The sequence below is a fragment of the Saccostrea echinata genome, unplaced genomic scaffold, assembly GCF_033153115.1.
Source record: "Saccostrea echinata isolate AGI-Se365-2 ecotype Australia unplaced genomic scaffold, CSIRO_AGI_Sech_v1 ptg000042l, whole genome shotgun sequence".
NCBI lineage: Eukaryota > Metazoa > Mollusca > Bivalvia > Ostreida > Ostreidae > Saccostrea > Saccostrea echinata.
The window spans coordinates 1,440,210-1,512,298 of NW_026889791.1; the positions used below are offsets into that span (position 1 = coordinate 1,440,210).

At 34.1% G+C, this 72,089-nt stretch overlaps 3 protein-coding genes across 4 annotated transcripts; all 3 read left to right on the forward strand.

The window, feature by feature from the left end:
- Positions 1-4,701: 4,701 nt before the first annotated feature.
- Positions 4,702-23,985, forward strand: LOC133201011 (zinc finger protein 91-like). The gene is made up of 4 exons (XM_061336814.1): positions 4,702-4,722; positions 4,814-4,876; positions 5,828-5,917; positions 18,427-23,985. Exons 1-4 carry the CDS (start codon positions 4,702-4,704, stop codon positions 21,139-21,141), a joined length of 2,889 nt encoding a protein of 962 aa, XP_061192798.1. The 3' UTR covers positions 21,142-23,985.
- A 17,640-nt stretch (positions 23,986-41,625) lies between these two features.
- LOC133201154 (zinc finger protein 239-like) lies at positions 41,626-46,102 on the forward strand. Of its 2 annotated transcripts, none has more exons than XM_061336938.1 (2): positions 41,626-41,654; positions 45,064-46,102. In XM_061336938.1, the coding sequence occupies exon 2, from the start codon at positions 45,064-45,066 to the stop codon at positions 45,820-45,822; it is 759 nt and encodes a 252-aa protein (XP_061192922.1). In that variant the 5' UTR covers positions 41,626-41,654; the 3' UTR covers positions 45,823-46,102. The 2 variants fall into 2 exon arrangements, with proteins under 2 accessions (XP_061192922.1, XP_061192921.1); XM_061336937.1 differs by having other exon boundaries at positions 41,638-41,994.
- Positions 46,103-63,564: 17,462 nt separating this feature from the next.
- LOC133201012 (zinc finger protein 431-like) lies at positions 63,565-66,831 on the forward strand (the record flags this gene model as incomplete). Its single annotated transcript, XM_061336815.1, has 1 exon — positions 63,565-66,831. A coding segment is annotated over one exon (2,601 nt), but the record flags the coding sequence as incomplete, so codon positions are not given.
- Positions 66,832-72,089: the final 5,258 nt, after the last annotated feature.

Below are 72,089 nucleotides of genomic sequence, written 5' to 3' on the forward strand. Positions count from 1 at the left end.
GGTGTTGTGGGGTCAGAACAATGGCATGAATAATCCTCTTGCAATAATTCCAGCATTCCATATATAGTCAGCTACAAACGGTCTTACTAGATATGCTGTGCAGTTCACGGATAACATATGCTGTAGATGACGTCATTGTGAAACATTCACGAAAATTACACAAACTACTGAAGCGATCCTGTGCTGCTGATGTCACATGTGGTCTGCCACATTTTTGGCAAACAATGGATGTTCCATGCTGATGGTATATGTTTTATAGGTTAAGGATGGTGCTATGCCTAACATTAAAACCTCTTGCAATTGTACACTGTGGTACACTTGCTTCCAGTCGCTTATTTTCCTTTTTGTGATATGCAACATTCAGATGCAGCATTTTAAAATGTTGTCAATGATCAGATAAAACCAGAATCAAAATATCAAGAACCCCAGCTTTTGATAGCCCTTTGCTACCTTAAAGAATTGCATCAGAAACCAACAAATGAAAATTGAGAAAAAAAATTTTTTTTTTTAGCATTTTGCAAAATCAGGTCTTTTTGTCTGTGAGATTGTAGAATAGCTGTACAATTAACAATTGCATTAAAAAATAACACTTTTTACTCGAATGAATCATATATACATCTAAAAAAAAAAAAATTGTATGACAAAATATCTTACATTTTTCAGGGTATTGTGTCTATTACCGGGTATGAGTTTCTTTTTTGAAGAGTATATTCTATAACCAACTTGTATATTTTGTCCACCACCTAACCCTTTCTAGTGGTCTCTACAGACCAATAAACTCATTTGTGAATTTGTTGTCGGCCGATGGCATAAAATTCACAAGCGGGTTTATTGGTCTGTAGAGACGACTAGAAAGGGTTAGAAGGTGGATAAATCATAAAATATATAGATTGGTTAGAAATAGAATGTGTCTAGAATTAGGTGAATTGAAAGGCAGTTGATTGACTAAAGCTGGAAAGTGGGAAAATACATCCCCAAAGTGCGCAGAAAATCTTGCGCCGTAAATTGCACAATATTTGCATTATGGGATCTGTAGCCTTATGGTCAAAGACTAAAACATAAAACCATAATGCTAAAGTTCTGCAGCTATCATTATTGTAACATCATGCATTTCCCCCACAACAGTGACAACTTTCTGAAGTTTGTTTTCTGCTGCTAGACAGTCACATTGGGTGCCTGCTGTAAATATCACACCTGGTTAATTCAGTCCGGGGATTTTTTACTCCTTTATTCATAAGCAAAAAAAGAAAATAAAAATATAAAAAAAAATTAAAAAAAAAATTCTGACCTGCCAACCCTTGATTTTGTTTTGGAATGTTACAGGAAACAAACATATTTTTTAGGTCACCTGAGTCACTCAGGTGACCTATTGCTATCCGTTCTCGTCCGTCGGCGTGCGTCGTGCGTTAACATTTGAACATTTTTAGCTTCTTCTCTGAAACCGCTCAACCAATTTCAACCAAATTTGGCATATAGCATCTATGGGTTAAGGGGAACAAAAATTAAGAATTTCATGGTCCCTGCCCCCCTGGGGCCTGAGGGGTGGGGCTAAAACCACCAAAAATAATGCAATCTTTAAAAATCTTCTTCTTTACTCCTGGACATCAAGCAGTCAAACTGTTGGCATCATTGTAATAAGCATTGAGCCCTCTACCAAAATTGTGAAATTCATGGCCCCAGGGTCAGGGGTTCTGGCCCCAGGGTGGGGCTATATAGATCATATAGTGAAAGTGCATTATTTCTTTGAAAATCTTCTTCTCTGCTCCTGGGTATTAAATAAGGTAATTAAGTACATAGTTATGAAGAGCAAGAGTGCCTCTTCCAAAATTGTGAAATTCATGGCCCCAGGGTCAGGGGTTCTGGTGTTAGGGCGGGGCTCTATAGATTATATAGTGAAAATGCATTTATTCTTTGAAAATCTTCTTCTCTGCTCCTGGGTATTAAATAAAGTAACTAAGTACATAGTTATGATGAGCAAGAGTGCCTCTTTCAAAATTGTGAAATTCATGGCCCCAGGGTCAGGGGTTCTGGCCCCAGGGTGGGGCTATATAGATCATATAGTGAAAGTGCATTATTTCTTTGAAAATCTTCTTCTCTGCTCCTGGGTATTAAATAAGGTAACTAAGTACATAGTTATAATGAGCAAGAGTGCCTCTTCCAAAATTGTGAAATTCATGGCCCCGGGGTTAGGGGTTCTGGTGTAAGGGTGGGGCTCTATTGATTATATAGTGAAAATGCATTTATTCTTTGAAAATCTTCTTCTCTGCTCCTGGGTATTAAATAAAGTAACTAAGTACATAGTTATGATGAGCAAGAGTGCCTCTTTCAAAATTGTGAAATCCATGGCCCCAGGGTCAGGGGTTCTGGTGTTAGGGCAGGGTTCTATAGATTATATAGTGAAAAAGCATTAATTCTTTGAAAATCTTCTTCTCTGCCCCTGGGTATTAAGTAAAGTGACTAAGTACATAGTTATGATGAGCAAGAGTGCCTCTTCCAAAATTGTGAAATTCATGGCCCCAGGGTCAGGGGTTCTGGTGTTAGGGCGGGGCTCTATCAACTATCTAGTGAAAAAGCATTAATTCTTTGAAAATCTTCTCTGCTCCTGGGTATTAAATTAAGTAACTAAGTACATAGTTAAGATGAGCAAGAGAGCCACTTCCCACATTGTGAATTTCATGGCCCCAGGGTCAGGGGTTCTGGTGTTAGGGCAGGGCTCTATCAACTATATAGTGAAAATGCATTAATTCTTTGAAAATCTTCTCCTCTGCTCCTGGGCATTAAGGTGATAAACTAAGTACATAGTTATGAGGAGGAGGTGGGCCCCTTCCAGAATTGTGAAAGCCATGGCCCCTGGGTCAGGGGTTCTGGTGTTAGGGCAGGGCTCTATTGATTATATAGTGAAAATGCATTAATTCTTTGAAAATCTTCTTCTCTGCTCCTGGGTATTATTTAAACAAACTAAGTGCATGGTTATGATGCATAAGGATGCCTTTTCAAAAATTGTGAATTTCATGGCCCCAGGGTCATGGGTTCCGGTGTTAGGGTGGGGCTCTATTGATTATATAGTGAAAATGCATTGATTCTATGAAAATCTTCTTCTTTGCTACTGGAGATTATTTAAACAAACCAAGTGCATGGTTATGATGCATAAGGATGCCTTTTCAAAAATTGTGAATTTCATGGCCCCAGGGTCAGGGGTTCCGATGTTAGGGTGGGGCTCTATTGATTATATATTGAAAATGCATTGATTCTATGAAAATCTTCTTCTTTGCTACTGGAGATTATTTAAACAAACTAAGTGCATGATTATGATAGGCAAGGATGCCTCTTCCAAAATTTTTAAATACATGGCCTCAGTTTTTGGGGTTCTTGAGGGGGGGGGGGGGGAGGGGGGCTCTATTGATTATATAGTGAAAATGCATTAATTCTATTAATTAATCTTTAACTAATCCTGTCTGCTCCTTAGTGTTGAGCTGATAAATAAATTGCTTAGCTGTGATGAAGATGGGAGCTTAGAACAGAATTTTTAAATCTTGTGGTCCTAGGGTCAGGGGTTCTGGCATAACGAGGAAGGGGGGGGGGGGTCTTTTGATAATATATTGGAAAAGTGTTAATTCTTTGAAGTCCATAGTTATGATGATGAGGGTAACTCTTCCAAATTTGTAAATTTCTTGACCTTTGGTCTTGGGTTCTGGTGTTAGGGTAAGGCTTTGTTGAATCTGTAGTGAAAATGCATTGTACCTGTGAAATTCTTCTCTGCTGCTGGGCATATCGAAAGCAAACTGAGTAAAAAGTTTAAATGATATAAGTAAGCGTATTTCTACCAGATTTTTGAACATCTGGACAATTTGTCTAAGCATTCTGGTCCTGGACAGGGCTCTATTAATTTGTATTCTACTGAGAGAAGTTATTCCCCTTTTCCATTCACCTTTGATAATTAATCACTGTAAATAATGTATTTGAAAGATTAATAGAATAAGATAATTATGCAAGAATGTTTATCGTATAATTCAAAAAGTACTTTCTTAGTTTTAATAATCAGGCAGACCTGTAAGTAATAGGTAAATAAAAATGAGACAAAAATAACTTATCTTATTAAAAGTTCTTCAAAGACCATAAGAGAGGTCAATGCTAGAGGTCTTAATATGGGTTTAAAAATAGTACAGAAGCACTAATAGTTTGTTAATAGTCTGCATGGTGATAATATTAAGTGGGGGACATATTAGAACTTAAGTTATGAGTTGATACTGAATACTAGACTAATTATTTTGTTGATCCTGATCTTCCTACTTCTCTTGCTTTAGGGCAACAAAGCATCTTCTGTCAGTGTATTAAACTTCTAAATTGTTGTGTTATACTCAGGTGACCGTTAAGGACCTTGGGCCTCTTGTTTTTAGTTTAGGCCTGAGTGAACAAGACTTGGTATGCATGCCAGGGCAAATGGAACAAAGTTAAGAAAATGTCAACAATGATAAACTGTTTTTCTGAAAACTTCTTTGAGATTTCGTATATGATTTTAGTTGGTATTGCAGATTGAAATATATCTTGAGCACTTGTCTTTGTATTTCTACCCTGTTCTGGACCAACCGGAAAATGGCCAGACCTGTTTCTCTGAGTCTGCCATCAGGGTTATTTCGACTATAAATTGATTGATTGTATGTTGTTTTACATCCCATTCAAGACCCTTCCATTCATTTAGAGATGTCACTTAAGGGCTTCAAAGTCAGACCCATACTTGGCACTCAGGGCCATTGAGTATTGAGGGTTCTTTATTATGCCAAGCCTATGGTGACATGGGACCTCAATTTTTAAGGTCTCATCAGATGGATCTGTGACTTTCGTCTCTAGTGCTGGGCGCTTGGTGAAGGACCACTACGTATGTTTACACCTTAGGTTTGAAGCGGCATGGAGAACGAGAATTGAACCTGGGCCTCTCTATCATGAAGCAAACGTGCTATCACTTACTTAGCTACTTTGACAAGATACTACTTGTACTTATAGACAGATCCCCCTCGGCCTTCCTTCCTCCATGTACAGATCAAGGATTTCATTTTTATTGTGAATCTCTTTAACTTAAATATATTGAAGATTTAATACATTAAAAAAATCAAAATTAGTTTGAAAAAGGCAAATTATCAGAAAAATCTTTATCACTGAAAAAAGGTATATATTTCCATTTACATTTAGACCCCTCTAAGATATTTTGTGTAAAATTCAGTGAACTTACTTCACATCACTAAAATGTGTCATCATCCCTTGTCTTTGGAGAGTTGCTTGCTCATTATACTACTGAATTGTCAGAGACAAAGGAGACACTGTAGCTGCTATAATCTTGCAGGTGACCCAAGGAACCCTCAGTGCCATTTGCCCTTTAAATTTTTTCAGTGAAAGAATTTAAGGACCCTCTATACACCAATGAAAAATGTTTCGGGGGTTCTGAGAAAATCATACCATATAAAGATATAAATATGGAGTTTATCTATTTAATTTTCAACATAGGGTACCTGCCAATTACCCCCAGGAAAAACACTGACAAAGATAATGAAGTGGTGGTGAACTGATATCACTGTTGCTTACTTAAATGGGAAAAATGCATGCAAATAGAGTGTTCAATTAATTCAACTAGGAAAAATGACATGTTTAGAATGCTTGAATTGATTCCAAATTGAATAATAAACTTAAGATTTCAATTTATTTCATTTTACATCTAAGGGCAGATCACTTTAACTACATAAAAATACCATGGAAATGGAACTCTTTAGTGTGCAGTGTATAGAGGGTTAATGAAAGAATTAAATGCCCTTATAAATTACTCTCTTGATTGTAGAAAAGAAAGAGAAACAGATATTTGGGAATTCTGGCCCTGCAAATGAGGAGAAAGAAGAAAATGATGAATCAACAGCAGAAAATGTTGAAGGTAAATGAGTAGGCCAAGATAAATAAATAGTGTGTTTCCTATGCCAACCTGAGAAAAAATAGGGTAGGTAGGTAGGGAAAACATTTTATTTTATTTTAATATTTTATCGGCATGCATGCTATCATTTTCCCCCGGGGAAATTGCTGTCAAAACATTTCTGATTAATGTGTATAAGATATGCATTTTCTGAAACACGGAAGTGATTGAGATTACGATTTCTAATACATAATAGTGAAACTTGAATAGTTTACTCCTGGAAAAATATCTGCTGATAAATTTTTTAGGGTCGGTTGGGGAACCAAAAACACAATTTATTTATCTAGGCCTTATTAGGGGCACTGCATCAAGATGCTGGTATTGTCCTATAGTTCTGTAAAAATGGAAACATTGTGGTGGTTTTAAGGACATATGCAATGTACATGTACACATACTTTACAACAGGTCCGGCAAAATCTCTTGATTTAGCTATATAGCTTGATTTAGCTATATAGCTTTATTAAGCTATTCAGAATAGCTTGATTTAGCTATTTTATCACACTTTTTTCTCAAATGTATTATTTTCTCAGCATGCACAAAAAGTCGCACCTTGGTGCAACGATAATATTCAACCTTGAACTCTTCTGAAAATAATGCATGTAAAAATCACTCATCAAATTGTGTCTCCTTAAGGGACTTTGTACTCAAAGTTCTAAAAGTTTTGGGGGCTATATAAAGCAATTGATACAGTTAGATCTCAAATGAAATTATAAAGGAGGTAAATTATGGTCAACAAGATAATTGATTGGTAATAATTCAGTACAATGAGAAGCAATCATACTTATCCATGCCTCAACGCACAAGGTAGTGTACAGTTACCCAAACAATGGAAATTCATCTTTTGCTTAAAAGTATTCAAATGCTGCAATGTTGGAACTATCTTTGATTTTGGTTGTTGTTTTGATAGCCCATAGTACATATATGAATAGTCAAATACTTGCGACTTTTTGTCTATTTTGCACAAATAACATTTTTGTTAAAAACTGCATATAAGTAGCTTTATCAAGCTATGTTGAATAGCGTAATAAAGCTATATAGCTATTTCAAGCTATATAGGGCCATCATTAAAAATATCTTTGTTTCCCCTAACCCGACCCTAAAATTTCAAGTTGAGTAGGTAGGTAGGTAAATTATTTTTTTTCTGACAGCAGTTTTGAAAATACATTCCGAAAATTGAATAATATCTCTATAAATAAGAAAGAACAAAAGAAACCGATTTTTAAACCGAATATCATACAAATGAAATTTAAAAGCAACATGTATGGTAAATTAATTCACAAATATTATTCATTTGAACTTGTGAAATATCTCAGGCCAGCGTAAATTTATTGAAATTGAATTTTTACAAAAAGACAAGATTCGCAAATACTCAACCATCGGCCATCCGAATATATATTTTTCAAACCTACTATCATCTTCGAGTGCTTACACAGATAAAATGTCAAGGGCCTTGCGTGGCGAAGTGATTCTAGTGTTCCGTTTTGAAGTCACGACGTAATTCAGGAGCTTATTCCAAGTCACAGATCCCGACGTGGGGCATGGAAACTAGTCAGTCAAATGAGACCGTAAAAAAACGTAGAGCCATGCAGTGTCACAGTATACATGTTGATGTTGGCACGATAAAGATCCCTTACTGATGCTTTATGATCATTGGCCATAAGTGCCGAGAAAAAGTCTAAATTAGGAGCCCTCCACCAGGCAGGTGTTCAAATGTCTACCCAGCAATTTTTAAAAGTATTTTAAAGCAAAGAAACAAACTATTTTACACTTAATACACTGGACGTCTCAGGAAGCCGTACCATAAGCCAACTTTAAAGATTTCAACACTATTTGAAAAGAGAGTACCTGTATAAACAATATTTAATTCAACCAAACCATATTAAAAATGATTAAAGTTTCATATATCTAATGTTATTGTCACGAAGTTTACCCCATAAATAAAAGGAATGAAGTAACGACATCCGAATTATATTCATCAAGATGAATTAATTATACAAAGATATTTACAAATCCTATGGTCCTATATAGTAAAAATAGAATCATACATGAAGTGTTTTTTTAGATCGAAATGAATGAAATGGATCGAGTGAAATTTATTGATATGCATACACAAATTGGGCCCCTCTTCTGCTCATGAGGCAGGCTTCGCCATGCTTACTACGTAAGTTAATTTTAGAAGACACATTTGTAAATACCATCTTAACACTCCTTAGTCATGGTATATTTTTAATTCACGAAATGATTCAAGAGTGTAGGATTCTAATAAGTTAAATATGTATATTAAGACTGATAGATCGCCGTTGTTTTATAACACTAAATAACCCTCTGTGGCCACATGTGGGTGCCAAATGAGAGTAAAACAAAAGCTGCCGTTCTGATAAAAAACCAATTTTGGTGAAATTGTGTTTGATAAAGTTGATAAACAATAAAAATAAATGTTTGAATAATCTTATTAAAAAAACTTTTCAGTCGGCACGATTTAAGTGGGTCGGTCGCGTTAGGGGAAACAAACCTATTTTTTATTTTGGCCTAGCTTAATCAAGAGATTGTGCTGGACTTGTGCAATGTACTTTTCTCACTGATAATTTTCCAAGATATTCTTAGTTTAAAATCATAGTATCACCAGATGTTCTTAGATAAAAAAAAATCACAGGGATTTTCCACTGCATTTTGGGAATGGTGCCTAGGCCCTTGGAATTTGGAATTTAATGACATTTTATCACCAATTGGGAAATTATGACATGACAATTTTAAAAAAAAAATACTTATGATGAATAAATTTGAGCTCATTTATTTATTTAGAGCTTTTAATCAAAGAGTAGATTAATCAACACATCACTAGAACAATGCATCTTCAAATTTTAGTAATTCTTCTGATTTACAACTCCAACTGTAAAACAGAGTTATTCTATTAGGAAAAAGGAAGGTTTAAGTGAGCTTTTCTGATCGAAATCTGTCCTTGTCTGTCGTCATTGGCGTTGTTAAACTTTTCACATTTTCATCTTCTTCTCCAGAACTACTGGGCCAATTTAAATCAAACTTGGTACAAAGTATCCTTGGGTGAAGGGGATTAATTTTGTTCAAATGAAGGGCAACGCCCCCTCCAAGGGTAGATAATAACAAAATAGCAAAAAATTAATGGCATTATTGAAAAATCTTCTTCTCAAGAACCAATGGGCCAGGAAATATGAAACTAATGTGAAATTATTGTCAGGTAGTGTAGACTCAAATTTGTTCAAATCATGACCCCCAGGGGTAGGGTGGGGCCACAATGGACGATCAAAGTTTTACATAGCAATACATAGGAAAAATCTTCTTCTCAAGAACAGCAAAGCTATGATTGGTCATATTTATATGGAAGCATCCTCAGGTGTTGTAGATTCAAGTTAGTTCAAATCATGACCTCCAGGGGTAGGGTGGGGCCACAATGGATGATCAAAGTTTTACATAGAAATATATAGGAAAAATCTTTAAAAATCTTCTTCTCAAGAACAGCAAAGCCATGATGAGGCATATTTATATGGAAGCATCCTGAGGTAGTGTAAATTCAAGTTTGTTCAAATCATGACCCCGGGGGTAGGGCGGGGCCACAATGGAGGATCAAAGTTTTATATAGAAATATATAGGAAAAATCTTTAAAAATCTTCTTCTCAAGAACAGCAAAGCCATGATGAGTCATATTTATATGGAAGCATCCTCAGGTAGTGTAGATTCAAATTTGTTCAAATCATGACCCCCGGGGGTAGGGTGGGGCCACAATGGAGGATCAAAGTTTTACATAGAAATATATAGGAAAAATCTTTAAAAATCTTCTTCTCAAGAACAGCAAAGCCATGATGAGTCATATTTATATGGAAGCATCCTCAGGTAGTGTAGATTCAAATTTGTTCACATCTTGACCCCCGGGGGTAGGGTGGGGCCACAATGGAGGATCAAAGTTTTACATAGAAATATATAGGAAAAATCTTTAAAAATCTTCTTCTCAAGAACAGCAAAGCCATGATGAGGCATATTTATATGGAAGCATCCTCAGGTAGTGTAGATTCAAATTTGTTCAAACCATGACCCCCGGGGGTAGGGTGGGGCCACAATGGAGGATCAAAGTTTTACATAGAAATATATAGGAAAAATCTTTAAAAATCTTCTTCTCAAGAACAGCAAAGTCATGATGAGTCATATTTATATGGAAGCATCCTCAGGTAGTGTAGATTCAAGTTTGTTCCAACCATGACCCCCGGGGTAGGGCAGGGCCACAATGGAGGGTCAAAGTTTTACATAGAAATATAAAGGAAAATATCTTCTTCTGAAGAACTGCAAACCATGATTAGTCATTTTGATATGGAAGCATCCTCAGGTAGTGTAGATTCAATTTTGTTCAAATGATGACCCCCAGGGGTAGGGTGGTGCCCAATGGGGGAAGGAAAGTTTTACATAAGAACATATAGAAAAAATATTTCTTCTCAAGGACAGAAAAGCTATGTTTAGTCATATTGATATGGAAGCATCCTCAGGTAGTGTAGATTCAAGTTTGTTCAAACCATGACCCCCGGGGGTAGGGCGGAGCCACAATGGAGGATCAAAGTTTTACATAGAAATATAAAGGAAAATATCTTCTTCTGAAGAACAGAAAAGCTATGTTTAGTCATATTGATATGGAAGCATCCTCAGGTAGTGTAGATTCAATTTTGTTCAAATGATGACCCCCAGGGGTAGGATGGGGCCCAATGGGGCATGGAAAGTTTTACTTAAGAACATAGAGAAAAAATATTTCTTCTCAAGAACAGAAAAGCTATGTTTAGTCATATTGATATGGAAGCATCCTCAGGTAGTGTAGATTCAAGTTTGTTCAAATGATGACCCCTGGGATAGGGAGGAGCCACAATGAGGGATCAAATTTTTACAAAGGAATATATGGGAATTTTTTTTAAAAAATCTTCTCAAGTACAACAAAGCCATTTGTTATATTGACATGGAAGCATCATCAGGTAGTTTAAAATTCAAGCCCCCCTCCTCCCCCCCCCCCCCCCCCCCGGTCTTTTCAATACTGAACTGATTGTGCTTTTGCCTAGCCAATGTGCTCAGGTGAGCGATGTGGCCCATGGGCCTCTTGTTTTTAATGATGATTTATTCAGCAGACTTCTAGATGTATCTGTAGACAATTCCCCGTGATTATACTCGGGCAAGGTGATACAAAGAAGCATTCATACTATTTGTTATAGATTAAAATTTCAGAACTTGGTATTTAAGTAATACAAGTCATAGTTTTAATTAAACAGACAAATGAGAGAGGGAGAGAGATAGAGAGTTTCTGTTTTAGCCCCCTTTCCACAAATGCATGTACATGTACCTGTGTAAACAAAAATTCTTAATTTTTATCTCAATATGTCAGGCAGTGGAAGTAACCTTTTTTATTTATTAACAAATTCACTTTGTTTGACAGTCATAATCGGGTTTTATTTTCCTGCTTCAAGTTCACCTGAAGTCAACGTGCTTGTCCTGTCAATCAAAATCATTCGACACTGTGCAGGTGTGAAAGTCTACACTGTAGTATTTCCAAGAAGTTATAACATGTTTGATATTTCTAGATCTGATTCCAATTTTTCCAATAAATAGATTAATAAATTAAATAAATTGGGCATAAACACTTCGAATGAATTTGAAACAAACTCCCTGGCCAATTTAAAATACCACCGTTGGCACGTGTATATTTTGAACTACTATTGTTTAATGACTTTTTTAGATGCATGTTTGTTTTGAGACTGAAATTTTTTGTGCTGCAAAATGCGTTATCATCTTTTTGAATATCAGTTTAAAATATACTGGAAATACTGACTGAGTAACCGATCTACGTGGAAAAAGGGGAAGGGGGGGCTCAATCATATTGAATGGCAAACATATAAAGTTATTGTGAAGAAAGGAATTTTTCTCTCTCTAACAATAGAATTTATATATGAATTGTAGTATATTACATGTACATTTAAATAAATATTTTTTAACCACACTATCAATTTAATTCGCTCCAAAGATATTTAATTAACTGGATCTCAGCAGTACTATTTATAATTCTCAGAACTAGTTCTAATAATATATTTCTATAATAATTGAAAAAAAAACGTATTAGTAATATTATAAATACTTTCGTAATTTTGCTGCAGTTGGTAAATTAATTGACGTGGATTATTATTTCTCCATTAAAGACTTGTCGTCTTTAACATAACAACAAAATGTTGCAGTGCTTGAAGTACCCGTATACTGCCCGTATTTATATTTAATTTTTCAGCATTGTTCTACATAGGTATATACTTATAACAACATTTATTTTCCAGAGTAATTTAATTAATAACCTAATAGCTAAGTTAGAATAATATTATAACATACTGTAGATAATTTATTCCCAAAAAATAATGATCTTTTAAACAGGATATGCTAATTATTGAATTTCAAATCCCGTAAATTCTTACTTACAAAAAAGATAAGTCCTTTCACTTAGGAGTTCCAAATGACAGTGAAGACTGAATGCTAAGTGAACGCTGAACGCAAGGTGAACGCAAAGTAAACAAACAGAGAGCGAACGGTGAACGCTTTGTAAACAGTGAACGCGAGCGCACGGTGAATGCAGAACGCAAAACTGTGAACGGAGAGCAAACGGTGAACGCACGGTGAATGAATGGTGAACGCAAGCTGAACGAACGGTGAGCGAACGGAAAAATTGGAAAGTAGAACGTTTCAGGGACTGTAAACTTTTTTCAAAAATTCTTTATCCGATTTATATGCCAGTTATAAAATGATTTGTATTTTAGTGGATCAATCCCTTTAATTTAGGCTTAAAAAATACAACTGACATATAGGCGGACCGACTTATAGGCGAGTATATACGGTACATCAAATATATCAAACTTGTACCATTCACTTTAAAATCATGGATTCCTATTCCCAACAAATAAAAATTGGTTAGGCCATCTTTAAAAAAATTGTTTGGTTGCCCTCTCCCGACCGACTGGATAAAAATGGCCCAGCTGGAAACTTTTTTTAACCTCCAGGAAGCAATTTTTTTTTTTATGCTTTCCAGAAAATAAATTTTGAAAATTCAGCATTGATATTGAAATTTTCTGGAGAAAAAAATTTAATCACCTACCTACCGACCCAGTTTTTTCATCCTGGGTCGGGAGAGGGCAAACAAACATTATTTTAAAGTTGGCCTAATCATGGAAATTGTTAGGAAACCTGAGGTTAATACAACTCATGTAACTACAGGTTAAAGTTAGGCCAAAAAAAATAATAGTCTTGTTTCCTGCTACCTGACCTACCCTATTTTTTTGAACCTGACCCTAAAGTTTTAAGTTCTGGAAGAAAAAAAAAAATAGGGAATTTCTGGAATTTCATTATTCTGTCACCATAATCGATTTCCATGTTAACACAAAACAAGCATTTCATGAAATTCTTGTTTTAAATATGGACTTTCATTATATACCACTGGAGTTGTGCATAAAGACATGAAATTTAATTTTAAAAGACAATATTGACCTGTGACATGTTTTATTTGATCTTGTTCATATCCAAAAAATCGGAAAAAAAAATAAAATGAAAATATAAAATAAAATAATTTTCCTACCTACCTACCCCATTTTTTTCAGACTGGTAGCAGGAAACAAGACTATTATTTTTTTGGCCCTAGTTACTGAATAGTTTCCCAGAACTTTTGTTTTTAATGAACAATTAAAATCTGAAATATTTAATAATGAGGAATTCAATGATTGTGAAGTTAAAATCACTGTGAAATGTTTCAAGGAAGAAAATCATGAAATTTTAGTTAACACCAGGTCCATCTGTCTGTCAATACTTTTAGGTGACACAATAACATAAACACCTAAAAATTAGCCTTTTGGAGTATGAAGAGAGAAACAATTATTTGGTCACCTGAGTCACTTTTCATATTTTCAACTTCTTCTCAAGAACCACTGGACCAATTTCAATCAAACTTGCCACAAAGTATCCTTGGGTGGACGTATTATGTTATGGCATTCATGTCCGTCTGTCTGTCTGTTAGCTTTTCTCGTGTCCGGCTCATAACTTTAATACTATTAGGCCTAGGATTATCAAACTTTGTCAGCTGATACTTCTTGGGTAGAAGGTGTGTCATGCACAAAAAGTAGGTCGCTCTGACCTTTAATGAAGATGCTATGGCCAAATATGGAAAAATCCTGTCCGGCTCATAACTAGAAAACTATTGGACTTAGAATCATCAAACTTGGCCAATTTATGCATCTTAAGTAGAAGGTGTGTCGCGACCTATTTCAAGGTCACTGTGACCTTTAATTTAAGTGAAATTTAAAAAAAAAACCTGTCTTTTTACTATTAGATTACACAATCCCAAAAATGCAAGAGTGTTGCAGTATCCTTATTAAAAAAATGTTAAATCAAGAAAATACTTATTTTTTTCAGTATATACTTTACAGCAATCCACTATAACAAATGTAATGTTACAAGAGAAATTCCACCTCTCCCATGGGTGTAATTATCAAGCACTGGACAAGAAGAATTTGATAACAGAAAATTGCATGTCAAATTAGAGAGAAATTAATGAGTTTAGTGTGAGGAGCTAACTGGTAGAGCACCTCTGATCAAGCAGGTGTTATCTATATCTCTTGGGAACTGGGCAAAAAGAATCAGCCATGTTGGATTAAATAGTTGGCTAGCCTAACTTTTAAAATGAATTTGATGAAAGTAATTAAAACTTATTTGATATTGTATAATAAATTAATTTGATATTGTATAATAAACTAATTTGATATTGTATAATATAATGAAAACTAATAATACTCTGGGGGGGGGGGGGGGGGGGGGTTGGAATCAGCATGCCCGTTGTCCATGTGGATTGCAGCTTAAAACCAGTCTAACATTAAATCTAAAAAAAAAATCAAGTATTAATTTTAAAAAAATGTTTTAATTATGGTAGATAGTCCCTACAAATCTAAGAGTAATGCAGGGACCTTATTAAAAATGTTGCATCAAGATTACACTTTTTTTTTCTTTTTATAAATCTTTGTTTTCAAATATAATTTTCAGAATGACATAAATATGCATTTTTATTGCACTACAAAGCAGATAGTATGTATAGATCCATTCATCCTTTGGGAGTAATGAGTGGACATGCATCCAGTTAAAGATTAATTAATGAGTTCAGTGTAGGAAGGCTAGCTGCCTCAATCATTTCTGTTAGAGGATCTCTGATCAAGCAGCTCTTATCTGTGTCCTTTGGGAATTAGACAAAAGAACTGCTTGTCAGTTTATAGCATATGTCATTTGATGGCCAGCCTTTTATTTTTAATATTAATTTGATATAGATTAAGTTGTTAAGACTAAATTGATATTGTTTAATATGATAATTTTATTTAATTTTTTGAAAATATCAACTAATTCAGAGCATCATGTCTCACAAATCTGAAAGCTGGGGGGAGGGGGGCTGCAGATGGGCATTTGTCAAGCTCTAACACAACCAGTTGATGATCTATAATATAATATTTGTTATAATTAATGCCTACACTATGTATTATAAGGAATGGAAAAATCATTGAAACCCTTACAGAAAAAACCAATAGAAACTTATAAGTGTTTTATACTTCACTTATAAGCAACTTGTAAGTCAAGTATAAGTTTTGAAATTTACTTATAAGTGTACTATAAGTCAAAGTAAGTATAAGTGAGGAACAGATTTTGTTAATACTTCACTTATAAGTGAAGATTAGCCACATATCTGTGAATATTTCACTTATACTTCACTTATAAGTGAAGATCAGCATGGTATTAGCCAGAATAAGCGTGGACTTAGACTTTTTACATTATACTAGACTTCTCTTGAGTTGCATTGTGGGTATTCAAGCTAACCAATCAGAAACTTTGTCTCTGCAGAGATAAACAACAAGAATTTGAAACTGAGTTAGTCTCTGTGAAAGGATGTTGTTGGAGATTTCAAATTTATTTTGAGTATGCCTTCACATCAGGTTCAACAAGTAGGTTCTATTCACATCATCTTTTTATTTTAACTTCCTTTGCCTAAAATTTTGAATCAATTGACTCAGTTGCTTTCAGATTTCATAAATTTGAAGAAGCCTCAAGGTCATTAAATCTTAACTGATTTCTTTTTGTCCAACATTTTTGTTTGTAAACTGAAATAATATATAAAGTTTGCATCATCAAAGAATGTCATATGAGAAGGAATTTTTTTTTCATAAAATGTTAACTTGATTATTTCATCTTAGTGCAGATGCATATGTATTTGTAAAAAAAAAAATTTTGAACATCATGCAACCCCTGCATGATAGGAAGTTCTAAATTAAAATCTTCAAGGCAGTGCTGTACTTCACTTATATGTGACTTATAAGTGACTCATACTTGATAAAGTATGAAGGGCTAATACTTGACTTATAAGTCACTTATAAGTGACTATACTTGCATAAAGCAAAAGTGGCTAATACTTGGCTTATAAGTCACTTATAAGTCAAGCACTTCATTTGCATATAAATCCTAATGAGTCACTAATCAGTCACTTATAAGTTAAATGTATCAGTGAAGTATAAGTCCAGTATAAACAACTTATAAGTAAAAGAATAAACCACTTATAAGTCACTTATCAGATATTTCTGTAAGGGAACCCTTGTATCAAAGTTGACATGATTTTGTTGCACTCTAAACTGTTTATGACAATTGAACAATATTTGACGGGCGTATCATGCTGTGGCGGGGCACTTTATTTTTTTATGAAATATTTTTATCAAACTTAATATGCTGATATGCATTTGTGAGAACTATTCAACTGCATCAAAAACATCTGACATTGAAGTTTCATGTGACCTTTATCTCACTTTTCTTAAATTTGCATTTTGCTTAATTTTAAAGAAACCATTTAAGATATATTTATGTAAGCTTATGCACTTATACATAATTTGGTGAGAATTAATCATCTATATCCAACTTTTTAGATCTCATTTTCAATTTTAAAGAAATTATTTAAGATATTCTCATCAAATTTCATACACTAATTAGGGGTGGGACGATATACCGATACACCGATACATACCGATATTTTCTGCTAAGATACGGTTTACGATACATGCATTAAAATATCGGTACGAAACGATACACGAACGACCTATCGTTGTCCTTGGAAAATGGCGGCTTGTACGAAGCGAAGAGATATTGATATTGACTATACGCTTTAGAACTAATAAGTCGTAGATAAGGGGTAAAACATTTTCACTTTTAAGCATCCTTGGAAGATGGGACAAGAAAAGTTCCGTATGTAAAGCCGCTAAAGTGTGTGATATACAGAAAGTATCGGTTCCCCAACAGTTGATATTATTAACAGATTAATTGTTAGTCCATCTGGCACTAACAGCTCATAACAAAGCATTGATTCTCTAATTTCAAGAATTTAAAATTTTGAAACAAATTGCAAATTAATTATTTTTGTAAACTCAACTTGGTTACAGACTTTCAGCAATTAATAATAATGTACATTTGATGTTTTTTTAATGAATTTTTAGTGTTCTTGATGGACTACACAACTATTTGTAAACAACTTGTTTATAGACATTTGGCAATACGTACAAGTAATATTGTTTTTGTAAATATTTAGTCAATGACACTGATGAACTTCAAGTATTAATTTCAAATCACGTATGATTTGATATAGAATAATTTGTTGATTTATTTTCAAGAAAAAAAATGAAAACAAATACTAAGTTTTTCAAATAGTTTTATAATTTATCATAATATCGAGATACGTATCGTATCGTGTTATATGTATCGAGATACGTATCGTATCGCAAGATCTGTGTATCGTCCCACCCCTAACACTAATATAAATACTCATGTTGCATTACTAATATACCCTTGGTGGGGCATTCATGTCCCATGGACATATTTCTAGTTATTGATAAAGCCAAAATATTGTTTATAAAGCTTTTGAAATCTATTCACTGTATAGCATTCTATCTTAAGTGAGGGGTATAACAAAACAATTATAGACTTGGATTTTGGCAACATTTAATTTAATGGACCTGAAGGTGAAAATGTTGCCCTTGGTCTGAAGCCTTGGGCAACATTTTCACCTTCAGGTCCAACAAATCATATATTACCCTCATACCCAGTCAATAACTGTATATTGATGCCCACAACTGTTCAGCTGTGACATCACAGACTGCCAAAAGCTGTGATATTAAACAGAGGCAAATAAAAAAGTCAAAGAAAATGTAATAATCAGAAAATTCATTGTTTTTCACTCCTGCAAATAAAACAAAAAATATGTTCCGCTCGTGAAATAAATTCTATAACTACATTGAATACATGTATCCTTTGTATATGTCACATTGCTTGTTCCTTATATGTGATATGGTTGACACTTCTACTTAATATCATCAAACAATCAAATAAATATAGCATTAAAAGAATTGCTTTTTGGGGTAAATTTACAGGGGGAAAAGGCAGCGTTTTCATCCTGTTCATTCATTCAAAGCAGTGCTGAAAAGTTAAACAACTATGGTGCCTTTGACAATCAAACAGAGAATTTAGAAAGACATAACAAGACCCATGTAATTAAAAAGCCTGATGAATGTAACATCTGTGGGAAAACATTTAATTGTCCACGTGAGTTACGGAGACACATGAGGACACATACAGGTGATAAACGTTATAAATGTGATAAGTGTGGGAAAACTTTAAGTCGCTCAGGTCACTTATTGAGGCACATGAAGACACATACAGGTGAAAAACCTTTTAAATGTGATTTGTGTGAGAAAGCATATTATGAAAAGTCAGACTTAAATATGCACTTAAGGACACACACGTGTGATAAACAATACAAATGTAATATATGTGGGAGAGTGTTCTCCACTTCTGGAAACTTGATCAGGCACATGAGGACGCATACAGGTGTTAAACCTTATAAATGTGATGTGTGTGGGAAGGCATTCTCTGTATCTGGTGTCTTACAGAGACACAAGAAGATACATACAGGCGAAAAACATTACAAATGTGATATATGTCAGAAAATGTTCAGAGAAAAGTCAGAATTAAAAGAGCATCTGAGGACACACACAGATGAAAAACCATGTAAGCGGAACCCGTATAAATGTGATGTTTGTGGAAAGTTTGTATCATATCATTTGCAGAGACACATGAGGATACATGCTGCTAAAAGATATTATAAATGTAATATGTGTCGGATAATTTTCAGAGCAAAGTCAATTTTAAAGATGCATTTTAGGACACACACAGGTGTTCTGGACCAGTTTTCTTTTCAAACATCAGACTCTTTACAACACCCAAGGTCATGCAGAGGTGAAAAATTTTCAAAGTGTGATAAGGTATGCAGTCATTCAAATAATATACAGAGACACAATAGCACATACTTGGGAAAAGATCCAGATAAATGTGAAGTTTGTGGGAAGGTGTTTAGTAAATTAGTGTATTTACGGAGACACAAGAAGATACATACAAGTGAAAAACCTCATAAATGTGACAAGTATGGGAAAGAATTCAGTGAAAAAGAGCATGTGTGTCAGGAGCCATTCATTGAAAATATTGATTTAGAAAGACACGAGAGGACACAGGAATGTAAAAACCCATTTGTTGATATGGGCAGGAGGGTGAGTCATCAAATTGGGCAATTTGACAAACAAATAAGGATTTCTACAGATAGAAGATCCAGCATGTGCCAAGTGTGTGGAAAAATGGTCACTTGCATGGGGACACACAGTGAAAATGGGCATGTGTGTCAGGAGCCATTCATTGAAAATATTGATTTAGAAAGACACGAGAGGACACAGGAATGTAAAAACCCATTTGTTGATATGGGCAGGAGGGTGAGTCATCAAATTGGGCAATTTGACAAACAAATAAGGATTTCTACAGATAGAAGATCCAGCATGTGCCAAGTGTGTGGAAAAATGGTCACTTGCATGGGGACACACAATGAAAATGGGCATGTGTGTCAGGAGCCATTCATTGAAAATATTGATTTAGAAAGACACGAGAGGACACAGAAATGTAAAAACCCATTTGTTGATATGGGCAGGAGGGTGAGTCATCAAATTGGACAATTAGACAAACAAATAAGGATTTCTACAGATAGAAGATCCAGTATGTGCCCAGTGTGTGGAAAGATGGTCACTTGCATGGGGACACAGAGTGAAAATGGGCATGTGTGTCAGGAGCCATTCATTGAAAATATTGATTTAGAAAGACACGAGAGGACACAGAAATGTGAAAACCCATTTGTTGATATGGGCAGGAGGGTGAGTCATCAAATTGGGCAATTAGACAAACAAATAAGGATTTCTACAGATAGAAGATCCAGTATGTGCCCAGTGTGTGGAAAGATGGTCACTTGCATGGGGACACACATTAGGACACAGATGCATCAGAAATCTTATAATTGTATTTTGTGTGAGAAGACCTATAATCTTAAACATTCCTTGAAGAAACACATAATGACACACACAGGTGAAAAACCTTGTAAATGTGATGTGTGTGGGAGGGCATTCAAGGAAGCCTGGCTCTTACAGAGACACATGATGATACATACAGGTGATAAACCTTATAAATGTGATGTGTGTTGGAAGGCATTCAACAGATTAGGTACCGTACAAATACACATGAAGACACATACAGGTGATAAACCTTCTAAATGTGGTGTGTGTGGGAAGGCATTCATGCGACTATGGCACTTAAAGAGACACATAATAACACATAAAGATGAAAAACCAAATAAGTGTAATGAGAAGGCATTCAACCAATCAAGACAATTACAGAGACACTTAGGATTACATACTAGTGAAAAACGTTATCAGTGTGATGTATGTGGAAAATTGTTCAAGGAAAAAGGTACCTTAATGATACACATGAGGATACACACAGGTTATAAACCTTATAAATGTGATGTGTGTGGGAAGCTATTTATCCAATCAGGAGGCTTTAAAAAACACCAAAGAACTCACACTGGGGAAAAACCTTATAAATGTGATATGTGTGGAAAGACATTTACGGATTCAAGCAATTTACTAAGACACAAAATGACGCATACAGGTAAAAAGCCATTTAAATGTAATGTGTGTTTGATGACTTTTCGCCAATCAGAACACTTAAAGACACACCTAAGGACACGTCATACAGGTGAAAAACTATATTGAATAGATGTCTGTGGACACAAGAGATGTACAGTTGTGTAAAGTGTACATGAAGACAGCTTCACTAGATTCACTTGTATGAAGATATGATGCAAACGTGTGAAGCTCTCTAAAACAGTCAATTGTGTGGGAATGCTGTTCATCAAGCAAAATTAAAGAAACAATTTAGAAAACATATTGATATTCATGGAGGAAAGCCTGTTGCATTTGACAATGGAAAGTTATTCACTTGATCTCAACATCAGTGGAAAAGGATTAGTTGTAAAAGTACACTTGAAAGACACTTGAAGACACATTTGTAAGAAAAAAAATTAAATATGTGTTTGAAGGAATTCAAGTTCACAGAGAGTGTATAGAGACACATGAAAATACAAATAGGAGAAAAACATTGTAATGATGGGTGCTAAAAGCAATAGTTGAAAAGACACAGTTGAAAATACACGTAGAAACATACAGGTGAAAAGATTTGTGAGGGTACTGCGGGGAGGTGTACATTGACAATGGATGCTTAAAACATTAAAACCCATACTGGTAAAAATTAATGAGAAAGCATTTATTCAGATAGGACATTTGAAGAGACATGAAACCCACAGAAAGCCCTAGAAGTGTGATTTGTTTCTGCGAAAGTTCAGTGAAAAAAAAACAACTGAAAAGGTAACATAAGAACACTTTAAAAATGATGTTTTATGAGAAGGTTCAGAGTAATTAGATATTAATTAAATACATGGCAATGTATAAGGAAAAACTATTTTTTGAAAGTGTTTTGATGAACATTGTGGAATTAAAGAAAACAAACCTTGTAAATTTGATTTACATGTATGTACGGGAGTATTCAATGAAAATGGCAGCATTAAAGGTCAAATTCATACATAACCATGTGTTAAAAGACATTTTAATAGAAAACGAAAACTTCATTTTTCTATGTAGAATGCTACTTGTAGATACTAGTTACCATATGTGTTATATATATTCTTTTAAAAAGCATGACTGTCAGAATTCTAAATCATGTTGAAGTCAGTGAGATTTGTTTCTTTTAAGGAAGCTCTAAACACTAACAAAAAGTGCTTTTTAGGTCACCTCGACGAAGTTGAGATGAGCTTATGCTATACCCCCGGCGTCGGCGTTAGTGTCGACGTCCCGGTAAAAGTTTTAGGAGCAAGTCCATTACCAGGTAACTAAAAGCCCTACCTGGACCAAACTTACATGGATGATGCATCAAGGGATGGAAACTACCACACTTGCTTCGGATGCTGGCTCTGACCTAGATTTTCCACATGAGTGACCAGGTTAAAGTTTTTGGAGCAGGTCCGTTCCCAAGTAACTATAAGCCCTACCTGGACCAAACTTGCATGAATGATGCATCTAGGAATGGACACTACCACACTTGCTTCGGATGCTGGATCTGACCTACATTTTCAAGGTGAGTGACCAGTTTAAAGTTTTTGGAGCAGGTCCATTCCCAAGTAACTATAAGCCCTACCTAGACCAAACGGCTCAACTAGGATATATGGATAAGGGCATGAATGATGCATCAAGGGCTGGACACTACCACACTTGCTTTTGATGCCGGATCTGACCTAGATTTTTTAGATGAGTGACAAGGTTAAAGATTTTGGAGCAGGTCCGTTCCCAAGTAACTATAAGCCCTACCTGGACCAGACTTGCATGGATGATGCATCCAGGCATGGACACTACCACACTTGATTGGGATGCTGGATTTGACCTAGATTTTTCGCATGAGTGACAAGGTTAAAGATTTTGGAGCAGGTCCGTTCCCAAGTAACTATAAGCCGTACCTGGACCAAACTTTCATGGATGATGCCTCCAGGGATGTACAGTAATTCACCTGCTTCGGATGCTGGATCGGACCTAGATTTTCCACATGAGTGAATGTTAGCCATATTTTAACCAAATTAGCAGGGATGATGTATCTAGGGATGAATACTTCAAGACTTGCTTTGGATTCTGAATGTGACCTACATTTTCCAGATGAGTGACCAAGATAATTTTTTCGAGTAGCTATATAATATTATGGCCTGTTATGATAAACTTTGTATAGATGGTGCATCTAAGGATGAAAACTTCCAGACTTGCTTTGGATGTTGGAACTGACCAAAATTTTCTTGAGTAGTAAACAGGTTAAAAGTTTTTGAGCAGGTCTATTTCCAAGTAACTATAAGTCCTACTTAAATCAAACTTGCATGGATATTGATCTTTGGATGTACACTAAATGGGAAAAAAATATGATGCGTAATTTGCATTACTTATAAATAACATTCGTCGAGTTGAACTTCGTAATCCTTGATTACCTATGTTTGAACTTGGAGAAAAATAAATCATATAAAGGTGTGCATATTGAGTCTACTTAGTTCATTTCAACATAGGGTACCTGTCTTATTTCCGCAGGAAAAATGTTCAAAGCGATGAACTATTCATGAGCAGAAATCACTGTTGTTTACCAACATTGGGAAAATTAATGGAAAATATGAACTCAATTACCTATTCTCTGTCTATTATAATGCTAGGAATATTCTGATCTATTACAAATTGTGTAATTAACTGTAAATACATGTAATCGTTTTTTCTATCATACTTCTAGGGCAGATCACTCTAACTGCATGAAACTACCCTGTAAGTAGAACTCTATTGTGTGCAGTGTTAAGAGCTTCCTTAATACGAGAAAGAGATATTACATTAGGACATATGGGAATACATGTATATGAGAAAGAACTCTTATATATATTATGTTTTGGAAGAGTTGGACAGGACATCATGTATGATAACATAAATGCATGTATAATGTATGTTGGTAAACCTCAACAATTAAATTTTTATTCTTTTAACTTTTCCATTGTATATTTCATTTTGACGTATCATCGAGGTATACTAACGGGATAAGCACCTTCTTCAGCGCCATGTTTATTTCATCAAAACACACAAGTTTATGTTTGTATAATGGGAGAAACAGATCCCATAACCTGTGCTTGTTAGTAACAAATTTTCTCACACTCGAGACTCTTGAAAATTTAAAAAGATAAGGAACTCAAGTTGAAAAAGAAAAAAATTACTAACTTGCAATGGTTATGGAATCTTATTAATATATAGTGTTATGGGGAAGTCCATATCCAGGTAACTAGAAGCCTTGTCTGGATTAAAGCTGCGTTGATGAGACTTGCTTTGGATGCCATACCTGATACACACTTCCCGGATGAATTACCAGGTTCAAGTTTTGGGGCATGTTCATTCCCAAATAAACTATAAGCTCTGCCTAGACACAACTTGAACGGATGATGCATCTGGGGATGTATATTACTAGGTTGTTGTAGATGCTAGTTCTGACTAACATTTTTGAGCAGGCCTATTCCAAAGTAACTAAAAACCCTACCTGGATAAAACTTGTGTGGATTCTGCATTTAAGGATGCACTGCCAGACTTGCTTCAGATGCTAGATCTGACCTTTTTTGAAACAGGTCCATGGCTAAGTAATGGACCAGCCACGGCCAAAGTTGCATGAATGATGCATCAGAAAAATGCACATTACCAATGCTGGATCTGACTTCTGTTAAACAGGACCATTCTTAACCCTCTTACTGCCAGAGGGGTCATATATGGGCTCTACCCACTGGCTGCCACATGGGTCATACAGGGGTCATATATGTCCCATAATATATGTCCCATCAGAAGTATTTTATATGAAAAAGTATAAAAATTGTAACGTTATCTTGGCAAATACTGAAAGACAACCGTTCATTCTCGCGTATAGAAGTATTCCTAAAAATTATATAGACCAATTGCCACAATTCGTAAAAAAAATTGTCTGGCTTATTAAGGGTGGATTATTTCGTGGAAACAATGTGTCGTTAAAATTTAGTGATATACAGTACTCTGTCCTGCGAGGTGCGAGGGATTATAATATATAATCTAGATCGAGAAAATCACCCCCTCTACCTAACTTTCCTCTCAGAATTTTAATTTTCAAAGGTCAGTTTGTAATATTAAATATCCGTTTTGTGAATTACTGTAATTTTGATTTTAAAAGTCTAGGATTGCTAAACGATCTTGGGGCCAGAGTATATACAGAAAAGTTAGATTATGAATTTTTAGCTGATCAGAAATAAATCAGATGTTTATGGCTATTTAGTAAACTTTACTCTAAAAACTTGATTTCGGGAATCCAAAGAAAAAAAATGGAATGGGGATTTCAGAAAATCAAACCAGGAGTACATGTACTACATGTCCAAGTGAATCATGGGACGTATAGACGCCATTTTTTTAAAGAAGGAAAATAGTTTAATTTATGAAATAGTGCATCTTCAATAAATCATTGTTTCTTCGATTAATATATTATATATCTAAAGATCTACAGATAGAATACTCGCTTGATTTGTTATACATTTGTAAATTCGGTGACTGCGGGATGTCACACGAAGAAAAAAAAGTTTCCTCCCGCACCAACTATTGTTACATATTGAACGATCTGTTCCTGAGAAACACTAACTTATTTCCTGAATTCCGATATGTTTCTGAGCAAATAAAATCGTTCGCACTTTGTGCATATATTCCTCTGACAATTTCTCTATATAGTATACTTGAAATACATTTTTCGCGGGATTAATATTTCCTGGTTTTTATAAATTACAGTGGCATAGCTTCTATGTATGCTTGCATGCCTAAGCATCCACATTATTATTATTTTTTTAAAGAAAAATACAAAATTCTTTGAAATGAGAATGTATTTTATTAAGTTGGTATCGGTGTTCAAAGATAAATTCTTTTGCATTATCCAAACACTGCATACTCAATCTAACACTCCTAAATGTTGTCAATTTCCGTGGATCCCACCAACCCCCGGCTGGGGGAAGGCTAAACGCTTCCCCAGACCCCTTAGCTTGATTCAGAAAAAGCATCCACTTTATTTTTGCCTATAGCCACGCCTCTGAAATAAACATCTATAACATTATTCCTGTTCTCATCCTTAAGCTGTTGTTTTGAAAATTTTCATTATTTGCCACCGACGTTGATATCAACATATCCATAAATGAAAGAACCAGAAAGGTGGAGGACAAATCGCTAATAACGCACATGGATGCATGTTACTGCTGGATGCTTGATCAATTCGAAGGCATTTTTGAGGCGAAATCATCGCCTTTTTTACACTTGATAATTAAATTGTAACAGTGTATTGATATGAATAAATTTAAAAGCTACCCAAGTAATACTTGTTTAACCTCGATTGAATTGATTTACATTTTTAAACGACTTTCATCGATTGGATATGATCTGCTACAGTTTCTGAATTCTGTCAGAAACAGGCCGTTTATCCGTAAAAAAAATTCTTGATGAGATTGGTGATTTCAACGTTTGTTAAATGCAAAATCTTGCGAGAGTTGAACATATCCTACACCAAATGTAGGAAAGCCGATTGTCCTTTCATTCAAGATTGTTTCAAATTCAATACTAAATTTACCGTCTAAGAAGTGTCTGGGATTGGGGGGGGGGGGGGGGGGCTTGGGATTTGAAATGATTTCTCCCTTTTTCGATCCTCTGCTTTGACTATCAAACAGAAATTCTTTGACAAGCTAAAAAAAGTATGCAGGCGCTATTCATGTTAATATTGGAGGGGGGACAAGCTAAAGTAACTATAATTTACTAATGTTTCTATAATGTACTAGCAATGTTTCCTACAGTCTACTATATATCGGTAAGTTAGGGGTGCGTTTCGGCCCCCAACCCCCCAACCCCCCGTTTTCTATGGCTATGACGTAGACCAACTTCACATGCACACCTTTACATCAAACAATTTTCTCAATGGCTGAATGTTTCAAAAATAATTTATGTTACATATGATTATATTTATTAATTTCACCAACCCCAATCCCCACCCCTCCAAATATTTGTAATACATGTGCACATCGTTTGCTTATAGCCCCTCCCCCTCCCTCCCCCGTGATATTCGGCTAGATCTACTTCTGTAAGAAGCATCTTATTTTAGGAATGATTCTAATTCTTGGCCAAATTATTCGAGTATAACCTGGTTTGGGTCAGTTTACGCTTTATAGATAAAACGGCGTAAACTGACCCAAACCAGGTTATACTCGAATAATTTGGCCAAGAATTAGAGTCATTCCTTATAATTTAATTTTAAAATCATTAAATAACTAAGGGTGTAAAATTTCGTTGCTTTTTATTAGTTCAAATTTGCCGCTCAATAATACAACCGTAGTAACGGAAGTGATGGGAAGCGAGGGGAGGTAAAAACTGATGCATAGGCCTAGCGGCAACCTTGTTGTTTGTTTACATGTGGTAAGATCGAATTATTGTTAAGTTAAAGGTACATTTATTAAATCTGGAATTTTCCATGAATCCCGAGGACTGGAAATGAGAGGATTGTATGGATACAGATGATTCAGCTGGTTGTCAAGGGGGGGGGGGGGGGTCCCCATACCAAACCAGGTTATACAGAAATAATTTGTGTTCCTTTTTGGATATTAATCAATCAGAGGCTAGAATACAAACAAAATTAAATTATTTGAAATTATGTGTGAAATGTGTCAAATTTATGAAAATTTCTCTTTTTTTCTGCACTTGAAATTCCCAGATAAAATATGCTTTGTTTGAATTTGTCTCTCGGCAAAAATGAGATTATACATTGTATATAATTTAACGAGCTTCGATCTCTAGTAAATTTTGTATAATAGGCCTAAACATTTTAAAAATACTGGTAACGCAGGTTTGTTTGTTTGTTTGTTTTGTTGTTTTTTTGTATCCCAGCGGATCGAATAGACATACAGAACAGTCTTATTTATTTTGTCCGAAAAAAATTCTAGGCGAAAAGTGTGGGGTTTATTTAGATTACGTTTTCCTATTTTTATAGCAGAAGGAAGAAGCGTTTTACATAAAATACAAGTTGAATTTATAACTAGAATACTTTTTAATTATGGTATTCTCTCTTCTAAATGAGAGATTTATAAGTTGTAATTTAAACAGCAGGAAGAAAAAAAATCAGCTCATTATTGCGTTTAAAATGTTCTTTTTATAAATAGTCTTTTACATTATGATTTTTATTACTTTGACAAATTACGCGGACTTTTTCTTACGACTGTGACGTAATATTAGCAAAGGAGCTGACGTCATTCAGTCAGAAATTGAAATGTCCTTGTGTTTTATTTAGTATTTTATATTTATAAAATTATTACAATAAAGAATTTATCTTTAGGATGTTGCTTACAGTTAGAAAAGAAATATTCAATGCACTCTTTTTCTTGTAAGAAAAACCGTTCACGGTAGCTCAGTCGGTAGAGCGCTCGCTCCGTGATCGGGAGGTCGTGAGTTCGAATCTCGGCCGCGACAGACCTAAGTCGATAAAAAATAGGTAGCAACTGTTCCTTCGCCATGCGCTCGGCACTTTGAAGTGAAAGTTGCGGGTCCTTCGGATGAGACCTTAAAAACCGAGGCCCCGTGTCACGGCAGGCGTTGGCACGATAAAGATCCCTCACTGCTCAATGGCCCTGAGTGCCGAGTAAAGGTCAAAATTTGAAGCCCTTCACCGGTATATGGTGACGTCTCTATATGAGTGAAAAATTCTCGAATGGGACGTAAAACAATATACAATCAATCAATCAATCTTGTAAGAAAAAGTTCTGGCGTATCAACTGCACAATTTTGACACAGTTCTGGCAGTAAGAGGGTTAAGGAACAACAAACCCTACCTGAAGCAAAAGTTCCATGAATGATGCCCACTCTGGACCCAGACTTACCTCATATGCTGGATCTGACGTACGTTTTGGTAGAGGTTCATTCCAAATTAACTAAAAGCCCTATACCTGGACCAAACTTTAATAGATGTTGCATCTAGGGATGCACATTTCAGATGTTGAATCTGATCTACTTTTTGAAACAGGTCTATTACCATGTAACCATAAGCCTTATCTGGACCATTGTTCCATGAATGATGCATCTAGATTGCACACGACCAGAACTGCTTCAGATGCTGGATCTGACCTACATTTGAGAGCAGGTCTCTTTTCCTAGTAACTTAAATCCTTACTTAGACCAGTTGCATAAATAATGTTTGAAAAAGGTGAAGATAACGAACAGTGATCGATCTCAGAAAATCTGCAAACAATATAAATCTGTGAACAAGGCATAAAACTCGGACCTTCCGAAATTCCAGAGGTGAGATCGGGTGCCTAGGGGGAGAAAGCGTCCCCTGTTGACCTGTCACACCAGCCGTGAACCTTATATATTGATCAGGTAGTCGAAACATTCCATTATCATTTTAACCCTCTTACTGCCAGAACTGTGTCAAATTTGTGCAGTTGATACGCCAGAACTTTTGCTTACAAGTAGCAAAATGCATTGATTATTCTTTTAATGATAAGCAATAGCCTAAAGATAATTTTTGATTGTAATGATTTTACAAATTGCTAAATAACGAACACAGGGACAATTCAATATTCTGTGTTAATGACGTCAGCTACCTTGTTAGTATTACGTCACAGTCATAAAAAATCCGCGTAATTTGGCAAAGGTAAAAAATTTCATAATGTAACAGAACAGACTTTTTTTTTTTACTTTTACGCTGTTTAAAATACTACTTATAAATGTCTTATTCAGAGGAGAGAATCAGTAGTAAAAATAAAAAGAACAATGTATTTTAATTATAAATTCAACAATATTTTATGGAAACGTTTTGCTAGGAAAATGTTATCTAAATAAGCCCCAGTCATCGCCTAGAAAAGAGGTTTTTAGACAATATAAATGCATGTTTTCTTTACAATCTATACGGTCTGGGATGCAAAAAATATAAGAATTAGGTTTATTACCATTACTTTTTTAAAATGGTTAAATTAATAACCAGGGATCGAAAACCCCCAAAACGAGAAAATATAAGTTATATACATTCACATTTTTGCTGAGAGAGGAATTTAAGATAACCACATTTTTTTTACGATTTCAAGTAAAGAAAATCAAGAAAACGTTAACACGTGACAAGATATTTAAAAAAAATTAAATTGCTTATAACAGAAGAAGATTTATAGGTTTAGTCGAAACCGGGGGGGGGGGGGGTTAGCAAACGACACACACACGCTTGTTAACAATATTTGTGTAATGGTTTGGGCAGTGGATATCGGCCTGGGTAGCTCAGTCGGTAGAGCACCTGACTAGTGATGCAGGGGTACCTGGTTCGATTCCCGGTCCAGCCATACGTTTTCTCCTTTCCTATTACAGATTTGGTGCCGTTGACCACCCTGGACTTGCAGGTGAACGTCCTGCCAGAGGCTAATAAGAACTTTTTATTTTCGGAACATTCAGTTATTGGGAAAATTGTTTCATGTAAAGGTGCATATGGAGTTTATCTATTTTATGGCCGTAGGAACCGGAAGGGGAGGCATAAGGGGACCGTATCCCCCCCCCATAATTTTTGCCGATATATGTATTAAACTGTGTAAAACATAGTAAGTATACACTCTACTTTATGCTTGGGCTCAATGAAAAAATGAATAACGTCTGCATGATAACTTTTAGCTTGACGAGGAGTTTCTATTTGAAAGTCCTCCCATGAAAATATTTGGTTGTGCCCCCCCCCCCAAAAAAAAAAAAAACAAACAAACAAAATGAAATTGCTTTGTATAGATTTTAAACTGAAATGCTCGGCAATAAATAAATAAAAAATTCAACCAAAAATTTTAGGATTTAAGATTCATATACTGTACTCTGATGCTATGATATGAAAATAGATCTATTTAGGCAAGTGGTTTACGATGGGCTTAATTTTAAATCTACATGATTGTAAAATTTTGCTAATATAATTATTCTGTTCAAAATTGCTAGCATATTTTAAGCAGGGTAAATCGAAATCCAAAAGCACCTCTAAAGAATAAATTAATGTATAAATAATTACGGAAACAAATGGAATTAAAGAAACACGCAGCTTACGCGTATTTGCTGTACACAACATTTCCTCAAATTAATCGTTTGTTAGATCTATATTGCTTTGAAATTTCAAAATTATTGTAAAAGTAAATAATGTATCATTTTCAATATAAAGAAGAAACGCAAGTTATTCCAATAATATTTCATTTTCTCTTATACTAGTAGTTACTTATTGGTAAGACCTACCTGTAATATATAAGTATGCATTACGTATATGTATACCTTTGTAGTGCAGAACAAATAATTGTCAAAGTGAAGGATCGAAAATGAACAATGATTTTCAGACGAGGCGCAAGAAGGAGCCCCCCCCCCCCCAACACTCTTTAGCTGTCAATTTAGTATTGTATTAATCCTAAATGAAAGGCCAATGTCGACCTTCCTACTTTTGGTGAATGTTCGTACTCTCCGACATTATTGCATTAAAAAAGTTGAAATTTCCAGCCTCATCCAGATTTTTTTTTTTGGGGGGGGGGGGGGTTGTTCTTTTTAATGGTAAAACGATCTGTTTCAGAGAAAACTGTAGCAGAACAAATCCAATTAATGAAAGCCGTTTTTATTAAGAGAAAAAGCTAATTTGAAACTCTTCCAACCGAATTTTAACAAGTGGAACTTGGGTAGCTAAAAATTTTAATCTTTATAATTTAATTTACTATCATGAAGTGTAAAAAAATGATATGACTTCGCCTCAAAAATGCCTTTAACCTGTACAAGTGTTGTCATGTCATGAATTTACAGGGTGGTAGTTGTCAAGTTGTATTTTTTTTTTTTTTTTTTTTTTTTTTTTTTTTTTTTTGGGTATTTACTGCCACTCGGTGAATTCAACATTTACAACATGACAGTGTTCTATTAGTCCTCTACCGGTGAAACCGGAGGGGACTATAGGTTTCCTCTGAGTCTGTCCGTCCGTCTGTCTAGCTGTCTGTCCATCTGTCTGTCCCTCAGTCTGTTTGTCAGTCTTTCCCACTTTGTTTTCCGCACTTTTCTCCTAAACGCTTACAGATATTGAGCTGATTTTTGGTATGTGAGTGTATCTTAATGAGTTACAGATCAGATTTGCATTTCGTTCCTCTTCAATGATTTTTGACTCTTAAATTTCTAATTGTTTTCCGCAATTTTTTTCTAAACGCTTGCAGATATCGAGCTGATTTTTGGTATGTAACTTTACCTTCATTAGTTGTAGATCAGGTTTGCATTTCATTCCGCTTCAATAATTTTTGACGGAATTATGGCATTTTCAATTTTAACGGGAACCAGATTACACATGCGGGTAGGGACTAGTATTGCTAATGCAATACTCTAAGAATGCTTGTTTCAGTGGCATAGCTGGGTAAAGATAATGTGGATGCTTTTCTGACTCAAGCAAAGGTGTCTGGAGCAGCATTAACACCCCCAACCTCCAGCGGGTAGGGGGAGGGGGCTGAACAGAAATTGACAACATTTAGGATTGTAAGATTGTGTCCCCTCGGAATGTGCAGTGTGTGGATAATGCAAAATCTTGAATCTATCTTTGAATACTGAAACAAATTTAAAATACATACTCTCTTCAAAAGATTTTGGGTTTTTTTTTAATTTCTTTTTTTTTTTTCCTTTTTAAAGGGGAGGTGGTGTTCATGTACATGCTTTGACGTGCGCGCTTACATACATGTATAGTAGCTAATCCACTGTAATTTATAAAAACCTGGAAATATTTATCCCGCGAACATTTTCTTTATTTTGTACAATTACTACTAAAGAAATTTACAGAGGTATGCATGCACATAGTACGAACGCTTTCTGTTACTCATAAATATATTGGAGCTAAAGAAATCAGAAGTGTTCCACAGAAACGGATTCATCAATATGTAACCATATATAAGGTTGGTGCGGGCGAAAAAGTATTTTTTTTCTTCATGATAATCAATAATTTATTAAAGATGCACTATTTCAAAACATAAACTGTTTGCCTTCTTCTTTTTTTTTTTTTTTAAATGATGTCCATAGGTCCTATGATCCACTTGTAGTACTCCTGATATAATTGTCTAATATTCCCATTCCTTTTTTTCCTTGATTTTTTGCTTCCAACGCAAGGATTTAGAGTAGTTTTTTTTTTTTTTTTTTTTTTTTTACAAAATAGATATAAACGTTTTCTGACTTTTCTGACTTATTTCCAATCAGGTAAATATATTCTTAATCTAATTCCCCTGTATATATTCTGGCCTCAAGATCATTAAGCAATCCTAGACTTAATTCAACATTTCAGTCGGGCATGAAACATGTTATATTATTCATTATATTTATTAAACTAACTTTTGAAAACTAAAAACTAACATTCCCAGGGGATTGGGGCATGGTGGTGATTTTCTTGAGTCAGCTTATTTATTTCAATACCCTTGCAGGACAGAATATTTATTTCTAAGGGACAGTTTTTTAAATTTATTTCTTATTTTCTTTTTTCACCTAGAAAACTTCCCATAATTCCCAGTGGGGAAGAGATTATTAATCACATGCAAAAGTGTTTCATTCCAAATTCTGGCCCCATCCCGGATCAAATGGTCAGCCCCTTAATAACAGGGAAGCATCCTAAATTTTATTTGTGTTTCTATGGAAAAAAATAAGACAATGCTAGTTTACTGATCATACTTTGCATTTTTTATTGCTAACAAAGATTTCAAGCCTTCTCTTTAAATATTCTATGATATCTATTAAGTCATAATCGTAATTCTTTGTCATTCGTTTTATTTTATTTTGTATAGATCTCAACGTGAATATACAGTTTAAATAAAAAGGTCACTGGTTGTTTCATTTATCATGTTAATAATTTGCTCAGTCCTATGCAAAGGGTCTTGAATAGCCTGTACCTATTGTGACGTTTTTGACGTCATCAATGTGAGTTTGACGTCGTCAATGTATCACAGTTGTAGCCTACTTCAAAATATATGCCCACGGACAAGATACAATTTTTATCAGTTGAAACAAATGAATGCTTAAGAATAAATACATAATTAATGAACTTAAATCTTGAATAGTTAAAAACTTAATATAAAATATTTTTGATGGGACATATATAACCCCTGTGGCAGCCAGTGGGTAGAGCTCATATATGACCCCTCTGGCAGTAAGAGGGTTAAGTATAAAAACAAAGGCCTTACAATTGGTATGAAACACGTCCAACAAAATACGACCGAATGATAGGTTATGTTTGTTAACAAGGTCACAATAACAACCATAGAATTTACGAAATGTTGACTTCAAACAAGGTTTTTGAATCCCTGTTACATAAACTTATCTGTCAGAAAGCTTTCCTCGGTATAAAAATTGATTGTACTCAGAGCATGCTCTTGAGTATCTAATAAGTTGAAAGAGGTAAACACCATATGCAGGAGAAAGCGGAATATTACTACATAAATAAGGAAGATCACGATTGTAAAGCTGAAATCAATTTAGTTGTTACATGTGTAGTGTCCTTTCTGACATATTTCATTTTGTCAAATAAAATCTGCAATTTGACAAAATGAAATATGTCAGAAAGGACAGTAGTTGGCCCTTATTGACTATAGTCAGTAAAAGTGGTTTCCTCTTTACATGTAGAATTTTTGAAATGAATTCTGCTTTGTAGGAATTCAAAAGCAAGTCGGCTAATGAAAGAGCACAATAAGTTATAGTAGCTATCGTAATTCCAACAGTCTGTTGGAAGACGTGGTCTCCGAAGACTTCATACATACATACATTTTGTCAATGAAAAACTCAAACATCCTTTCAATATTAACTCCAGAATACTTTTTTATAAAATCAGAGTGATTTTTAACAAAGTAAAATTGTTGATGACCAATGACAGGATACGAAAATTTCAGAGTTCCATTTTTATTTTAAAAAAACATGTACAGTTGTCTTTGAAATGAAAAAATCTTAGTTTTAAATTGTCCTGAGCAATAGTAGTATTAAGTTGTAGAAAAGTCGTATATTTGAATTTGTTGATATAGAATTTTTTTTATTTCTAAAAGTTCTTTGGATATTTTGAAAATTCACATCTGATTTTCACCACTATGCCCTAGTGCAATACGCCTGACGTGTCTCCTTTAAAGCAGTTAAATTGTTTGTAAGGAGTAAAGATAGGGGCTTGGTAGAGAATTTGCTTGACCTGGCGATATATCTTTGTAAGGATTTTATCAAGTTTTGGAATCCAGTATGGTAAAGTAGATCGAACTCACCTTGGTTGACTTGAATGTTAAAAGTATGAAACACTGAAATGCGACTTCGAAGAGTTTCATCCTTTGAAAGTGAATTGTGATATAAGTTGGATTTTTAGACGTAGAGTTATATTATATATAAAACCAAATTATTGAAAATTACAGTTATATAAATAAAGAGCCCTACAAATAAAGACGATATTGTTACAAGCCCTGTCTGTTAAAACCATAAAATATTGTTCATGTAGTCATCCTAATTCTGTTATCACTTCCAATCTGGCGAAAACGGAAGGATAGAAGATGGTTCACATATGACCTTTTAAATAACTTCTTGCTACGGTTCTTAAAGGCTGAATACACCTCAAAAAAGGAGAAGATTTTTGTTTGTGTACCATATTTGTCTCTGCTTGCGTCTTATCCTTGGGTCCGTATATAAGCCTCTGACTTCTTAACAGATGGAAGTATTTCTCTTAAGATTCCTCACTTGTAAGGTTGTGCCTTTCTTCGCCATTATTACTCACGCAGTACAGTTAAGGCAACATTTTTTATTTAAAAAAAAGGGACCAAAAACGAGACACTTAAAGTTCAACCGTCTTATTATACGTCCGTCTTAAGACGGGACGTATTAATGTTATAGCGTTCATGTCCGTCCGTCCGTCCGTCCGTCTGTTAGCTTTTTCGTGTCCGGCTTATAACTTTAATACTATTAGGCCTAGAGTTATCAAACTTAGTCAGCTGATGCATCTTTGGTAGAAGGTGTGTCGCGCATTAAAAGTAGGTCGCTCTGACCTTTAATTAAGATGTTATGGCCAAATATGGAAAAATCCTGTCCGGCTCATAACTAGAAAACTATTAGACTTAGAATCAACAAACTTGGCCAATTTATGCATCTTAAGTAGAAGGTGTGTCGTGACCTATTTCAAGGTCACTTTGACCTTTAATTTAAGTGAAATTTTAAAAAATGTCTTTTTACTATTAAATTACACAATCCCAAAAAATGTAAGAGTGTTGCAGTATCCATATTAAAAAAATGTTAAATCAAGAAAATACTTATTTTTTTCATTATATACTTTACAGCAATCTATAACAAATGTAATGTTATAAGAGAAATTCCACCTCTCCCATGGGTTTAATTATCAAGCACTGGTCAAGTAGAATTTTGATAACAGAAAATTGCATGTCAAATTAGAGAGGAATTAATGAGTTTAGTGTGAGGAGCTGACTGGTAGAGCATCTCTGATCAAGCAGTTGTACATGTTATCTATGTCTCTTGGGACTGGGCAAATGTTGGATTAAATACATGTAGTTCTTGTTCACAGGCTAGCCTAACTTTTAAAATGAATTTGGTGAAAAGTAATTAAAACTAATTTGATAATTTGATATTGCATAATAATAAAATTTGTTGATATTTTATAATAAACTAATTAATTAAAGCTAATTATAGGGGGGGGGTTAATATTGAAATCAGCATGCCCATTGTCCATATGATTGTAGCTTAAAACCAGCTAGTCTGATATTAAATCTAAAAAAATCAAGTATTTAAAAAAAATGTTTTAATTATGATAGATAGCAACTATAAATCTAAGAGTCATGCAGGAACCTTATTAATAATGCTGCTTCAAGATGACACAAGTTTTTTTTTTCTTTTTAGAAATCTTTGTAACAAATTTTTAAAAAATATTTGTTTTCAAATTTAACTTCAGGATGACATAAATATGCAATTTTATTGCACTACAAAGCAGATAGTGCAGATCCATTCATCCCTTGGGAGTAATGAGTGGACAAGCATCCAGTTAAAGATTAATTAATGAGTTCAATGTAGAAAGGCTAGCTGTCTCAATCATTTCTGTTAAAGCATCTTTGATCAAGCAGCTCATTTCTGTATCCTTTGGGAATTAGACAGAAGAACTACTGGTCAGTTCATAGCATATGTCATTTGATGGCCAGCCTTTTTATTTTCAAAATTAATTTGGTGTAGATTAAGTTGTTAAGACTAAATTGATATTGCTTAATATGATATTTTTATATTTTTTGAAAATATCAACTAGAGCATCATGTCTCACAAATATGAAAGATGTGTGTGTGTGTGGAGGGGGAGGGGGTGGCTGCAGATGGGCATTTGTCAAGGTCTAACACAACCAGTTGAGGATCTATAATGTATTAGTTGTGAAAAGCAATGCGTACACCACAGGAGATGTATAAACAAATATTATAAGGAATGGAAAAATCATGGAAATCCTTGTACCGGTATCAAGGTTGACATGATTTTCTTGCACTCTAAACTGTTTTTGATAATTGAACAATATTTGACGGGCGTATCATGCTGTGGCGGGGCACTTTATTTTTTAGCATGAAACTCTATCTGAAATATCTTAATGGCTTTATGAAGAGTTTGTCCATCGCTATTAACATCGGTATTTTTTGTCATCATGTGACCCTCTACAGTCACGTGAGCTCCGATTTAAGATTTCATTTGAAATGTCAAATTTAACCAAAAAGTGCAAGGGCAAGGCAAAATATTTTTGAACTGCACAATGTTTCATTGTGTCCCTTAGTATCTATTCTATCGTAAAACTGATGCTCATTCAGTCAGATTTCTGAGATATTTAAGTTATTTATTGAAAACAGACACCAGTATTCAAAAATAGGGTATTTTTCATCATTTAATCGGAAATTTTAAATTGCCTAATGAATTACAAAGAAATGAGCATCACTTTTTAAAAACTATACAGTAAAGTAAAGAATTGAAAATAAAAACCTACCTCTTGGATTGTCGCCTTGCCCTTGCACTTCTTGATTAAAAATTGAAATCTTAACATATGCATTCTAAATATAGTTTTCAAATGCATCATTGACCCAGCATGGGAGATAACTCAGTGGTACTTAATAGAGTGTGTGTACCTCGCAAATTTTGAACAAATAATACTTACGGACTGTGCTGGGCATTATTTCATTAAATCAAAGCGGTATACCTAAAAAAAAAATCTTGACTTTACTTTATTTTGTATATCTTCGTTCTTTTATACCCTACACAAGACGTATTTGACACCTACCGCATTTCCTCCGTTCGTCAACAATAGGCCTAAAATTTGCCGCAACATCTATCATGTAAATCAATTGGAAAATACCCATGGTGAAAAAATATTGAAAGAAGATTCAATCATTTGTAATAAAAAATAGACAGCCACTATCAATGATAAAATATTTATTCTCCCCCAGCAGACACATTGAAAAAATATCTCCGACAGAACTTTTTTTTTACATATGTGATTATTTTAGTTATCAAACCTTCAACTGTTTAGGGATTCTAGACTACGTTAAAAGTTTTAAGAACCTGTTTTCCTTTCTACAGATATACCCCCCCCCCCCCCCCCCACCAGTTTGCCTCTGGCTCCTTTGATACCATATACCTTACTTGCACGTAAAAAAACAAATTATTAAACAGTGTTAACATCAGGTTTTACTCATTTCGGTATTGTAGCACAAATCACAATGGGGGAGGGGACCCGGGGGGGGGGGCTTTAATCTCATTTTTTTGAGTTATTATCAATCCATGCGCGAACAAGATAATCATTGTAAAACTTTGTAATCAAGAACATATACTCTGTAAAAGAACAGGTGAACACAATATACATGCTGAAATTTAGATCTTGTTGGTACCCAAAAACACAGATAGGCGCGTAGCCAAAATGGAAGTGAAATGTACGCAGAGAACGGCTGGGGTCCGCTTTGAGACCCCCAGTTGGTCCAGGGCGAAGCCCTGATGAGGACCCATGGGCGAAGTCCCTGGAAGCTTAAGGGTTTTACCAAATATTTCATCCAAAATCCTGCCATTTCGATTTTCTTTAGAAAATACAAGACATAGTACATGTACTTAATATTGCTTTTAACACAGTTAAATACTTCCGTGCAAATTTATTGTACATGTAGAGGCTGAATATTTTTTAAAATGATATATTGGGATCATCTACTCTTTTTTAACTTTCAGCAACAAATATAATCAATTTCAATTATTAACAAAAATAATGTTATATTTCAAATCATATTCTAGTGGATCACAGCATTCAACGATTGATATTTTCTCAAAGATCTTTAAAAAAAATTATCAATGTGTTGTAGAAGAATTACAAATTAATAAATGTTTTATTTGGTTGTGGCAATGATTTAATAAAACATTACAATTTTTTTTATAAAGACATGGTAATATAAAATTTGAATTTGAATCGAAACAGTATGAGATAAAATAATTTGAAACACAATTATTTGCTGGATGGTATTGACATTTTTTCTATTCTCACAAATCTCTCCCTTCCCTCCCCCTCCCATTTTTTTTTTAATTTAAAAACGATGTGTACACATCTGCGTATAGGCAGCTACGCGCCTGTCAGAATATATTCAAGTAAAGATATTCAAATCTTAACAGCCTTCAAACTTTCACACCATTGTACTGTTAAAAATTCAAAGTATTATTTATGTAGAAAATTTATTTAATTAAAAAAACAGCTTTTCAAATATAAAGGCAGGCTGTGAAGGAATTTCTGAGCAGGTGCAAAAAATAGTCCACAGTTCAAACAGTTCTTCTGGATGAAATCAATTCTGAAAACAAATGAAGTACCATTATGGAAAGTTCATTGGTGTTTTAAAAAAGTGATACTCAAAACAATGCATTGAGTAACATGGAAAGCATATTCATGACTCTACTGTTTTTATTATCAAAACATTTCAAAAATCTTGCTAGGAATATGTATGGTTTATAGCTTATATGGAGCATATCTTTTATTTTATTGGTGGAAACACTTGCTGCCTGAATGAATTGTTCAAATTGTTTGGGAGTAGCTACGTCAACGAATAGTCGACTATTCGACTATCAGTCGAATGGACCGACGATCGAATAATGAAACGACATTCGAATATTATTAAAATTAAGTAAATGCAATAAAAGAGTGATGGAATTCTCGTCACAAAATTGAGAAACCGTCTTCCCTCAGAGACAGTCGATAAGATAATTTTCCTCAACGAAAACGGTTGATTTTTCCATGTCTGTATAGAAAGTACAGTAATTATAAGTGCTTCACTATACTGCAAGAATTTATTGTCAGTAACTGCCTTTGTCGTTTTTGTAATAAATTACCCACCAATATACTGAGGTTTGTTGGTAAAATTATTAATTGGACATGACCTTATACCATTTACCAATTATCTTTTGTTGTTATAAGATTGCTCAAATGAAAAGAAAAAAACATAGCTGTGTCATGTTAATATTAAAACAGCTTACAATTTAATCTGTTAAGGACATTTTCATAGCCAGAGCAATCTAATAAATTTTAAATTTTAAAAAATATCGGCAATACTCACTAAAATAAAAAATGACTACATGTAAAGACGGTATTATGAATTCGATTGACGGGGAAATCGTACATTTTAGAGAATTGGGTTTCCCAATTTATTTCATATAATCATGCGTTACGTTGCATTAATTTTGATGTTACTTGATGTTTTGATGTTACTTTTTAAATAGATTTAAGAAAAAAGGGTTTTGAGTTATAAATACGTCATGTATCAGTGAAGTTTGAAATAAAATTTTATTTTCAGGAAATGTTCCGAACATTCGACTATCGTTTGAATAATGCAAACGAATAATCGACTAAGAAAAATAAATATTTTGACATCCCTATAAAAAATATGATATTATTGAAATTCTTTCAAAAAGGCACTCCTCCTTTGTTTTGGTCTGAGTTCGATAGAACCTGGAACACAAGTGATCGTTATTCTTATTTATGGTTGTTACTATGATGATTCAAGCCCAGATGCTGCGGTTTCCCTTCTATTGCTGTTAGCTATAGTTCACAAGTTAATGTACTTATCATAGAACCCAGCAGCAGTTGCAAAGCTTACATTTTTGTGAGTAGGGCATTAAAAAAAAAATACAAGTACACACTCAAATGAATGACCTAACCCGTTTCAAAGAAGAAATTATATTAAAATTTAAAAAAAAAAAAGGAATACGATAGAGAGTCAAAATTTTGAATGTAGACGAGGAAGGGGAATAAATTCAACAATTGTTTTCTTGCAGCAAGGCTGTTGACTCAGGTAGGTATTTTTACCGATTGCTCTATTTCAGTCTTGGATATCTCTGGAAAGTGTTGTGACCCCCCACCCCACACACACTCCTCCCTTCAAAATACATGTATTTATATTTATTTTGCAGTTGAGAAACACTCTCATAAAATTAAGTCATGTACCATCAGTGAATACAATATATTTCATACTGCTTTTAATTTTTTTTTACATCCACTCAGTATTTTCAGTACTTCGATTATATTCTTTTTTAACTAAAGGGATCGGGATCGGCATTTCGCTGGTTTAGTATATACACAAACCAAGGCACAGGTCCTCAGTGTCATATGTGTTTAGGTAATTTTTCTATAATTTATGTATAAAAAAGCCACCGATCTTTAAAAAATAACACGTTCCCTTAAATAAGATATCAGTGTAACAAATATTGTAGAAAATTGTGTGTTTATGAGAAAGTATTCATTGTTTCTGCGTATACAAGGAAATTGGTACCTGGGTGCTGTGTTTTGAGGTCATACTTTTGGACCCTAGGGTGCAACCTCTATTAATCCTTTAACAAAAAATAAATTACAGAAAGGTTACAGTACACAACCATTGAAAAATGAATGTAGAAAATTTCTGATGGACTGTTAACGTGACCTGGTTAGAGTGAGTACAAATTTTGCCATATGTTTCTGAGGTTAGTATAATCAGGCGCTTGGGGTTTCAGGAGGGTGTATTTTGTGAATGTATCTATTGTTCTAAGTGTGTCTGAATACACTCATTGAAATATAAATAAAACGTCGCTGAAATTAGCACGTTTTTTTTAAAAAAAAATCATTTCACCCATTTTTTATTTTTATTTAAATTTAATGAGTGTATTCAGACACACCTAGAAAAACACATAATACGAAATACACCCTCCTGAAACCAAGCATCTATGATTATTATCTGAGTATATATTTTGCATGTGGTAAGGATTGATACTGATTAGAAGTAAAATGTTGTGTAGACAAAAAATTGATAGTTTGCAGTTTTGATGTCAAGTATGGAATAATGACGTCATAATGGAGATATTCTTGCTCATTCATGGTAGTTCATGAAAACATGAGCATTTTCTAATTTGCAAAGAATCTTAAGGAAAAATTCTTGGAATATAAATATTTAAGGATGAATAACACAGACCTGCCAACCCTTCCGCTTTCAGCGTAATTTTTCCGCTTTTTACCACAAAATTACGCTGTTACGCCATGAAAACTAATTTTACGCTTTTAAATATTTTTTCCTAAGCAACTTAATGAAAGGCTAACTTTGGAGTTAAAGTAAAGGCTTTCCTAAATGAAAACGAGAAGGTAAATAATACTAATTAATAGAGTGTTTCGGTTCTTCACGATATGATTATTTACGATACAAACAACATTACGTAATATACCTTGTAGTTATGCCTTTTAAAGGCATAATGCCTTTGACATACCAAAATTAAGGGAAAAAAACTTTTGAATGATGTATGCAATAAGTAAAGTCGGTTTAATTTTCAATTTGGTTTATTCTTACATTGCTTAGAACAACATAGAGACAAGGAAATGTAAGAAAAACAAAAACGAAATAGTGGAATAATGTAGAATTTGTATTCATATGAAATTGAAACTCTGAATTATGAGATTTGCTAAAAATTTTTCCAAACGTTCATTAGGAATGTAAGTTAAATAAGTTAGATATGACTGCATTTAGGATACCAGTTTTTACAACAAAGGGACTTTTTGTCTATCAACGATTTGAAAAAGAAACATTCATGCTTGCTTTGTTCAATGATGTACAATTTCAGGTTTATTTGGACAATATAGTATCATTGTAAAACACCAAACTAGGGAAACATAAAGGATTACGCCTTCACCTCTGAAATTCCACCTAATTGAGTATTGAAATTACACTCTCACAATGAAAAGGGTAGGCAGGTCTGATAACGCACACTAAAGCAATTTGATTTTATGTATACGAGGTTGTTAGAAAAGTTCGCTGACAAATTGACAATGTATTGTGAGCACGCTATTTGCATGAATAGACGAATTGCACACTTACAAAAGTAACTTCCCTTTGCGGGGTCAACCAGCGTAATGCACTGTTTTCCCTCTACAACATTACCATCTTTTTGGGGCAATATCTCGCAATTTAAAACTGTTTGAATATGTTCATTGTGTTTTTTATGTTGCCCCATACTAAGGCAATTCAAGAACGGGTCAAAATTGTCCGATTCCGTTTGAAGGATAAAAATATTTACAGGTAAGTTACAAAGGACATAGTGATAAAAATGAGTGTTACGCCAACAACGGGAGATAACTCTTAGGAATGTGAAATTCTTCTATTCAATAAAACTCGGCAGATAAAAAATATACATAATTTCCAATAAATTTACAAAGATTTATTGTTTTCTGATGATTTTTAAAAAATATACAGCTGTATCTTTGAGATAAAAAAGTATGCCATTTGGATCAAGTCACATTTTTTACTTTTTTATCACATAGACATTTTTGTAAAATTATGAATTGCACTCTAGCTTGTAGTGCATTAAAGATTTACAATATATTTCTTCTGTTGCTACAATAGTTATTAAACTTCATTGGGTAGGCGAAATTTTGAATAAATTGAAGAAGTTATGACTGTTTAATTGTTAAAAAGAGATAATCACTGCATGAAAACAAAGTCAAGATTTTCAATGTCATTGAATGTATTGGAGCACTGAACTTTTTTAAAATCGTGCACAGATAGGAAAATGTCCCAAAAAGACTAAAATGTTTTTAGATGCTGATGGTGATTGCCTCTACGTGTCATGGACCAAAGTGCTCAAATGATAGCAGCTTTTTAAGGATGGAAGGATTGATATTTTTGGAGATCGGCTCTTGTGATACTAGTACCCTGCTTTTCCCCTTTACATTACTTCATTATTTTCCGTAACTGAATGCTGTAAAATGCATAGACAGTGATCCATGATTTTGGGATCTCAGTTATATCAGATACTCCACAAAGACATTTTACAAAAAAAGTAACGTCTAGTTATAGAAGTACATTTTTTAAGTAAGGAAAAAGATATGAAAATCTGAAGAATATTTAAAAGTGTGAAAAAGATTGACAGGTTTGGAATCAGGTTGTCATGTCACTTAATGTCGAGACTTCAAGTGGTTTGCTCCATGAATCCTATGACCGCTAAGTAAAAATCATTGTATGTTTTCAAAAGTTTAGTGAATGGATCTGAATTTTTGTATACTTATCAATAAAATATAAAATAATAATAATTTGATCAAACATACATGATTCTTCGAAGTACACACTATAAATTTTCCGTAAATTGCCACAAACTTTTCTAACAACCCTTGTTCATGTAAATATATATATATATATATATATATATATATATATATATATATATATATATATATATATATATATATATATATCTTGCCAGATTTTGATAAAAAGTGATATCAGTAATTAATTCTCAAAATTTAACAAAATCCTGGATTTCCTAATTAAAAGAATGTAGTGTTCAAATTCACAACTTTGTTTCATTTCTTTTAAAAATCTACACAAATTTTATAGATTTAAAATCTTCAAAAATGTACTCTGACAATCATTATAAACATTCTCCATATGGATATAAATCTAATAAACATATTGCTGATTTCTGACAAAGAATAGTGTGTAATTTTTCCTAAATATCATCAGTCAAGTACCTTGATAAAGCATTAAAAACAATTTCTTTGTCAATTTACAGATGGAAAATGCAGTCCTTTTATCCAGATCACACACTGAAAGTGATGCTGAAAAGTTCAACAACACTAATTCAAATGACAATCAAACAAAGTATTTAGAAAGAGACATCAGTATTCAAATAATTGAAAAATCGGGTTTAAATAAACACGTGAAGACACATACTGGTGGTGTACCATTTGAGTGCGATGTGTGTGGGAAGTTATTCAGCCGATTAGGTAACTTACAGGTCCACATTAGGATACATACAGGTGAAAAACCTTATGAATGTGATGTGTGTGACAAGGCATTCTCTGAATTCAGTAAACTACAGTCTCATGTGAGGACCCATACAGGGGATAAACCTTATAAATGTCATGTATGTGAGAAGGCATTTATCCAGTCAGGAACCTTACACAGACACATAAGGATACATACTGATGAAAAACCTTATAAATGTGATGTATGTGGAAAGGCTTTTAACCATTCAGGACACTTACAAAGTCACATGAGGACACATACAGGGGATAGACCATATAAATGTGATATATGTGGAAATTCGTTCAACCAATCAGGTACTTTACAGAGGCACAGGAGGACACATACAGGTGATAAACCCTACAAGTGTGATGTATGTGGAAAGGCATTCAACCGCTCAAGTACCTTGTACACACACATTCAGATCCATACAGGTGATAAACCTTATAAATGTTATGTGTGTGGAAAAGGTTTCAGCCAGTCTGGAACTTTGCAGAGACACATGAGGAAACATACAGGTGATTAACATTATAGATGTGATGTATGTGGGAACACATTGATTCAACCAATCAGGAGTATTTAATATAGACACGTGAGGAGGCATACAAGTAATAATTAATCCTTAAGAATGTGATATTCTGGTAAAAGACAGGTTAAAAGCAACTTTTGAGGACACACAGATGTGGAAAAAACATGTAAACATATTGTTTTGACATATTTTTAATTCAAATATTATATTTTGTGAAACCTTTCAAGTAAAAAGAGGCATTAAGTCAGTAATAAAGCCTACCATACATGTTTCTATCTATCTATGTTACTTGTGTTGGGAGGTATAAGTAATGGAAGTTGTGCACAGCTAGGTGATATACATGTACATGGATATTTATCCAGAAAATTTCACATTTGTATAGGTCGTGAAAAGTTCTTAGACTTTTTCTGCATACAAAGGGTCAGTTCAAACAGGAATCAAAACATGTTTTAATACCAAGTGTTTCTTATCTCAGAATACATGTATTAGATATCGATCATTTACTAACGAAAATGTGATTGAAATTGAATCAATAGACTAAGAAAAATTGTGTGAACAAATTTGGGGAAAACAGTAAAGGAACATTAAATCACAATAAAAAAAATCTTCCATAATTATATACATGTATACTGTGCATTTTAACCCCATTACCTTGACCTTGAAGTCTGACCTAATTTTCAACAATTTTAACATCGTGATAACTTTTGTACAAGAGAAGATTATCTTTTATATTTTACCATATGTATTACTTTTTTCAAGACCTTTCCGAATGTACATGCACTCTGGATTTTGGTCTGACCTTGACCCAAGGTTACTTTGCAGAGTACAAATTTAACTTCCACAAAAATACAATTCCTGTTCTTTCCATATCTTGTAACGGAAAAACATTAATTCATATTTGACACTTATAAGTTGAGGCTGTGTAAAGACTTTGACCCAAGCTTATTTTGGCAAATTCAATGTTTTCTACATGACGCAGCCCCGCTTAAGACCTACTCTTTGTCTTGCAACGAGTCTTGCTCTAGTTGTTATGATGCTTTGAAACCTGGATTAAAAATAAACAGAATTAAAAATTATTAAACAATATAAAATATTAACTCCTATCATAGGATATATTGAAAAGAAAATGACATGAAAGATACATATATGACTATAAAGGTTGGGGGGGGGGGTCCTACTGTATGTTCGACTTTCCCTAGGGGAAGATAAATTTACTACATAGCCAAATTTCCGGTGGGTCTACAATATAGGTTACCGGGGTAAAATGCTAGGGGGGGGGGGGGGATTTTTATAGTGCATAGACTCGGTGTCGCAGAATATGCTAGCACGAAACTTAACTGCTGAAAGGCCAAAACTGCTCAAAATGGTACTTTGCAATATCCCAAAATACGTCTAAATTGCGCACAGCTTCCCCTCGGAATTCGGTGCTCTATCTACGTGAGTGAAATATTTTGGAAGAAATGTATAGCGAACTAGCAACCAAACACAATTAAGGCGTTTTTGGAAGATGAATTTCTAGATGTGATGGAATGATATATTATGTCCCTCTCCCTTCCTTCGTTCCTTAATTCCCGGCACCAGGACACCACCAAAACTTCTTCGTATTAATAAGTATTATTCAGAAAATTACTTGTACATGTAGCATAATAAAGACAAAGTCCTCGGAGAGCAGTAATATCTCTCTCTCTCTCTCTCTCTCTCTCTCTCTCTCTCTTGCAATTACTACTACAAGTATTTATTTATTGAAGTTTTATTCGTTTATATTTTTCCTTTGATCTAAGTCTGTCAAAACCAGGTGTGTTGGGTGCGATTGCAACCCTTTTGAAAAAGAAAACCTAAAATCTGGTGGAAATAAACAAAATCCCGTCTTCTTAGCAATTTTTATTGTGGTCTTGATGAAGCATTATCAAAATGCATCACATATCATTTTAACCCTGTAATACAATAAAAAGTTACATGTATATATAAAAATAATTATACAAGAACAAAAACTCTGCTTGCATTTTTTTTTTACCAGCAAAGCCGTGAAAGCAGTCTTGCCACAAATTAAAACCATCATTTTACAAAGTTACAATTATTTCATTATGCAACGACATTTAAAATTCATTAGCTTAGTTTCATCCCTAATGTTTAATAAACCTGATTAACATCAGATTTTGTTATATGCTCCGAAATTCTGATAATATCTGTAGCATTTTCAAAACTAATTTTACCAGTTATATCAAGTTCTCGTTTTTTATTCAACACTATAGCCAAAAAATCTCACGAATTGCATACCTTTTATACCCAATGTTTGGGAGTACCCATTGTTAATTTTTTTTAAAATAAATTCATGAATTTTGATCTGATGAGAAAATTAACATATTTTACTCATAATTTTCATCCATATTATCATTAAAGTTTTCTACCAGACTAGTAAAAAAAAAAAGTAATTTAAAATGTCTCGTTTTCACGTGCACTTCTTAAGCAAATAAAGAAATCGGGATCGGCATTCCGTTTAATTACACCAGTAAGAGCGCCAAATTAGACATCTAAATCTTCAAGTTCTAGTCAATAAGCAGGTATTTTCTTTAATATTGACTCATAATCTCATTGAACCTTGCCCAGAGGTAGTCATAAGAAAGATATAATGGGAAAGAAAAAGGTTTTGCAATGACAGTTTTGAGAAACTGTCATGTAATGTTCTTAACGAATTCTAAGACAGAGTTGTCGTTCGTATTTCCGTCAACATGTGGTACTAAGATTCTTGGTAAAGTTTTTAAAAAGTGAAATATTGTATTTAAAATTGTTTTAAATATTTTATTATGAAAAGGATAATTAAAATTTACACGCTGTCCTCCCTTAATATGATTTATTTTCAAAGTTTTAAAGGAAACATTTTGCAGAGTATGAAAAAAACCTTAACAGTGACACAGATTGGAATGCCACTTCATCTGTTCATAAAACAGAGGGCTAAATTAAAAAAAATAATGATAAAGCGCGGGTTACATTGGTCTAGCCCCATAACCATGTTTGACAACAAGTTTTCAGCATTATACAAAAGCAATAAACATTGACTCTTTATTTCTTAGTTTCAACTTTAAATGATTTTCTAGTAATGTTGTTTTTCTTTTGCCAGATATTAAAAAAAAAATCATCATAGCTGAAGTCATACACAACATTTTCACTCATTCTTAATCTTAAACCTGTTAAAAATATTTCTAAACATTGGACTTGTGTTGTACTTGCAACATCCAAATCAGCAAATCAGGTTAAAGTTTTGAAGTGTTTATGTTAAAGTTTTGGAGCGTTGATGTTAAAGTTTAATTTGGAGTGTTTTTATGTGTAAAGATTGTGACTTATGTGATACTTGCGACATCCACATCAGTGTATAGGATTAAAGTTTTTGCTAAAGTTTCAACATTGTTTATCAGTAACATCTTTTTTTTTTATACGCTTGTCTTAAGATAAATTATGATCGTTTGGCGTTCATGTCCATCGGTCAGTATAACCAATACTTTTTTCATGTCTGGCTCATAACTTTTACTTAAATATTGGTACTCTGAGGCCTAGAATCATCAAATTATAATCGGCTGATATATCTTGTGTAGAAGGTGTTTTGCACATTAAATGTAGGTTACTTTAGATGATATAGCCAAATATCATGGCAAAATCCTGTCCGGATTCTAACTGGAAAAAATATTCATCGAAATTAGATGGAATCCAAGATGTATCATAAATTAAATTGGAACCACCATTCAAAGTTTAGCTAAAAAAAACTTCCTCCTTATATGTGATTGAAAGGTTCAAGATGTTGTTTTGTACAGCTGACCACAACTTTGCTGGAAAGTCATGCACATGGAAAATATTGCTTTACAATGAATGATGTACCATATCAATGAAGTTATCTTATCCTGTCCTGTTATCCATAATTCTGCATTTATTTACAAATGATTTATGAAGTCCTTTCATTTCCTATCACTCTTCTTTTATTTTCGTAAAGGACAAAGTATGGTAACGGCCGAATGTGGCTGGGCCCTTCTTTGATGCAAAAATCAGAACATGCACAGTTAAAATTTTGATAGTTTGTAGTTAAGAACTTAAAATGATGCTTGTTTTAAAACCAGCTTTAATTTTGATTCAAAGCTTATGGGGAGGTCACAAGAGGGTGCAGAAGTAGGACATTTTTCTGAATTTCCTCAGTTTTGGTGGAATTTTGTCAAATTTGAGATACTTTTCACTTTGGGAAACATAGAGCACAAGCTTGCCTATCTGAGATTTTTATACACAAGATGCATCTGATATTAGTGTTTGAAATATATAAATTTGGTAGAGAGGCAAGCTTGTGCTCTATGTTTTCTGAAACAAAATATGCTATAAAATTGATGAAAATTTGCATAGAAATGAGAAAATTCAGAAATTGACATATTTTCTGACCTTCCTGTGACCTCTGTATATCCCATAACTTAGAACCAATACTCAATTTGTGGCAGGGGTGACAACAGGTTTTTAGCTCTACTGGTCAGAGACCAGAAGAGCTTATGCGATAGTAAGGTGTCCGTCGTCGGTCCGTCTGTCTGTCTGTCTGTCTGTCTGTCTGTAAACAATTTTTCAAAATGCTACTCCTCCAACAGTTTTGGTCTGATTTCAGTATAACTTGGCACACAAGTAGACTACACTAAGATACATAATTCTGTGTATCGGTTTTTGATTTCGATGAACGGTGTTGCCATGGTTACTAAAAATAGAAATTTCTGTGAAATACTTTCAAAATGCTACTCCTCCTACAGTTTTGGTCTGATTTCAATATAACTTGGCACAAAAGTAGACTACACTAATATACATAATTCTGTGTATCGGTTTTTGATTTCGATGAACGGTGTTGCCATGGTTACTAAAAATAGAAATTTCTGATAAAAACATTCAAAATGCTACTCCTCCTACAGTTTTGATCTGATTTCAATATAACTTGGCACACAAGTAGACTATACTAAGATACATAATTCTGTGTATCGGTTTTTGATTTCGATGAACGGTGTTGCCATGGTTACTAAAAATAGAAATTTCTGTGAAATACTTTCAAAATGCTACTCCTCCTACAGTTTTGATCTGATTTCAATATAACTTGGCACACAAGTAGACTATACTAAGATGCATAATTCTGTGTATCGGTTTTTGATTTCGATGAACGATGTTGCTATGGTTACTAAAAATAGAAATTTCTGTGAAATACTTTCAAAATGCTACTCCTCCTACAGTTTTGATCTGATTTCAGTATAACTTGGCAAACAAGTAGACTACACTAAGATACATAATTCTTTATATTGATTTTCTGATTTCGATGAACATTGTTGCCATGGTTACTAAAAATAGAAATTTCCTTGAAATACCTTCAAAATGCTACCCCTACAGTTCTGGTCTGATTTTAGTAATACTAATTAGCACACAATAGAACTAGAAGCTTTTGAAGTGCTGTTTGATGTTACTATAAACAGGTCTGGGCGGCCTCCGTTTTTGGAGGATAGCTAGATTCAATATGGCTGCCGAAATTTTTACCATATATGGAAACCGCATTGCATTGTGGGATAGTTTATCCTCCGATTTCAGAGGATAACACAGGTAATTTTCAAACACATCGTGCCTACCTTTAATCAAAAAGTGCAAGCACCAGAGTACATGTAAATGAAAGTTCAAACATTAAACTATCGATTGTATGTGGCGATTTGAGATTCTATGTCTAGATATTTTGCAATTTATTTTCAAAGTTGGCACTTTTTGCGATCCATTATTACTGAATATTTCTTGTTATTTTGTTTCATTTTTATGATTTTTCCCTATTTAGACAAATAAAAAAGGACTTTAATATTTCTTTCATGTTTTATTTTAATTCAAAAAAGGAAAACAAAGGGAAATACAAAGAGAAACACATTTTAAGCGTATTTAAAACACAGAATATACTCTGCCTTATAATTAAAGCAAATAAAACTATAAATGGATTGAATAAATAATTATGAAAATAAATAAATAATTTTAATAGCATTAATAAATAAAATAAATAATTTAACACGTTTACTAAGAAATTAACATATATTCATACAGCCATGTGTATACATAAACAAAATATTACAAAGTGATGTGCTTAATAATTATTAAATGAAAAAAATAATTAATGATTAAACTTCTTTTTTTACAAATTTGTTTATCAAAAGTTCTAAATTACTTATCACATAATTACGGTACTGGAAAATCAGAGTGGGTTTAATTAACCGCAGTCACAGGCACTGCCAGGTAAGTGCAATATAATTTATGTTCCAAGCTGTATACGGAATAATTGATTGACGGCAATTACAAAAATATAGTTATATTGATTTAATATCTGGAATTATCCATCATCATATTAAATTGTACCTTTTATTTGTTTTGATTTCGAATTCAGCGTACGGTTCATAAATGCAAGAGTTGCTGTTATTTGTTTGGTTAAGAGTTAACTGCCCTTTGTTTTGAAAATTCCGGTAGGTGGCAAGACCGCTATCCTCTGTTTTCAGAGGATAAAATCTATCCTCCAAAAACAGAGGCCGCCTAGACCTGATAAAGAGAACATCGAAAAGTCCACGAAAGGTTTGGTGAATATTGATGATGATTGTTCTAAAAAAAAAAATTCTAAGAGCGATGTAATTGAGAATTCAAGACCGGACATGTCCCTAGGAATTTGCACAGAACTGAACAGAATGTTTGTAGAATTGAAACTAAACTGCAATGTAACATGTACCATACCCCAGTTGGGGTCTTTGTCTTAAATAAAAATTTGAAACTTGTACCTCATTCAAAACGTGACAAACAGAAAGTAGACGTGTTTTCACCATGTTCACATGCATTTTATGAATGCTTCAAAAATTATTCTCTCCCTGGAAAAATTACAGGCAAACAAGACCACAGAATTTATTTAATTTTTAATGATTTGATAGAATTCTTCAAAAAGACCTTATTTAATGTAGCAAAACATTGCTTGTTTTGAAAATAAAGTCTTTGAAACCTGAAACTTTTTATCTATTGAAAATAATATCAAAAAATTTAAAAAATTTTAAGTTCCTGTGGTATACAAATGATATCTAATAAATTTAAGTCTTTATTTTTTTTTTCTTTGAAATCATGCTTTATTCATTAAAAAAAGAATTATATTTCTTTTAATTGCTCGCCTCATAATTTTTAACCCCAAAATGAAAAATAATATTTGTAAAATTATTTCACCCTCTCGCCTCACTTTTTATTTTTGAAAATCCAAAGAACTCTTTTACAAATTGGTGTGGCCTAATTTAGAGCCCAAAATATGTCAATGTGATGTCTAAATGCTTGCAGATATTGAGCTGAATTTGAAATCAAAATGTATACAGGTACAACATTACCTATACTGATGTTTCTTCTCTCCCTGTGTTGCAGTAGGTGCTGGCAAGAAAAAGATCCCTCCCTGCTCACATAAGTGCCGTGAACAGGTCTAATTTTGCAGTCCTTCACCAGCAAGTGGTTTTTAGCTCACCTGATCCGAAGACTCAAGTGAGCTTTTCTGATCAAAATTTGTCCTTTGTCAACATTGTCGTTAACTTTTCACAATTTCACCTTCTTCTCCAGAACCCCTGGGCCAACTTTGACCAAACTTGCCACAAAGCATCCTTAGGTGAGGGAGATTCAAGTTTGTTCAAATGAAGGGCCATGTCCTTTTTCAAGGGGAGATAATTAAGAAATAGTGAAAATTTGGTGGCATGTTTTAAAAATCTTCTTCTCAAGAACCACTGGGCCAGGAAAGATGAAACATATTAAAACATTCTAAGGTAGTGTGGATTCAAGTTTGTTCAAATCATGACCCCCAGGGTTGGGATGGGGCCACAATGGATGATCAAACTTTTAAATAGGAATACATTGGAAAAATCTTTAAAAATCTTCTTCTTCAGAACGACTGGGCCAGGAAAGATGGAAAGTGGAAACATTTTCATGTAGTGTAGATTCAAGTTTGTTCAAACCATGACCCCCAGGGTTGGAGCAGGGCTACAATGGATGATCAAAGTTTTTCATAGGAATACATAGAAAAAATCTTTAAAAATCATCTTCTCAAGAACAGCAGAGCCATAATAAAACATATTTCATTTTATATGGAAGCATCCTCAGGTAGTATAGATTTAAGATTGTTCAAAGCATCCCCCTCCCCTTAGGGGTAGGTTGATACCACTTATAAGATACTGAACTCCTAGATGCTCAGGTAAGCGATGTGGCCCATGGGCCTCTTGTTTAGGCCACCTGAGTCACTCAGGTGACCTATTGCTATCCATTTTCATCAATTGTTGTGCATTGTGCATTAACATTTGAACATTTTCAGCTTTTTCTCTGCAACCTCTTAACCAATTTCAACCAATTTTGTTACAGAATATCTATGAGTGAAGGCAAACAATAATTTTGAATTTCATCATCCCTGCCCCCCTGGGGGCTTAGGGGTGAGACCCAAACCATCAAAATGAGTGCAATCTTTAAAAATCTTCTTCTTTACTTCTGGACATCAAGCAATCAAACTGTTGGCATGATTGTAATAAGCATTGAGTCCTCTACCAAAATTGTGAAATTCATGGCCCCAGGGTCAGTTGTTCTGGAGTTAAGGTGGGGCTTTACTGATTGTATAGCAAAAATGCATAAATTCTTTGGAAATCTCCTTCTCTCCCCCTGTATGTAAAGCAGAAAATCTAGGTGCATGGTTATGATGATAAATGGTGCCTCTTCCAAAATTGTGAAATTTGTGGCCCCAGGGTGAGAGGTTCTGCAGGAGGGGGAGGGGGGGGGGGGGCTTTATTGATTATATAGTGAAAGTGCATTACCGGTTTTTATTTGAAAATCTTCTTCTCTGCTCCTAGGTATTTAGCAGATAAACCAAGTATATAGTTATGATGAGCAAGGGCACCTCTATTCTTCTAAAATTGTGAATATCTTGGCCCCTGGGTCAGGGGTTCTGGTGTTGGGGCAGGGCTCTATTGATCATATAGCGAAAATGCATGAATCCTATTTCTCTTGCTTTTGGGCAAAATAACTTCATTTTTACAGTTTTTTTGTTTTTATCCATGGATCCTTATATTATTCTCAGGTGACCGTTAAGGCCCATGGGCCTCTTGTCTCAAGGATTTTATAAATGATTTGTTTTCTCTGCTACAGGTGTTTTGAGCAATCATGTCAGAGGAGAAGATGACACCGGTATCTCGTTCAGAAAATCAAGAACCAGATAAAGAAGAATCTACTGGTAAATATATAAATATATGCTTAAAATATCCACATTCATTGCTCAAAAAGGTGATTAAAATGGTTGTATTTGGGATGAAAAATAAATTTTGTGACTAGAAATGTAACTGGACAAGCAGATCATGACATTACTTGCATATTGTCACTGGCCCTGGACATTTGGTTTGTGTTGAATCTATAACAAGGGCATTTTAGGCAAGATCAAAGTTACAGGAACAAAAGCTTAAAAATTATTGTAATAGAAGCAACTTTACAAAATTATAGGGAAATACATAAGTTAAACATGTAGCTAGAACATGGATTTTTCTTTACAAAGTAATACTTTATGACTAGAAAAAAGTCATATTTCAGGTAGATCTGTTGGTTAATTTTGTTGAACTCCCAGACTATAATACAAATTACTTGTTTTGATTGTAGAAAAGAAGCAGACATTTGGGAATTCTGATCCTGAGGAAGAAAATCATCAGAAGGAAATGTTGAAGGTAAATCAATTCTAAAGACTCTGGATTAAGGTCTTGGTGCCCTATAGTAATCACCAGACCCCTCTGCCTTTTGTCTAGATCTGTCAGTACTTTTATACATTCTGTATCTGTCAATACTTTTATACATTCTGTAGGACACAGTAACTTGAGTGTCTATGATGGGATGTATTATGGTATGGCAATCATGTCTGTCTGTTTGTCCATCTGTTTGTCTGTTAGTTTTTTGTGTCAGGCTCTTATAAAATCAATACTGTATACATGGAAATTTTTGCCCCCATTTTATTTTTGCCCTAGCTTTCACCCTAGTCTCAGTTGGGCAAATTTAAAATGAGGCAAAAGCCAAGAACACAGTTGAATTTCTTTAATAAAAAAGAATTGTGACTAGGCAAATATACAACGGGGCAAAATTGTTTGCAATAGCAAAAAAAGGGGTTGAAATTTTCCAGGAAAACCCACTAGCCCAGGGGCTACCGATCAGTAAAAAATTACTAGCCAAAACCTCAAACTAATTAGCCCAACAATTTCTTATGCAAAATGAAAACATAACAAATTAATGTTTCAAACGCTTTGGTGACAGAAACAAATTAAATTAGGTCTTAGTCAAAAGAAACCGGTCTACATAGAAACAGGAAAGTAAACTGACGCGAATTTTTTTTCTGTTCTGCTAGTCCGACAGACTATTGTTACATTTAAATTAGCTAGCCCGAGTATTAAAATGACTAGCCCTGGGCGTTGGGCTACTGAATATTTCAACCCCTGCAAAAGGGCGAACATAACACAGAGCAACAATAACACTGCGTACAGAACTTTCAGGACTAGATCTATTGAACTTTGCCAGCTAATGCACCTAGGATAGAAGATGTGCTACATCCTGCACTAGGGTTCCTATGGCGTTTTTTTAAAATGATCTGACCAAATATGGCTAAACATTGTCCGGCTAATAAATAGTAAAGTATTTGCCTTGAATCATTAAATCTGGACAATTAATGTATTTTTGAATAGAAGGTGCACCATTTCCTTGTGAGATACATACAAGAAATAGAAAAATCATTGAAATCTTTGTACTAAGGTTGACGAGATTTGTTTCGTACACACTCAGCTGTTGTCATTGCTCGTGTCAAACACGTAGTTATTTAATACAGGTACAGTTTATAAGGAAGCATTTTATTTTGAAGAGCCAGTTAATAAAGTAGGTTGATATGGAAGTTTTGACTGAAGAGCATTCAAGTTTATCCAGAAAATTTATAGAGGAGTAATCTCAAGAGCTATATACATAATTAACAAGGTTGTGCAATTAGCATCGCCTGACACCTGGGGCTACCATTTTTTTGGGTCAGGCTAGTGGTTTTCTGCATGAAGGTAGCCCCTCGGGCTAGTAAAAATTATATTTACCCATGTAATACATGAAGAGCACTAAAGATATTTTCACTCATTTTTTGCTATTAAATTTCCAACCAATGAAAAATCTCCAAGCAGTATGCTCCCAAAGTTTGTAAATCTCCATAATCTTATCCTTTTTTTTTCCTAGTCTGAATTTCCTCCATATCCTCTGTTTATGGTAAATACATGTAGATATCCCATTAAATTATTTACGATCAATCAACTGAAGGATAAGTGTTATTTGATTTACTAAAATAAATTTCCAGTGTATTTGATAACTTACGATGAAAAAAAGTTTTTCATTTCAATTGATATGAGCTTTGCAAGGACTAGAAAAAGGAAGATAATTTATCAATATTCATTTTTTTTATTCTAATCATAATTATTGTGTCACCTGCATAGCAGAGCAGCACTAAGGAATCACTTTACCCGGCGTCTGTCTCTCTGTCCATCTGTCTGTCTGTCACACCCTCTATCAACTGTGGGAGGTATGGATTTGATATTTTGCACATATATTGCCTGGCACTATTGCTTTTGTAAATTACCATGGTTACCAACCTCAACTGTAAATTACCAACCTCATGACCTTTGACCTTTGACATTTAAGAGGTAAGTCTATGCTATTTAGCATGTACACTCTTTGTCATAAGACAATATAAAAATTACCAGCATTACAATCCACTTGACCTTTGACCTTTGCAAAAAATATCTCGTGCAGTTCAGTTAAGAAGCCTCTATACACTGCACACTAAAGAGTTCTGATTCTGTGGTATTTTTATGTAGATTGAGTTATCTGCCCTTATATCTAAAATAAAAATAAATTGAAATCTACATTTTATCAATCAATTTCTAATCAATTCAAGCATAATCTTAACATTTTGATATTCCAAGATAAACTAGTATCAATTGTAACGGGGACCGTTACAGATGTTCCCCAAACGCTCCCCAGTACCCTTTTGGTGTCTTATTCCCTGTAAGCTTCATTAAATAAGGCAATCAAGTATTTTGGGTTTTTTTACGCATTACACGCGCGCGCACGTACATGCATGTACAAAATGACCATGTCAACTTGTCTACACTTTTAATACATCTTTATATTCAAATTTCATCAGAAGATAAAAAAAATTCGGCTATATTAAGTACATCTATCATTTTAACGCATTGCACGCGTGCGCACCTGCATGCATGTCCATGATGACCATGTCATCTTGTCAGCAATATTAATATATCTACATATTTTGAGTATCAAAGCATTTAATCAAAAAGTATAAAAGTTACAGCCATATCAAGTATATTGGTCATTTTAGCATTGCATGCGCGCGCACATGCATGCATGTGCATGTTGACAATGTCGTCTTCTCTACAGTTATAATATGTCTATGTATTCTTAGTATCAAAGCATTTCATCAAAAAATGTAAAAGTTATGGCTAAATCAAGTACATGTATATTGGTAATTTTAATCATTGCACGCGTACGCACGTGCATGCATGTGTGCGCTGACCATGTCATCTTGTCTACACTTCTAATATATCTTTATATTCTGAGTTTCAAAAAATGTACAAGTTAAGTCTATATCAATTGTATTGGTTATTTCAATCAATGCGCATACGCGCACGTGCATGCATGTGCATGCTGACCATGTCTTCTTGTCTTCACTATTAATATATCCTTATATTCTGAGTATCAAAGTATTTCATCAAAAGATATGAAAGTTTTGGCTATATCAAGTATATTGGTCATTTTGCTCATTGCACGCGCACGCACGTGCATGTATGTGCATGCATGTGTGCGCTGATCAAGTCTTCTTGTCTACACTTCTTATATATACTTATATTCTAAGTTTCAAAGCAATTCATCAAAAAATGTACAAGTTAAGTCTATTTCAATTGTATTGACTATTTCAATCAATGCGCATGCGCGCAGGTGCATGCATGTGCATTCTGACCATGTCATCTTGTCTACACTATTAATATATTCTTATATCCTGAGTATCAAAGTATTTCATTAAAAGATTTGAAAGTTATGGCTATATCAAGTATTTTGGTCATTTTACTCATTGCACGCGCACGCACGTGCATGCACGTGCGCGCAAAATGACCTTCGTTCCGCAAATCTACATAACATTCCTATTAACCCTAAAAAGGTTTCACCTCAATCGGATGTGTAGTTTCGGAGATCACTCACGGACAAAAAAGTACCCAGGAAGAAAAATAATAATAATAATAATAATAAGAAACAGAGTAAAAACAATATGTTCCCAAACTTCGTTTGGGGAACATAATTAATTGAGCACCTCGTCTGCATGCTTTTTCCCCACTTAGGTAAACAACAGTGATTTGTGTTCATCATGTTCATCAAAACTTTGCTTACTTTGAACATTTTTCCTGGAGGTAAAAGCCAGGCACCCTATTTTTTGAAAATGATATGAATAAGCTCAATATTTACACCTTTATACAATATAATTTTCTCGGTTTCCAAAAAACATTATTGTTTAGTGTAGAGAGGGTCCCTAAACTTCTGATTTTTGAATTATGAGAGGCAGGGTTTAGATAATTAGCATTTATACATGTATATGAGCTCATGATAGTGTACTTTGAAACCGTTTGATTTTCAGTTACAAGACATACTATGAAAATACATCAGGATTGGTGTTCCACAATGGAACATATATAGACTGAGGATTAAAATAAAGACAGACTGAAATCTCTTTTGAATTATTATTGTTATTATTACATTTAGCTCATGAAAAAGTTCTTTGAAACTGTATGATATACAGTTGCCACACACATTTATATTTAAATACCATAAAAATATGTAAGGATCTGTATTCCACAATGGATCGTGTAGACTGACAATTGCAGTAAAGACAGACTGAAATCTCTTTGGAGGATTGTTGGAAGCACATAGTAATAACAGGCAAATGCATGAACTATCAGTCTATCATGCTTATAGTAAATAAAAAGCTGACCACTCTCTAATTTATTTACACTTTTAACAAAGCTACAAAGCAAGTGACACATGTGTTCCTTGGTTGATTTATACATGTATATGACTTAATTTTTCTAGTGAGAATTAAACTTTAATTTTAAAAGGAATGACCTCAAGACTCTGATTTTTTTTCAACAATAAACCATTTTTCTTTCAATATTAGCTGATCCTTTCTTCCCCCTACTTTTGCCCTAGTATCTTTTTAATTCGAGCTAGTGATTTTATTGCTGCCACTAGCCCTTGGGCTAGTACTTGAAATTCTTAACTTAGCTTTTGTGGCAGAGTTAAACCTGTCAAGGTTGGGTAAATACCAAATGAAGATCTGAAATGGTTCAAATCATGGAGTAAGGTTGGGGCCAAAATTTATATCAACATTTTACACAGAATTATGAAGGAAAAACCTTTTTAAAATCTTAAGAACAAAAGAGCCATGTTTCCAATTTCATTATAGACATCTCAGGTTATTGACGTAAAATGAAGTAAGGAGTTGATCTTTATCTCATGAGTTCGAATCCACTGTGTGATGTGGAGACCAGTCCTTTGGATTCATATGAAGGTCCTGTGTTGCAGTGAGTGCTGGCATGAAAAAGATCCCTCACTGTCTTAAGGCGTAATTGCTGAGTACAAGTCTAAATTTGCAGCCCTCCACCAGCAAGTGTTGGCCTCTCAATGAATGAACAAGCAAAACAAACAAACACCTGAAAATAAAAAAAAGAAAATAGTTCTCCATTAATGTTTTTTGACTGACATGTGTGCATAAAATAAAATCGTTAGCTCTTCTGATCCAAAAGCTCTCAGAGATAATGCGATGGCTATTACTGTGTTATGTGTCAATTTTTTTAGAATATGGATTATATACATGTATCAAGAACCCCTTAGCCAATTTTTGTCATATTCATCATAGAGTATCCATGGCCCAATTTTTATCATATTCATCATAAAGTATCCATGGCCAAAGGGCTCTCCTTTATACTAAAAATAGGAATGTGCCCCTTGAACAAGGGGAGATAATTAAGGAAATTAAAGAAGAGGTAGTGGTGCTAAAAAATCTTCTCAATGACCACATTATCCCCAAACTTACACATATGGATGAGGATATGCTGTAAATTAAAAATTTTTCAAGGCATCATACTGGGGCAAGGTCTCAAAGTCACTTCAAAATTAACCTAAAATTATGTTTTGTAAAAAACTTTGATATTTTGCCCATTATAAGGACTAGGATCATCAAATCATATCAGTTGATGCATCTTAGGACCTCGTGTCATGTTCAATCAAAGTAGGTAACGAAGAACTTCTTTCTGAATTTTGCAGGTATTCATTATCTTTTGATTTAGATCCATATATTGGACATTTTGAAACCTATGATCATCAAAATTTGTCACTCTATGCATCATAGAGCCATATAGTATGTCAACTAAAAACTAGGTCACTATGAACTGCTTTCTGAATTTTATGGCTAACCATTTCCAAAGTATTTAAATTCATTATTTCTGATATGAAAAGGTTTAGAATCATCAAATTTTGTAAGCTGATACATCTTGGGGCCATGAAACATATTTATGAAAAGTAGGTCACAGTGGCCTACTTTATGAATCTTGCAATGTTTATTTTCAAGTTGTGTTAGAGAATTTTTTTTTTTGGAAATCTTGAAGCTTAGTATGATCAACTTTATCAACTGATGCATCCTTAGGCCTCAGAGTATTTCAGCCATTAAGTCCTGGGAGTGTGTCTACCAAAAAGTAGGTTGACATTACCAACTTTTGTGATTTCATGGCTTTATTCAAATATTTCAGATACTGATTGATTTAGAATCATCAAACTGCTCAGATGATGATCTTGGGTCGTAGGAGTATGTAAATGTTAAAGTAGGTTCTGGTGACCTACTTTTGGAATTCAAGGCTTTTTAAAAATATTTCAAGTGATAATCAAACTTTGTCAGTTGATGCATCATAGGTTCTCAGAGTATGTTAACCAGAAAGTATGTCATGGTGACCTGCTTTTGGAATTTCATGTATATACAGTTCATATTTAAATATTTCAAATGATATAAGGCTTAGAATCATTAAGCCTTTTTATGCCCCCATATCGAAGATTCGAGGGTATATAGTTTTTGCCCTGTCTGTCCGTCTGTCTAGCTGTCTGTTTGTCCGCAAAAACTTTAACATTGCTCATAACTTTTGATTGGTTGAAGCTATAGCTTTCATATTTCACATGTATATTCCTTGTGACAAGACCTTTCTTTGGGTACCATTATATTTGACCTTTTGACCTTGACCTTGGAGATTGACCCAGTTTTACAAAAAAAATTTCCAAACCTTGGCCATAACTTTTGAACGGTTGGTGCTAGGGCTTTCATACTTCACTTGTGTAATCCTTCTGACAAGTCCTTCCTTTGGATACCAACAACTTTGACCCTTTGACCTTGACCTTGGAGATTGACCTACTTTTGAAAAACTTTAACCTTGGCCATAACTTTTGAACAGTTGGTGCTAGGGCTTTCATACTTCACATATGTAATCCTTGTGACAAGTCCTTCCTTTGGATACCAACAACTTTGACCCTTTGACCTTGACCTTGGAGTTTGACCTACTTTTGAAAAACTTTAACCTTGGCCAGAACTTGTGAACCGTTGGTGCTAGGACTTTCATACTTCACATATGTAATCCTTGTGACAAGACCTTCCTTTGGATACCAAAGATTGTATTCCATTTACCTTAACCTTGGAGTTTGACATACTTTAGGAAAACTTAAGCCTTGGTAATAACTTTTGAATGATTGGTGCTTCAGCTTTCATATTTCACCAGTATATTTCTTGTGAGAAGTCCTTTCCTTAGGCACCATTATTTTTTACCATTTGGCCTTGACCTTGATGTTTGACTTACTTTCGAAAAACTTTAACCTTTTCCATATCTATTCAATGGTTGCTCATATTTCACAGGTATATTCCTCAAGACAAGACCTTACTTTGAGAACCAACATATTTGATTTGCATTTGAGAAAGTTTAATCTTTGCTATAAGTTGCCATACGGGGGCATCAGTGTTTCACAAACACATCTTGTTTATTTATGCTTCTTGGGAACTTGGAATATTTCAGCCAAAAACTAGGTCAATGTGACCTATTTATGGAATTTCACACTTTTATCTTAATATGTACATTGTTAAATAAAAGGAGACTTAACATCATATTAGATTTTAAGTTTAGTCATTTGGGTATTTATATTGTGTCATCCAAAGAATAGGTCAATGTGTCCTACATTTGGAATTTTATGACTAAATCTGAATTATTTAAGCTTAAATTTATCTAAATTATTTAAGATAATAAGGCCTTAAAACCATCACACTGTATCAGTTGATGCATCTAAGTATGTCAGATTGTGTTTACCAAAAAATAGGTTTTGGAATTTCCTTGCTTTATCTAAATATGTAGGATACATGTACTAAGAGGCTTAAAATAAAAGTGATAGGGTTTGACCATTTATCAGAGGAGCAATTCTAAGCCTTTAGTCCTCTTGTGAAACAAGTACCTTGATATTACATTTTGATGAATTTTACAGGGGGAAAAGAAAAGTTCTTCATCCTTTCCACACATGCAGAGTGATACTGAAAAGCTAAACAATTATATTCCTAATGAAACTCAAACAAAGGATTTAGAAAGACACACCTATCAATGCAACATCTGCAGAAAAACTTTTGACCAATCAAGTACATTACAGACCCACGCGAGGAGGATACATATAGATGGTAAACCTTATAAATGTGGCTTGTGTCAGAAGGCTTATTGTGAAAGATCAGGTTTAAATAGACACATGAAGACACATACAGGTGATAAACAATATAAATGTAATGTTTGTGGGAAGGTATTCTACAAATCGGGAGACTTACGCGAACATATGAAGATACACAACTGTGATAAACCCTATAAATGTGGTGTGTGTGGGAAGTTTTTATCGGGAAAATTACAGAGACACATGAAGATACATACCCGTGAGAATCGTTTTAAATGTGATATTTGTCAGGGAAAGTTCCGAGAAAAATCAGATTTACTGATACATTTGAGAACACACACAGGTGAAAACCCAAGCAATTATAAAATGTATAAATGTGTTGTATGTGGGAAGTTAGTATCAAGCCATTTACAAAGACATATGAAAACACATACTGGTGAAAAATGTTATAAATGTGATGTATGTCAGAAAATGTTCCGAGAAAAGTCAGATTTAAAGCGACATTTGATAAGACACACAGATGAAAACCCACATAAAAATAGTGTTTGCAAAAAATTTCCTTCTCAGCGTTCTGATTTTCGGAAACACCCAATGTCACTTAGAGGTGTCAAAAGTTCCAAGCATGATGAGCATGATGAGGCCTGCAAGAGGTCAAGCAATTTAAGTAGACCCAATAGAAGATATCTTGGAGAAGCTCAAGATAAATGTGACATATGTGGAAAGGTAATTAATAAGTTATGGTATGTACTGAGACATAAGAAAAAGAATGCAAGTGAAACACCTCATAAATGTGATAAGTGTGAAAAAACATTAAGTGAAAATGGATACCAGATGACACATGATGATAAAAAACCTAGTGATGATTGTCAGAAACACCCAAAAATGAGCACAAGTGATAAACTTAATGTTTGTGGGGAGGCATTCAACCAATCAGGAGGTTTTAATATACAAATTAGGACAAACACTGGATATAAACCTTGTAAAGATAATTTTTGTAGTAAGACTTCAAATCAGTCAAAATATTTGCAGAGAAACCCAAGGACACATATAGAAAGGGAAGAAAAAAGGTATCAATTTGATATGAGTGGGAAAAAATTCACTGACTTAGGTTTATTAAAGACGCACAATATGACACGCACAGGTGATAAACCTCATCAGTGTGATATTTGTGGAAAGGCATTCAAGCAATCAAGAGATTTTCAGAGACACCAAATAACACATACTGATGAAAAACCTTATGAATGTGATGTGTGTGGAAAGACTTTTAACCAGTCACGTAACTTGCAGAGACACAAGGGAACACATACAGGTCAAAAAGCTTTATTTATATGTGATGTTTGTGGTAAGACATTCAATCGATCAGATTACTTCAAGACGCACTTAAGGAAGCATACGGGTGAAAAGCCTTATAGATGTGATGTATGTGGGAAGGCTTTCATTCACTGTCGTTATTTGAAGCAACACATGGGGACACACACAGGTGATAAGCCTTATAGATGTGAAGTATGTGGGAAGGCTTTCAACCGATTGTATACCTTAGAGACACATATGAGGATACATACAGGTGTTAAAGCTCATAAATGTTTTGTGTGTGGAAAAGCATTCAATCGATTGTGTAACTTACAAGATCACATAAGAACACATATAGATGATAAACCTTATGAATGTGATATATGTGGAAAATCATTCAATTATTTATGTAGACTAAGGATACATACAAAGATTCACACGGGTGATAAACCTAATAAGTGTGGTGTTTGTGGAAAGGCATTCATCCAATTACGAGACTTACAAAGACACATTAGAACACATACAGGTGAAAAACCTTATAAATGTGATGTATGTGGAAAGAAGTTTAATCGATCGTGTACCTTACAGAGTCACAAGAGGATACATTCCGTTCAAAAGCCTTATGAATGTGATGTTTGTGGGAAGGCATTCAATCGATTAAATCACTTACAGACACACATAAGAAATCATACTGGTGAGAAACCTTTTAAATGTGATGTATGTGGGAAGGAATTCTCTGATTGTGGTTATTTAAAGAGACACATGAGGATACATACCGGTGATAAGCCCTATAGATGTGATGTGTGTGAAAGGGCATTCAACGACAAGAAAAACTTAAAAACTCACATGAGGATACATACAGGTGATAAACCTTATAAATGTAGGGTGTGTGAAAAGGCATTTAGCCGATTAGACAACTTGCAGAGACACATAAAGACACACACAGGTGAGAAATCTTTTAAGTGTAATGTATGTGGGAAGGAATTTTCTGATCATGGTATTTTAAGACAACACATTGGAACACATACAGGTGATAAGCCCTATAGCTGTGATGTGTGTGGAAGGACATTCAACAAATTCAGAAACTTAAAGACTCACAAGTGGATGCATACATGTGATAAACCTTATAAATGTAGGGTGTGTGAAAGGGGTTTTAACCGATCAGACAACCTACAGAGACACATGAGGACACATACAGTGGAAAAAACCTTACAAATGTAATGTATGTTGAAGGGAATTCAACAGGTTATATAACTTAAAGAAACACATGACGACCCGAAAAACATACGATAGACCTTAGCAATGTAATGTGTGTGGAAAGGCAATTAACCGATTTTTGTTACTTGCAGGGACACATACAGATGCTTACAAGCGATGAACTACATAAATGTGAATTTTAAAGGCATACAGTCAGCAAATTGCCTATGGAAATGGGAATATTTTTAATTTTATTGTTAGTATTTTAAAGCAGGAAAATTGTAAGTGTTTGAATATGTATAATAAAAATGTATCGAGTTTAAAGTATATGGACAAATAACATCCAACTTTCAAAGACTGATGTATCTGTAAGCAAGTATATGGACAATCAACATCCTACTTTCAAAAACAGATGTATCTGTAAGCATTTAGGAATATTTTTCATTAATAATGAAATGTTTGATACACTTTAAAGTACACTTACAAACAGCGTCCAATATTATTGTGATATTTTAAAGTAGGGTCTAAAATATGTATGAATAACTTTAAAGTAAATGGGCAAACAACGTCCCGCATTCACAGGAAGCTGTATCACTATGCATGTGGAAATATTTTAATTGGTGTTGTATATCTTTGAGATACTTAAAGGTACATGGACAGGCAACCTCCCGCATTCATACACATGTATCTCCAAGCATATCCAATATTTTTAAATAACTTAATTTTGTTTGTATTCTAGCCTCTGATTGGTTAATATCCAAAAAGAAACACAAATTATTTCTGTATAACCTGGTTTGGTATGGGACACCCCCCCCCCCCCCCCCCCGACAACCAGCTTAATCATCTGTATCCATACAATACATTTCCAGTCCTCGGGATTCATGGAAAATTCCAGATTTAATAAATGTACCTTTAACTTAACAATAATTCGATCTTACTACATGTAAACAAACAACAAGGCTGCCGCTAGGCCTATGCATCAGTTTTTACCTCCCCTCGCTTCCCATCACTTCCATTACTTCCATTACTACGGTTGTATTATTGAGCGGCAAATTTGAACTAATAAAAAGCAACGAAATTTTACACCCTTAGTTATTTAATGATTTTAAAATTAAATTATAAGGAATGACTAATTCTTGACCAAATTATTCGAGTATAACCTGGTTTGGGTCAGTTTACTCTGTTTTATAATCCACGGATTATAAAGCGTAAACTGACCCAAACCAGGTTATACTCGAATAATTTGGCCAAGAATTAGAGTCATTCCTAAATTAGTGTGTTGAATATTTATGAGTAACTTTAATGTGCAAGGAAAAACAAAGTTCCATATTTATAGAAATAATTTTCAAAGCATGTGGGAGAGTTTTAATGAAAAACTTTATAGTATATGGCCAAACAAACTTCTACATTTAAGGACATGCATCTTCAAGCATATGGGAATATTTTTAATTAGAGTGTTGAATATTTAGGAGTAACTTTAATGTACAAGGACAAACTAGTTCCATTTTTATAGAGATATGCATCTATAAGCATGTGGAATTATTTTTAGAGTGTTGAACAACTATGGGTAATTTAAAAGTACATGGACAAACAACCTTCCCCATTCGTAGACATGCATCTTCAAGCATGTGAGGGTATTATAAATCAGGTTTTTGAATATGTATGAGTAACTTAAATATTCTTGGACAAACATCCTTCCCCATTAGAAATTAAACATGCATCTCAAAACATGTGAGAATATTGTTAGTGTATTGAATACATGAGTTATTTTAAAGCTGTAATATTGTCATGCACATTTTTTAAAATTTATTTCTGACCAAGTGAATCAGAATTAAATTAGTTATTTTTGTTTATTCCGATCTTCATTTATGGGTAAATTTATTTTTACAGCCATTTGTATAATTTAGTTTGTTGTTCTATTTTTGAATTGAACTTTTACTAATAAAGCTGTAGAAGACAGATTTGAATTTATTGTTAGCTCAGCTGAACTGTAATTTAGTGAACTTTTCTTAACACTAGTCACTACGTCTGTCTGTACGTCCTTCCGTCCATCTGTAAAATTTTCACTTTATAGCCCGTCTACCATGAAATATGGAGATAATGAACAGTTTTCAAGCTCAAAGTCAATTTAAACAATACAAATCGGGAGCAAAGCAAACATGGACATCCAAAAACATCAGAGGCGGGATTGGGCGCCATGGAGGAGAGAGCATCCCCTGCATAATGACAATGAAAGGGACGTCTGTTCAGGTAATTACTGTGAAGCTAAATACATTGAATTGTGATGAAAGCTGAGTTTTATATAGGGGCTGGTGGAGTACATATAACAGAGGACAAATATGGCGGACAAATATAACCCTTCTTCCTTTAATAATTCGTGTTGAGCTTTAGATGAGTTTTTCTGGTCATATTTTATCTGGCATCTGTGTCTGTCATATCGTCTGTCTGCATGTAATTCAAGTTCAGTTGAAGAGCCACGTCCTATTGTAAAGGGGAGGTGATAAAAAATAAGACAGGATTTTGTGGCAATTAAAAATCTGCTGAAGAAGAGTTGGTGTAATCTGTGATTAAAAATATTAATATCGAAGCGTCCTCAGGTATTGAAGATTCAAGTTTGTTCACATCTTGATCTCCACGATGAGGTGGAGCTGAAATAGGAGACTGATATTTTTGGGAGTTGATTTTATCAACTCTCCATGCACTTACCCAGACCAAACAGTGTTTTTACCTCATCACTTCTCTGAGCGAAAATCATCAATGGAAAATTATCGCCGCTGACAAGAAATAGTACTTGAAAATGATTGAAAAATTTGATGAAATACATTCTGAACACATTATTTATCAAGAAAAATATTTTTTTTCAATTTCAATACATTGAAAACATTTGAATTTTAAATGATGCAACGACTAACTCTCAGTAATAGTATTTGCAGTTGTAATTTTTCCCACACTCGACCACGTACACAGTGTGGAGGTTTCAGTAATCTGGTTCAGCCTCTGATAAACGCAATATGAAGACATGTGATCAGTAATGAAAAGAGTCCTTTGCTGGCTGCGCTGATTGGCTGATAAATACTCTCGCTGACGTAGATATTTTAAAAATATCTCGAGAAAACCAAAACAGACCACAGTGTGCACAGAGAACTGCTAATGAATAGTTCATATTGCACTGGCAAAATAAACCCTGGAAGCTTTCGTTCGACAAACTTGCATAGGAACAATAAAAACGGATAATGAGATATATTTTTAAATGCATGATGGTATACAGAGAAATATTTTTAAATGCATGATGGTATACAGAAAAGTATTTCAAATTGATACAGACAATATTGATGTAAATGCAACGTCTAATTTTAACTGTTGTATGCGCGTGACTGATTATCACAGCGGGCGTTTATCTCTTATACAATGTATGTGTAAAGTTCTAAAGCCACTGATCAGAGCTCACCACTGCAGAAAAAGTGACCTACTGCATGGACAAACTTAACTTCTGAATAAGCAGCCTTTTACTTTTCTGCCCAGAATGATAATTAATGATAGTATATACACACTAATACACAGCATTTAATTTTCTAGATGCGTTATTTATGGAGCTTGCTGATTGCGTTTATTTTTTTTAGCTCACCGCAACGAAGTTGGGGGAGCTAATGTAATACCCTCGGCGTCGGCGTCCCAGGTTAAGGTTTTTGAAGCAGTTTTCTTTTCAAGTACTTCTATGGATACATTAGTCAGAGATGCATGGATGATGCTTCTAGCGTGTTTCATCGTACCAGTCAAGGTTTCAGATGCTGCAATTTCAGCTAAAGAATGACCAGGTTAATGTTTTTGGAGCAGGTTAAAGTTTTTGGAGCAGGTCTCATTTCCAAGTAACTATAAGCCCTATATTGACCAAACTTGCATGGATGATACATCTAAGGATGCACACTACTGAACTTGCTTCGGATGCTGGATCTGACCTACATTTTCCGGATGAGTGACTAGTTAAGGTTTTTGGAGTAGATCTCATTTCCAAGTAACTATAAGCCCTATATTGACCAAACTTGCATGGGTGATACATCTAAGGATGCACACTACTGGACTTGCTTCGGATGCTTGATCTGACCTACATTTTCCGGATGAGTGACTAGGTTAAGGTTTTTGGAGTAGATGTCATTTCCAAGTAACTATAAACCCTATATTGACCAAACTTGCATGGATGATACATTTAAGGATTCACACTACTGGACTTGCTTCGGATGCTGGATCTGACCTACATTTTCCGGATGAGTGACCAGATTAAAGTTTTTGCAGCAGATCTCATTTCCAAGTAACTATAAGGCCTATCTGAACCAAACTTGCATGGATGATGCATCAAGGGATGAACAATCTCAAAACTTGCTTCGGATGCTGGATTTGACTTACATTTTATGGATGAGTGACTAGTTTTAAGTTTTCAGATAAGTCTATTCCCAAGTAACTGCAAGTCCTATCAGACCAAAATTGCATAAATGTTGCATCTAGGGATGCACACTCCTAGATTATTAGTTTAGTGTGGGACTTTGCCTTACTTAAAGACAACATTCGTTGAGGTGAGCTCTGTAATCTTTGATTACCTATGTTTGTTTGTTTTTCTCAGGAATGTTTGTATATGTAATTGTCTCGATAATTAGTTCATGTTGAAATAGCAGGATTCGGAGTGGATCCAGATTTTTGCAAATTGGGGGCACATTGAGTATTTTTTTGCGTGTAATTTGGACTGTTACTAACACATTTTGGGAACAAAGACCAAATATGTTGCTTTGTGGTTTAAATATACTTGTAATGACATTTTATCTCGCTGCAATCTTAATTAGATTTTAGCAAAATCAGTCCCAAAAATATGAAATGATACATTTAAAAATTAATTATTCCAGGCAATAAGGCTTAATTTTTTCATAAACAAACGAAGTCTATTTTTAAATACACTGTCGCATCATATAATGTGTCTGAATACATGTAAATATCTAGCTGTAACATTGTATTCCTCGGGGTCTTTCTCCTTTGCTCAGAAGCACTTTATCAAAAAGCATAAAAATCATTTCTTTAAAATTGAGAAAAAAAATAACTCCACTGAATCCAGACATTAAAAAAACATTATTCACATCTTCAGAGCATATTAAACCGAGCATTTTAATGTATGCATCTTAAATTTTTGGATTTTAACCCAATTACTTGATAAATAGCATTCCTAGTTGAACTATTGACAGCATATACTCCAACTTAATCTGTGACACACTTATCTGAAATGTAAATCAATACTTGGTGTGTATAAATTTCAACTTATTTTGCTGTACTATCTGAAATGGGTAGATTTCCCCTATATTTTGACGTTATACTATCAATGATAAATTACTGATATGGGCTTAAGAATCTAGATCAGCCTTTTCTACTTTTACAAGTAGCATACTGTGAATTCAAGTCACTATTTGAAAAAATCTTGATTTCCTTCTTTGTATAGCTCCATATGCTGTCCACTTTATTCCTGATATCTCACTATGTTATGTCAATAATGAAGTTTTATACTAGTATTTCCCCAGGCAAAACAACAGCATTTTTCCCACAGAGAGTGTCGTTTAACTTTTCTGAATTCCATGTGATTTTTAATTTCAAAAAGAAAATTATTATCTTAGAAGCTGCATGAAAGTACAAGTTTCATAATATGAGGACGAAATCTGTCAGAAAACGGTAAATCTTTTTAAATTTACTGGATAAAGACCTTCCAAGCTCTTTTACCACATTTTTCTCTATCATTGTAATGAAGCTTCGCTTTATATTTTCAAACCATCAATTTTCTGTCATTTTGTTTAAAAAAGCGCATTCCAATCCAGGACACATTTAAATAAAGAACCAAATGAGGAAGAAATTATTCCATTTTCTTTATTTTTTAATCTATGTTTTTATATTCATATATAATGCATTGAACAGAAATT

Bases quoted from the DNA above. Each gene is read 5' to 3' on its own strand.
- LOC133201154 (XM_061336938.1), top strand. From the start codon at position 45,064: ATGGAAAATGCAGTCCTTTTATCCAGATCACACACTGAAAGTGATGCT.
- LOC133201011 (XM_061336814.1), top strand. From the start codon at position 4,702: ATGTCACTTAAGGGCTTCAAA. The intron at 4,877-5,827 runs GTATGTTTACAC...TCTTGATTGTAG, and splicing joins GCTTGGTGAAGGACCACTAC to AAAAGAAAGAGAAACAGATA. The intron at 5,918-18,426 runs GTAAATGAGTAG...GTAAATTTACAG, and splicing joins AACAGCAGAAAATGTTGAAG to GGGGAAAAGGCAGCGTTTTC.